Source organism: Tauraco erythrolophus, chromosome 8, assembly GCF_009769465.1.
Source record: "Tauraco erythrolophus isolate bTauEry1 chromosome 8, bTauEry1.pri, whole genome shotgun sequence".
In the NCBI taxonomy this organism is placed as follows: Eukaryota; Metazoa; Chordata; class Aves; order Musophagiformes; family Musophagidae; genus Tauraco; species Tauraco erythrolophus.
In genome coordinates, this window is record NC_141472.1 from 30,885,136 (window position 1) to 30,956,534 (window position 71,399).

The 71,399-nt window shown below is 43.6% G+C and overlaps 2 protein-coding genes across 3 annotated transcripts; both read left to right on the forward strand.

The window, feature by feature from the left end:
• The first annotated feature begins 9,738 nt into the window (after positions 1-9,738).
• On the forward strand, positions 9,739-41,231 carry RALB (RAS like proto-oncogene B). 2 transcript variants are annotated; one of them, XM_086615415.1, is made up of 6 exons: positions 9,753-9,771; positions 20,692-20,760; positions 27,880-28,036; positions 29,128-29,336; positions 33,343-33,520; positions 36,880-41,231. In XM_086615415.1, exons 3-6 carry the CDS (start codon positions 27,923-27,925, stop codon positions 36,997-36,999), a joined length of 621 nt encoding a protein of 206 aa, XP_086471541.1. In that variant the 5' UTR covers positions 9,753-9,771; positions 20,692-20,760; positions 27,880-27,922; the 3' UTR covers positions 37,000-41,231. The 2 variants fall into 2 exon arrangements, with proteins under 2 accessions (XP_086471542.1, XP_086471541.1); XM_086615416.1 differs by lacking the exon at positions 20,692-20,760 and having other exon boundaries at positions 9,739-9,771.
• Positions 41,232-58,746: 17,515 nt separating this feature from the next.
• On the forward strand, positions 58,747-62,614 carry INHBB (inhibin subunit beta B). Its single transcript, XM_086615849.1, has 2 exons — positions 58,747-59,149; positions 61,839-62,614. The coding sequence occupies exons 1-2, from the start codon at positions 58,747-58,749 to the stop codon at positions 62,612-62,614; spliced, it is 1,179 nt and encodes a 392-aa protein (XP_086471975.1).
• Positions 62,615-71,399: the final 8,785 nt, after the last annotated feature.

The window sequence follows — 71,399 nt, forward strand, 5'->3', positions numbered from 1 at the left end:
CTCTCATTCCAGTAATACAATCGTTAATGTCCAAGGCCAAGAGCAAAGAGAAAATAATCAAATGACACTGAAAACAGCATGGAAAAAATTACCATAAAATCCAATGCTCAAAGACAGCAATGTCTTCTTAGATGTGCTTCTTAGAATCAGACCACTAGTTTCTGGGTTAATTCTCCATTTTGTGTTTTGAAAGGTTCCACGTTAATTTTGATGCATTATGCACTGCCTCTAGAGAAATGAAAGATTATATTATGGGCCACTTTCGCCATTATCTGACCATTTCTGCAGTGATTCAAATCTCTATCCATTGCCATTTAGCATTTTGCAGATGTTTTCACAGATAGTAATGAGTATGGAAGAAAAAGGGAAAAGCAGGCCTTGTATGTCTTACAACCTGGTTGTAAATATCTTTAAAATGTTAGAGAACTATTGCATAGAAAGAGGAAAGCCTTAAAAAAGGACAAGGGTTATAAGGGGAATAAATATAGATATGCGAGCCAGATTAGACCAATTCATTTTCTGCTATTGGAAGTCTGATTGGAAAAAAATGAAGATAAAGTATGTTGTTGCCCTTCAAGAAATCCAGTTTGAGGATGAAATTCATGCCTGAACGCAGTGAAGCAATTTCGAAAAGTCAAAGTTTGATTTACTGTTCTCTGAAAGCTTGTGTAAAGCTTCTTACTAAAGATCTCAAAGTTACACAAAAGTAGTTTGTATGATTAAGGGCAATCATAGTTCTGAAAGACTCTTAGAGGATGTAATTACAGCTAGGGCTTATTTCTTATTTACTGTAAATTTTATCTTTCATTCTGACTAGATGGAGCTCTTAATTTGTTCAATATTTGCATTTCAGACACAGCACTAGTAGAGGTGCAGATCTGCAGTATATGACATATACAGAGTCTGCTCTCATCTATGACAATGCCAAATTAGTAAACAAGATTTGAGAAAGCCAAGATATAACACTGTTTAATAAACTGTAATTGATCAAAAAATGTCCCAAAAAAGCCATTCTTTGGCCATTCTGATCCAGGGCAGAAAATCTGTAACACAACTTGCAAGGTCTTAGAACATGGCCCTATAATGAAAGGGAAAAGAAGAAATTAAAGCAAATGTTCACTGCTGTCCACCAAACAATTTCTTTTATGCCGCAAATACCAGATTAATTTAGTACTTCAGTCATTTATTTAGAGGAGATCAGTTTAGGTAGAAGGGTGGATGGATTGGCTTGTGAGTGCATATTGCAGTTCTCCGTACTGTAAATCAGCATAGCTCCAAGGAAATTTGGGAAAAAGCAGCATTTCTGACCCTTAAACATGATTTTAGTTGTCTCTAATCACAATGGCTTCAACTTTTAAATTAAATGTATGTATGTACACAAATATATATGCATATATATCTCTCTCTACTCGAAGGTTCTTTTCTCCTTATATTACACCTTTGCTTGTTCACGTTATCCACAGTATCAGAAGACTCAACTCAGAGCTTCCTGGCTCTTTGAAATTATTTCAGTTTTTATTTTAATGTAGTGCTTCTGGTTTATTTTTATGGTTTTGCAGAAATAAATCATAGTGAAATCATAAAACTTGGGGATGGAAGGGAAGCTTGGGCTGTGGGCTTGCGGTGTCTGATGGTCTCCCATACTTACACTCTGGCCAAAGTACATTGCTTTCGCAGACTGAGGGCCCCACAAACCAGCACAGCTCCTCCCAAGCTTTTTCAAAGCAATATAAGGCTTAATGTAAACTACATCAGAAGATAAAAGATACTTATTCTTGATTTACAATTTATTAATGAGTTAACAGGTTGAATATTAATTAATCTATTAATATGTTGAATAGTAAATTGCTACTACTGGCATAATTAACTTATAGCAAATAGTCTTTTCTAAAAAGTTAATCTCTGACTCTTTTGACAGATCTTAAGTATGTGCTACTGTTTGCCGGAAAGATAAAAGACAACACAGAAGCCAGAAGGTTATGGGATAGGATACAATACATGCTTATTTTGAAACTACTTTCCTTAATCCTCTAATGTAAAGCATATTGTGCTTTTGTAGATTTAATAGGGGAAAAAAGAGGAGAGGCTGTTTGTAGACGGAATTACGTTATCAACCACAAGCACCATGTCTTTTCTAGAGGAGAATGCTGTGTTAACTAACACATGAACATTCAGCTCAACAGTGAAAATTTTCTCAAGTGCAATTATACTATCACATGACTGTGTTATGTTCTTAGCAAGCTCTGTAATCGAGCCTGATGTCATAACAATATGATACTTACATTAACATACTCATAGACACACACACTTCCTCAAAAACTTCGCTGTTGGAACAAGTTCCTACAGGTTTTCTGTAATACCCACTGTACCCACTCTTGAGGCTTTCACCTCTGGGCTGAAATACAGCAAATAATGAAGTGTTGTACTGTGTAAGTTCAGGGAGTAAAGAATCTGTAGCAAGTGCAGCTGAAGAGGAATTTTGGTACACAAAATCTGTGGCCATTCGTTTCACCAACCAAACTGCTTCATACAAATCTTGGATTTCCGGAAGAGATTTTCCATTCAAGTTCACATTCAGACCTTCTTAAATTAGACATTTGCCAGAGTGATAGTGTAAAGTTATGTTGTAGGTGGAAGCAAAGTCTGATTTTTTTAGCCATTGAGTCATATCGGAGTTAATTCTAGAAGGTGTGCCATTGATGAATAGGTGAAGTACTATCATAACAACAACTAACTTTATTACAAAATTCAGGTCCCAAGATCCCTCTTATAAATTGCGAGATGCTTGGGAAAAGAAATTTTCTATTGCCACTTATATGGTAAAGGGGCATCAAAGATCCCAAGTCCTTGCAATAGATCTTGCAATTAAACATTGAAAAGAGAAAAACTGCATTGATAACTATGAAAATCACAGACTAAATATGAAGGGCTTTTATGGTGTAAAAATACGTTTGCATAAAAAATGCTCTGTTTTAATTTGCAGAAGGACATTTTAACCTAATTCTAAGTTACCTCAACTTAATTAGGGACTGCAGACAGAAGTAGGTACCTAAAAATTATGTAATTTTAATTTTTTCTGAAGTATTGATCCCACCCTGCTAGAATGCTGGTTGCTATCAAAGCCAGTAATTTAATTATTAATTTAATATATTAATCCATAATTTCATTTGGAAAATTTGATTAAAAAAAAGGAACACAAGATTGGTTAACATGAAATTTTTTCAAGCACGCTTAAATCTCTTTCCAACAGCAGCCATCCAACAAGGTAGCACTGTTCAACTCAGTGAGCTAAATTGTCAGTAAGGTTAGCTGCCATATTATTCTGGAAAAATCCCCTGCCTTATCTATTTCCAGGATAATTCCAGTTTTCATACAGCTGGCTTCAGTGTGATGATGGTAATCACATTCAACTTTATCTGTAAGACACTAAAATAGGCTTTCTACCCTACATATAACTGGTAAAGCTTCAGTTAACGTATCTGCTTCAGCAGCGCACTTCAGGAAACGTGGGCCAGCTGGAGAGAGTCCAAAGAATAAAGAGTGACTGGCAATTAGCAAACATGACCTATAAAAAACAACTGAAAAAACAGGTGCTATTTGAAGGAAGGAAAGAATTCTGAGGAGTGAGAAAACAACAATTTTTGAATATTTAGCAGATTGATGCAAAAAGGGAAAAAAATCTGATTGCTATGTCCAGTATGCAACTAATTAATATGCTTAAGCTGCAGTAAGTGACATTTAAGGTAAATGTTGCTGATTTTTTCTTTAATGGTAAAGTAATCCAATATTTTAAATGAACTGCTACAATGATACCACAATCTTAATGGCATAAAAAAAAAAACATGTCAAAAATTATATATGTGTAACTAATCTTGCCTTTAGGCCACGGAATGAGACTACCTGACCTCTTATGACTCTCTCTAGACCTTTTCTTTTCTTTTGATTCTTGGCTATCAAGATATTCACAATAAACTTAGCTCCTTCTGTTAAGCCTCCCAGATCAGGCTCTACCTCTGTCATGCTGTTGATAATCATGACGATCAGAAGTGTAACACTTGTAAAACTGGAATGTGAAACCCCTTACCTCACAAAACGTCAGTGAGAATCTCCTTAAAAATGACCTTGTGATATGATCCTGACAAATTCCAGCTGTATCTGAAATGGAAAGGTGATTTGATAGTGAACTTTATTTTAGTGTGGTGACTTCCTGCTGTCTGTAACAAAAATAAAGTGCATGACATAGTCAAAATGCCATAAACTCCTACAAGGCCAGAACCACAGTCATATTTCGTTTACTATGGTTTGTTTCTGATATATTTTAGTTTACTGCTTTATGGTTTCTGAACTCTGAAATTCATAAATCACGGCAGGGTCAGCTCCATTTTCTTAAGTATATAAATAATCTGTATAATGTAGTTCTTGTTAGACTATTCATGCCCAAAGAGAAAAATCATCTTTGACAAAATTATTTTTATTTTGGAACAAACTCTGTTTGAGTGCACCTTATGTACATATACCTCTTCTGGCAAGTTATCTAAGCCTAGATTAGCTCTGGCAGCTGAACTCTGCCCATACAAAGATCTTGTATTTTGAGAACAAAAAGGACATCACAGCATTCTAGGTAATCCAACAGTTTTTTTTTCTGTTTTCCCCAATCAGCTTTCTTCTGTTCTCCCCAGTTTTACACTGGCATTCATTTTGATTGAGAAATGGTTTAAAAAGTAGGATAAAAAAATACAGTGGCTTTGGATTGAATAAATTAATAACAACTTAAGGGTCTAGTTACCTTCACTAAACCACTTTGTGCTGCACAGGTGCTACAAGGGACTGGCTGTGTGTAGCTAAGAATTCCTTCAGAGAGCGGACGAAACCTCCCTGCTGCTTTAACCACCTATTCTTATGTTACTGGCTTGGCCTCGGTGCTGGAGATGTGGCAGGACCACTTCCTTCTCCACTGGCTCCTGATTTCTTTGTGGTTATTATGGACAACAGTTCCTGTCTAAGTCTCTTGTAAACTGAGGCTGGTGTAAAAGTTGTGAATCAGGCACCCGTCCTGCAGCTGCCCCTCTTCAGCATTCAGATGTCAGCAGAGAAGAGAATCTGCCTCCTATTTCTGTTATCACCCGAGATTGCAAATGACATCACTAAATCTGCAAAGACTGACTTCTTAGGTGGCATTGATTCCCTGGCAAATCAAGGTCATCCCTCCAACTTCCTCATCAGTTTATATACCTTTACTTTTACTCCTGAGACTACTATTACATGCTCCGTGCAGGAACAGGGAACACCTTCTCTCCATCATTTGCAGCCTGCTAGGCCTTATAGTTTCTCAAATAAATTTTTCCTGAACTGGATTCCTTACCTTGTTCCTCCTGTAGGAACTTGTGCAAAAGAAAAAAAGGCCCAGATGCTATAAAACACTGTCAAAGGAAAACTAGGTATGCAGGTGGTGGTTTTACACAAACACTGTACAAAACAACAAATACGGAGGCGAAGGCAACTGCCAGTTCCATCTAGCATGAATTTATCAGAAAGGAGACAGATAACAATGTTAGCTTCTCTCCTCTCAGCAGTGGTGGTAATCTGTGGGATCTGATCAATAGATCCCATAAAGTTCACACAGATCCCCTCTTCCCTGCAGCACTTGGGTTAAGTTTGGGGATCGACTACCCATCTTATTAGGAATGGGTCTACTGCCATCTTCTCCATGTAATTCCTTATATACATCCCCTTGATTTTCTTTGTCAATTACTTCCACAATTAAAAAAAAAAATAAAAATCGAATAGAGCTATATATCTGGGTTTTACATCTTTTCCCATTACTAGCTTCTAGAACTAATTTCAGCTAATTCTTGTTTCAGCTAACCATCTTTCTAGAATACATTTCTGCTTATAAAATAGAACCGCTCAGAAGCAAAGTATGAGTCCTAATCTTCACAAAATTATAAATATTTGCTGCTTAGTCATTCCACCACACTTACTATTGTTCATGACTCCAGCAGTGACACAGACTGCCCTGTTACATTCTTAGTGGGCTAGAAACTAAACGCATGCCATCAAAAATACTGTCCCTATCTCTAAGAATTTGCAGTTTAGAACATATTATGGCATGATAAAGCAACAACTAGAGATAAATTTTTCCATCTCTACTGAAACCTTACTTGTTTAGAAAGAGAACGTTTATTGTCTGCAAAGCACTTAGAATAAAATAAATGCAACATAAATGACAATGAAAAGGAATTTTCTCTCCTAAATTGTTCTATAGAATTTTTTTTCTAAAGTACTGAAGCAAAAATATATCTGTAACACCTATGGTAACCATGGAAATTACACCAGGCAACATGCATAATGATTCAAAATGTGGCATCAGACAAATGTTCTTTGTCATGACTGGATTACTACAAAGAAGCAGGTTTCCCCTAAACAATTTGCAGAAGCAGGATAGCTGTGGTTAATTTCTCAACACTCTTTTTTGCAAGGGGGGGAGGGAAGTGTCAGCACTGTAGTATGGGCAGCAGACTAATATTGTGTTCAGTTTGAAAAGACCCAGCTTTCCAGATTCTTGGTAGTTTCATAGAATCATAGAATAGTTTAGGTTGGAAAAGACCTTTAAGATAATTGAGTCCAACTGTTAACCTAACACTGCCAAGTCCACCACCAAACCATGTCCCTGTACACCACATCTACACGTCTTTTAAATACCTCCGGGGATGGTCACTCAACCACTTCCCTGGGCAGACTGTTCCAGTGTTTGACAACCCTTTTGGTGAAGAATTTTTTCCTAACATCCAATCTAAACCTCCCCTGGCACAACCTGAGGCCATTTCGACTTGTCCTATTGCTTGTTATTTGGGAGAAGAGACCGACACCCACCTCGCTACAACCTCCTTTCAGGTAGTTGTAGAGAGTGATAAGGTCTCCCCTCACCCTACTTTTCTGCAGGCTAAATGACCCCAGTTCCCTCAGCCGCTCCTTATAAGACTTGTACAGGGGCACAATCATTTCTCTAGTCCTGCTGGTCACACTATATCTGATACAGGCCAGGATGCCATTGGCCTTCTTGGCTACCTGGGCACACTGCTGGCTCATATTCAGCTGGCTGTCAATCAACACTTCCAGGTCCTTTCTGCCAGGCAGCTTTCCAGCCACTCTTTCCAAACCTGTAGCATTGCTTGGGGTTGTTGTGACCCTACTGCAGGACCTGACACTTAGCCTGTTGAACCTCCTACAGTTGGCCTCAGCCCATTGATCCAGCCTGTCCAGATCCCTCTGAAGAGCCTTCCTACCCTCAAGCAGATCAACACTCCCACCCAACTTGGTGTCCTTTACAACGATCAGAGAACTGAGGGTGCAGTTGATCTCCTCGTCCAGATCACTGATGAACAGATTAAACAGAACTGGCCCCAGTACTGAGCTCTGGCGAACGCCACTTGTGACTGGATGCCAACTGGATTTAATTCACCACAACTCTTTGGGCCCAGCCATCCAGCCAGATTTTTACCCAGTATGTTTCAACTCATAGATATGACTTGCTGAAAATATTTATCTTCTGTGAATAGTCACATCAGAGCAACTAGTCCTACCACATTGCCTGCACAACATGAAAGATGGCCATGGAAACACACAGTTACAGAATAAATAGGAACCAGTTCTAATTAAATTTTACTTGGCTTTTTATGGACTACATACAAATGCACAAAATCTATCTTAAAAACAGTTCATGCATAATCCTAGAAATATCAAGGTTTGGGTAATTTAAGCTGTAAAACAACATTCCTTCACAGTTGGCAACATTTCTTTCTCTGCTTATTCCTTCTCTGCATGGACGGCATCAAATAGTAAACAGCTCTCAGTCTGCCAGTTTCTAATGCAAGATGAATATCGGTGCAGTTCTTAATCTGATACAGTCCATAATGCAGAGGGGAAGAATTACTACAATCGGGACCTTTCCAAATAAACAAATCCAAAAAGAGAAAGTCACTTTTCCAACTAAGGGGTTAACTAAAATCCGGTGCTTTGCAGTGAGTTAGGAGGAGAAACTGATAATGATGCAAGGATGATGTCAATCCTGTTTACTTACAAACCATGTAGAAAACTTGGTTTCCTTCAAGATGGGAGAAATTCAGAAGACATTTCCTTTTAACGTAGTCTTGAAGTACTCAGCTATTCCTCAGAGCCACACACCTACTTTTTCCTGCCTCTGTAACTTCTTTTTTCCAATTTCTGGCATTTTTTACTAACCCAGAAATTACAGATTATAGTAAATCTCTTTCCAGTTCCTCCTCCTCCTCCATTTTATTTTGTTTTGGCAATAGGCCACTGTTTCACCTATCACTGGATTGCTGAATTGCTTTTTTTTTTCCATTTATTTTAAGTGACAGGCCTTTTTTATGCTCTCCAACTTCGAAACACAATTTCACCCAGCCATAGAGGTAGAAGGTAATTAATTCTTTCCCTTTCTCTTCTGTAGGAGGCTACAAAGAGGCCCAATGTGAAAGCAGGAATTAACACAACTACTTAATCTATTACTTCTGTCCCAGAGGATCTGAACCCCCAGAGATCAGTGGTAGTAACAACTTCCATCATTTCCCAAAGTGGGTGTTATCAGCATATTGCTGTTTTTCTAGAAGGGGGAATTTTACCAAACATATTCATAACTCCAGGGTGTGAAATTTAAATAGGTCAACATTTAAACATAGAAAAATTAACCAAATTAATTGAAGCAGAAAGAAAAGGTATGTTTTCCTTTGTGCTTGGCAGGACAGCTATGTCTGATCATGTGATTGGCAACATTAGAATTGGCCAGAGACAATTTGCATTTGGGTGCTGATGAAGATTTGAAGAAAAGAATTGCAGTAAATACTGCAATAGCCATTTTTTTTTCCCCCCGAGCTGTTAAAACTGCTCTGTGCCGCACACGTACATGACAGTATTACAATATAATGATTTAATAAAACACTCGGCACCCTCAACACTTACAAGAAGCAGAGATGTTCCCACTCCTTTGCCTCCAGAGGTCGGAATTATTAATTTCTGCAGCCATCAGTAGAATTTGCACTAAAATATGTGATGTGTTTAAGACAGAGCCCTTCCTAACTTCTTTCGGGTCAAAACAGAGAACTGAGGGCGCAGTTGATCCCCTCGTCCAGATCACTGATGAAGAGATTAAACAGAACTGGCCCCAGTACTGAGCTCCGGGGAACGTCCCTTGTGACTGGATGCCAACTGGATTTAATCAAACAGAGCCTGTGGGGTTTACGGGCTCAGCCTCCCGGTGGGGCTCCCTACATGACCCTGGGGAGAACCAACGCTACAGCAGCTCCCCCAGGCCGCTCTCCCTCACAAGCAGCAGCGGGGCGGGCAGCCTTTTCCTGTTGCTCCTTTGCTGCTCCCGTTAACAGGTCTGGACGCCTCTCAGCAGCGCGAACACAACCGCTGTGCCCGGGACACGCGCCCACCGTGCGCCACGGCTCTCACGGCGGCGGACGCCCCTGCGCCTCAGCAGCCGCCGCCGCCGCCTCGCCCCGCCCTCCCACGCCGATTGGCCCGTGCGCCCCACGTGACCGCCGGGCGGGCGGAGGAGGCGGTGACGGGGCGGGCGCGCGCTCGCGGGAGCCGGGCCCGGCGGGAGCGGCGCCGACGAGGGCGGAAGTGCGCGGCGGGGGCGCGCGGGCGGCGGCACCCCGATGAGAGCGCGGGGGGCGGCGGCGGTGAAAGCGGAGCCGGGTGCCGGGCCGGGGCTGCAGCGCGGAGCCGGGTCGTAGCCCGCAGGTGAGAGGGAGGCGGGGGTGTGCCGTGGGGCGGCCCGGGGCCCCTCCCCGAGCTTTACGGGAAGCTCGGCTGTCCCAGCGCCGCTCCCTCGGGGAGAGGAGGCGGGAGCCGCCGGGTCCCGGCCGCGGCCTGGGCGGGCCTGGGCCCGCTGGTTGCGGGATGTAGCCGAGCCTCGTCGCTCCTGTCCCTCCCCTTTCTGTGGAGAGGGAGGGGAGGTGTCACCCGGGGGTGCGGGGCAGCCCCCTTCGTTCCGGGGGTGTGGGGCGAGGAGAGCCCGGCGGCTTCTCCAGCCCGGGGACGCGGCTCCTCGGCCGTCGGGTGTGGGTGAGGAGGGAGGTGGGGAGAGCAGTGCCTCGCGGGTAGCCTGTGTCCCTCAGGCCTGCGTGGGAGCCGGAATGGCGCTGCGGCCCCTCTGTCGTGGGTTTGGCTACTTCTGCTGCGTCCCGGTGGCGTTGGGGCTGAGGTGGAGCCGTGGGAGCTGGGTGGTTGCTGTGACTTGTAGATACAAGTGGGGCTCGGGGGAGGGAAAGGGCGAGGAGAAGCTGGCCTTGAGTGTTAGCTTTTCTGGTAAATTCCTTCTGTCTTCCCTTGGCTGCCCTGGGATAAGTGATAACGTTTCATCTGCGTGAGATGAACCGGGGAGGGGTTGAGATGCTGTTGGTGTCAGCTGAAGCAGATGTTTCTGAGGGATCTTGTTTTATCTGGCCAGGTTCTCTCTGGGCTGCTATTTATTCTCCCTCCAGCCTTACTGGTGTAGATCTTGGAGGAGGATAAAAGTGATGCCTGAGTGTGACCTTACCTGGAGAAAGGCAGGCAGAGAGGTTGTGAGAAGCAGCCTGGTCATGCTTCCCGAACAGCTGGTGGAGGCCTAACTTGGTCTTTCTGCTGGAGTCTTGTTGAATCAATTTTGATCCTAGAACAGGAGACTTAGTCTACTGACTGCCCCTGGGTGTTTTTGTGGCAGAAAGGGAGCCAGGAGACTGTACCTGCCCTAGGACCAGCCTTGCCTTTTTCAAAGCTGAAGGCTGCAGTATGGATAGCTTCTTGCTTGTTGAACTGTCCAAACATTACTTTTCTAGTTCTGACATCCTTGTTTCCCTTGTGAGGGAGAGGGAAGTGCCTGTCAGTTCAAGGGCATCCTCAGAGCCATGAATTTCAGGAAAAGCTGTGATCTTTTAGAAGCGCTAAATGCCTTCACCTCTGGTTGAAGTTATGAAAGCTGAGAGAAGGAACTAACAACCAGGACCCAGACTTGTGGTTCTTGCAAATGATTTGCTTGAAGGCTGAAAATAACTTTATTGTAGATAGTTCAATAGCAACAGCTCAATCTTACTTGGTAATAGCATCTTTACAGCTTATTCACTTGTAGCAAACTTGTTAAAATAGTTTTATCTACTACTTTAATTGCTTCTGGCCCCTGTACACTGAACTAAGATCTTTTGCTTATGATCAGGTGATATCAACTTACCATGGTAAAAGTCTTTGTGTTTACTTCCTGTATTAAATATTTTATATAAGGAACAGAAAAGCTTTCAGTCTCCTCCTGTAGTTTCCTATATTAGATTTTTAGTAGTAAATTGTTTGTTGTACACCTTGTTTGGAGTAGGCCAACTTGATTCTGTTTTGCATGCCTGGAGAAAAGTAAAGCTGACCTATTTTCATGGGTGTTATGTATATGCTGCGGAGGAATGTCTAGTTTAAAGATTTAACTAGAATGCTTTAGAAAAACTCTTAACTGGAAGCTTAATTTGACCAGACAATACCCTTTCTCAGTCACTCTTTAAAACTCTCAAACTTGTCTCTAATTGTCAGCACAGTGGTACTCGATGTTTGGATAGAAGAGCAGTTAAGACATTTTGATCAAATCAAGGCAGTAATGATGAGACACTGCCTAGACAGCTTCGATGTGTACACTGAAATCCTGGACAATATATAGATTCTGCAATGTAATGCCTCTTTCAGGCTTTAAGTTTTTTTCAGCTGCAACTTAACTGATTGAGCACCAACTGTTATTTGACCAAATGCTGGATAAAATGGCTTGCTTTACAGGCAAGTGTTGTGGTCCAGGCATCACAAGCAACAGAGCCGTCCTGTGAACTGAGCGGAAGTGGTGCAGCAGAATAAGCCCCAACATCATGATTCTTGAACCTGGTTTGTAGTTCTTGTCCTGTTGTTTTGTAAACTCTGTTCACTTTCCATGCAATGGGTACTTGAACCTTAACTTGATAATTTCTTATTAACTAGATTCACACTCCATGTGACTGATTAAGTGAATTGCTTTTTATTCCACAATGAATTCATCTGAATTAATGGCCTCTCTCAGCAGAGGTACTGAAGGAGCCTGTTTCTCATGACAGCTGTGCAGGCAGTAGGCACTCATGGGAATGCAAGTGCATAGTGGTATCAAGACAAACAAACAATGCTTAAAGTCAGTAGGTGTCTTGTGCCTGGAATAAACTTGGGATGGGAGTAATGGTCTCTGGGAGTCTGAGTGAAAGGCAGTGTCTGGGGAGGCCACAGAAGCAGATAAACATGAGTCTCGTGTGGCTGCTACTTTTCACACCCTGTGTGCCTGACTTCAAGTAACTTTTGTATAACTGACTTATGAAAGATGCTGATCTTAATTATCCACAAGGTTAGATAGCAACTGTATTCTAAAACTCTGTCTTGACAAGGAAGTACCATCCTGTTGATAAAAACCTTCAATGCTTTAGGTTTTCTCTCTTCATCCACCCTCCACCCCCATACCTCTGGTAACTACTCTGCACCATTGTCAAGCAGTGGTGATAAGACTCCATTGCTTGTTACCTGCTCTTGTATGAAGCGGCAAGGTCAGCCAACAATCTCGGCTGTTTCACTCTCCCAGTGGTAACAATCAGTTTTGTTGCTTTTCTTCTATGATACAATTAATACTCGGCTCTCTGTAAGAGGCTATGGACTGGATATTTAAAAAGTACATGTTAATAGCTGCCGAAGAGCAATCATTTTGTGGATGGCTCCTTTTAGCCCATTAAACAGGACTAAGCAACTTTCATCCATGCCTGCCCCAGAAATATCAAGTTGTCTTGTCATTTAAGCAGGATAAGTCTCTATACTCAGGCTTTGTCTCTTCATGTTCTTCCAAATACTGCTTTAATAGTTATATTAGAGGATCTGTTTTGTCTCTTGTGCTTGAGATGTGCAAATGTGTTTTTCAAGACCTGTCAAAATGCGAGTCATGAAGTCGTGTAATGTGAGAATGTTATTTAGGCTGCTGTGTAAGTAGCTACTTGAATCTTTATGGTTACAAAGTGCTTTCTTAGAGCAGTCGCTCTCAACTGTGTTATGCAGGATCTTGAGCCTGTAGCCTTCCTAATGCTGAAGTGTTTGAGAAAGGGGCAAATAATAGTTGATTAGAGGAATAGGAGACTTAATGAAAATGCAGTCCTGACTAGGAATCTTTGCAGGATCACAAGTCAAAGGCTGAAAAATTGGTCCTGTGATTATAAGCATTTGTTAAAGCCTTAATCCTGTCAACTGTTACTCTGTGAATTAGTGTTGCTGTCAGTTGATGTGATTAGCATGAAATATTTCAGACCACTGAGTGCAATGGAACTAGAGTTTTTAATATGTTCTTCTTAAGTTTGGAATGTGGCAGAACTAATCTGAAGGCAAAGCATAGAACTGGAGAGCTGAGAACATGCTGAGTTAAGCAGATGCAGTGATTTCTCTGGTTTCTAGCTCCTTCTGTGTGTATCTTTACCTGTAGTGAAAAAGATTGTTCTTCAGAAGAGTACTGGAGACCTAGACTTAGACCCAGCTTTGGGCATGGTTTTGTTCATGTAGGTGGCCATGTTGAAGAATGTTTCCAATTTAGATTTAATATTGATGACAGTTTTTTCTGCAAGTTAGTGGCTTAACTCACAGGTTTAAAAAAGCTAAAATCCTACCTTACAGATAAGATTATTATAGAATACTCCATTACAGGATTAGACACAAAACATGGCAAAGCACTTTAAAAGCTTAATTGTAGGAGCTACCTGAACTCTGTAGCCATGTTGCGGAACACTAAAGTGGCTTTTTTTAAAGGAGTTTGTTTATAAGGTTAGTGCTACCCTGCTCAGCGGGACACTCTCTTGGTCACCACTCTAGAGCATACATTTAATGAGCAAAGTGTTTTTGGGATCAAGCTGCGTGCCAGTTGCCTCAGCTTACCAAAAAAAGAGGTAGTTTTGCCACTTGGGGAAGCTGCTCCCTGATTAGAATTAATTAATTTAAAGTATGTAGTGATCTCTGATACAGCCTTTCCACTAAACTGCTGCTGCGGTAAGAAACTCCTCCCCATGATGGTACTCTTCTGCTCTTTAGTGTTCTTGACTTATTATGAGATCCCATTTTGGGTAGGTAAGGAATTCTCATTAGCGTAGTCACAAAGAAGTCTCATTGACTTTTATGGCAGCCTTCTGCTTTTATCTACCATATCATAAAATACACTAGCCAAGCAATTTAAGGAAATGGTCTTTCAAAAGACAGGAGTGTGCTTGAAACTTGCTATTTCTTGTTCTACTTTCTCATTTTCAAAACACATTTTAGGAAGCAATTTAATTTTTTAAACCATTCTGCAAACTCATTGAGAATTTACTTTTAAGTTTGTCTTCTAAGGCAAAGTAAAATCAAAGTATGTTTTATCAGTTGAATCTGTTCTGAAGTTATAATGGAAGGAAACTAATTTAAAAAATTATTAGATATAAGTAGGCTGACTAGTGGTGATTCTGTACATCTTTACCTTCATTTAGTTTGTAAAACAGGGATAGAGCAGTGATCCTGTCAAACTCCTGTCCTTAAGTATTTGCAACTGTCTTCTAACAGTAGCTATCATCTGATGAGCATGCCTCCTATTGTACTCTTGTAAATAAATATTAGTTAAGGATTTGTGTAAGTGTTTTTTTAGCTCTGCTGTACGACTTGGCACGAGTTGTCAAATAGTTCTGCTTCCAGAGACTCCCCACAAATAACATTTGTAGCAACTCTATTGCTACTTAGTTTCTGAGGCTTGAAGACACTTATGGAGACTGCTTGTCCAGCCCTTTTGCTGACTGTGCTAATCCTGACCTGTAAACTGGCTCATCATCCATCCCTAGGTAGAACTCCATGTATTCCTGCTTTTCTCATGGGAAGGGCAACTCTCCTGCCTTGCCTTCCTGGCCTATCTGCCCTAAAGAGGTTGTAGACATCCACTGCAGCACTCTAACCATGAGAGCTATCCCAGCTTATCTCTGATCTCAGAGAGGTTATGGTCCCTGCAGGTACTACACACAAACCCCCAATGTCTCCTGTTTGTTCCCTGTGCGGCATGCATTAGTGTACAGAAGCGCCCTGTTGTGCTGATTTCCCAGGAAGGGCATGAGAGCTCTGAGATGAGCTGGCTGTGTATCAGAGTAGTAGGGGTTTTTATTCTGGTAATGTGCTCTGTGGAGAGAGGAAATGTCTCAAAAGAGCACCCAAGGATAAATGTATAGTTTATGTTCTGCATTGGTTCTGTGTCTTCATGTGACTTATCACTTGCTAGGTCATAAAGAGAAGTAAGTGTCTTGAAGTAAATGTGTCCTAATTTCTATATTGAAGTCAAGTGGTTCTAAGTTGAGTCTGCCAACCAAAACCAGAGTTATCAACAAGCGTGTTATATTGTGCCACTCTTCCTCCTCCAGTGCTCTGGAGCCTCTGTGGTTGGAGAGCATGTGCTTGGCTGTAAATGCTTTTGTCATGGCAGGCAGTGTTCTCCATGAGAGAGACCAAGGGTAATGCTTATCCCATGAAGGAGCTTTCCACAGCTTTTTATTTTTATTAACTTTACATTTTGACTAGGGATACCAAAATTGCATGTGACCCCTGTACTGGTGTAATATCCCAGTTTCTATTTAAAGACAGAAATACTGCTTTTGGCTTTGAGATAAAGTATGTGAGTACAGTAGACTGGAAACCTACGTGCCTTTTTGTTATTTAAAGCATCTGTTCTTAGTCCAGTCGAAAGGTAGCTTCTTTTATGTGCCGAATACCTTGGTGTGGTATTCGATCATCCTGGCTGGGGGAACTGGAGTGGAGAAATCTGTCTAAAGGTGACTTAATGCAGCAGGTGAATTATGGGTAACTGGTAATTATCTGAAGTGTTCAATGTTGCTATTGTTGCTTTATGTGATGCAAATGCCTTGACTGAAAGATGGGGAAGAGGTTGAGCGTGTGGCACTTGTGTGGTATGCCTGATTGAGGGAGCTTAGTGACTCATACTATACATCTGTGAACCCTTCAGTTAAGTGCTTAAAATAGTGAAATTACTTTCAGGGGCTACAGGGAGATAATTCTCCAGGGGCACTGGGGAGGTAGAACTCCTACAGTAAAGAGTAAGCTCGGAGTAGGTGTTTATTACTCACCTCCATCAAATGAGAGCACAAATAATGGCTTACATTTCCCGAAATAGAGAGTCAACATGGGACACTAACTTCAGATTAGGAGCAAGGGGTCTAATTGCATGGGCAGACACAGTTGCTTCTGCTGCTAGTACCTAAGCCAAGCTAAAGAGCGTTTGGGTTTCTGATTTGTTCCAGGCATCCAGTTCACTGGGGAAACTGAAGACAGCAAGATCTAGTGAGATCCATCTTCTGGGGGAACAGTGGTAGCAGCTTGTGTGGCCTGTTTTGTGCTGTGTTTGCAAGACAATGGGCTAGCTCTGACCACTCAGGGATCGGGTCCGTGATAGAGAGCAGGAAACTTGACTGGGTAACGTTTCATGAGAGCTGAAGAACTAAATCCTGCAACTCCGTAGCATGCTTATGACTGAACTGGTATTTGTTGGAATTTGCTAGGTCAATGTTAGGGACAGCTTCCTTGTGGATTATACAGCTGCAGGCTATCCACTGCAGTAAGAACAGAAACCATGTTGTAACCTTGTAGTGATGTGGGATTTCAGTCTTAGGTTGTTTTGAGCTCTAGTGTGCCACTTAAGAGATTGCGTAAGCTGAGATATTTGACATTTCTGTTGTATTTGTTATAATTCCAGAGATCTGATTAAAAAATTGTTTTAGATTAATAATTGGAAGCATGTTGTTATCTCTTAGCAGTGGTTTGGTGGACTTGGTATATGTTGTGTATTGAAGATGAGCCTGGTCCTGCATAGATGAGTATTCAAAGAGAGCACAATTAAAACATGCTTTGCAAGTCAGTGGGAATGAGGCTGTCGTACAACTCTGTTGCTTGAGTGTAATTTTTCTGGTATGAGCCGAATTGACTAGTGTGAAAAATGATGTCATAATTCACCTTAAATTATGAGGTAACTAGACAGTTATCACCACAGTGACAAACTCTTAGCATAGATTAATGGTATTATCTCAATCTTTGTGCTTGTAGAAGATTCCTATCAGGTTTCTTAGTGAGCTTTTGCTAGGATAAGAACAGTGTGGTAGATCCTTTTCTTCTATAGTCTGTCTGCAATGTGTCTTCTGAGTATTAATACTTGACCTGGAGGCTTCCTGAAAGTACTTGGAGAGATGTTTTTAGCTGTAATGGCACTAATGTCTTATGACTTCCAGTTCAGGTAATGCTGAACAACCTGCTAGTTGCTCAGCACTGAGTAATGTGGAAAAGCGGGATGGTGGTTTCTTTCTCTTTCCTATATAAAACCATATGATGCTTCTGTGTGCTATCTGTGAAACGGTGAGGCAATTTAAAGTATTAATAACTGTATTGTGTTGACCTGTATCTAACTTTTTAAAACAGTAAACCTTTTGTGCAAGACTTTAGGAGGACTGTAAAGGGCTGAGACCTTCCCAAGGGACCTCACTTCTCAGGAGGAACTTCACTTTAGGGTGGTGCTGCACACCTCCGTTGCGGGGGTGTGTAATGCTTGTGAGCCTGATGTGCCTGCTGTCTCCTCTGGTGAAGAGAGGTGATGCTGCCAGTGAGGGAAGGGAAGCAGCATCTTTTCTGCTTATCTAGTTCATCACTGTTGATGTGGGACAGATACCTGTGGGACAGGATGCTACAATAACATGGCAGAGCTGGTGCATTGCACCCAATGAAACAAGCAAGATGCAAGGCTACTATTAGACTCTAAAAGGATCGGTATAACATTAAAACTTCAATTCTGCCACGCTGTTAATATCAAAGGTGGACACCATCTGTAGAAAACAGTGTCAAAAGCTTTTAAAGACCAGAGCAGTTAAACCTCATAAACATGGCCCTATTTGCTGCACAGCTTCTGTGGACTTGAAAGGACACTTTCACTTGGATTAGTTCAGAGTGTAAAAGTGAATGGAGTAACCCAGCTCTAAACCAGAGTATTCTATAAACAGTGCTTTAAGTGTTTTACAAAGGTTCTCAAGTGTGGTAACATCTTAGTCCTCAAAGATGCCTGTTGTTTAAGTTCCTTACTGATCTAAATGGATGACTTCTCACTGGCAATGCTGTGGAGACCAAACTGCTCAGGTACTTAATCAGGAGGGGTAGTTCTACATGTCTGCCTTGTTGCTGTCATCTCTTCCTCATGTGCTCGTCAGTGTTACTGAGGCTGACATTGCATCTGCAGGACAGAAATTCAAGTTTCTAAATAGTGATGACCTGAAGGCACAGAGGCACAGTATCATGTGAGGTCTCTTTGTGTCTTGGTGAAGTTGTGAGTTGCATTTTCTGGTGGTGTAGCACCATGAAGACAAACTAAGCAATGTCACAGTTGACTTGTTAACACAGATTTTTATGGTACTCTCCCTGGAAAGTTGATGCATGATGGAGTTTTGGCAGTTTTCCCACCATTACACTGACTGTTTTTTCTGATCCCCATTAGGATCTATAAGGAAACCTGTAGGGGAAACTGCCAGTTTATCTCCTTCCTCCATGAGGAAGTCTGAGTAGAGATGACTCACCTAATGACTAGGGGTACAGCACTCTGTAGCCTATTCTCATGCATCACATCCTAGGAGAGTTCACCTTGTGAATAGTATGGTTCGGTAGATAAAGTGGAACAGCAGTGGAGACAACCATTGGCTCCAGTTCTTGCAGGTATTTCCAATGCTTTGCGTGCATTCGGTATACATGAATTTAGTACAAGCATACTTGGATTAGTGTCATCTGTCCACCTGGAACTGTTTACATAGGTGGCTATCGGATGGCAGTTGTACAAATGTGTTGCCGCACAACCCAGTAGTGGCATTTCCACTTACTGGGCTCAATGTTGAGATGACCTGTGTGTTTCCTTTAAGTAGGAATCAACTAAGTATCATAACATAGTCTTAGCTTGGTAGTAAATTGGAAAGGCTTTTGTGTAACCCTCTCCTCTTACTCTAAGAATCTCTTTAATGCTGCCTGCCATGATTCCTTCTTTTGTTGGTTGAATGATCTCTGTATTTATAAAGACTAAGAGGGGAAAAACAGGCGCTGCTTTATTGGGCTGGGAAATGGAGATGCTTACCTAAACAGTCTGTGCCTGTGACAAAAATAGAATAATTGTAATGAAATAGACATTTCATACAGATCTATGTAAAGATGCCCGAAGACCAAAGTGAAGCAGCACAAATAAAGATTGCATTCTTGTGTCTGTAATCAAGCTCTAATTAAGATGACTTGCAAGGCTTTATGGACTACACATGACTACAGTATTGCAGAACAGTGCTGTGCTGGGATGCCTACATGCAATGGTAATACCTTGATACAGATGTTACCTGACTGTTAGGAATATTTTTATAGCATGACTTTTGCAACCTTATTTAGTCAAACATAGACAGAAGTGATTTTGTGGTTTGGGTGCTGCAGTGCCTTAAAAGTACTGTAAGGGCAGTCCTTTCACTTCTTCGCTTAGCTACTGATCAGAAATAAGTTACTCGGCTATTTTTCTTCCACTCTAAGACAATTCTAAAAAAACCCCCAGATATTTAAGTCCCTTAGGAACACGGATATGTATACATTTGCCTGTATTTCAGTTCAGCATAAGATCTGACTTAGCAGTTTAAAGCAATCCTTTAAAACAATTTTTCTGATGCCCAAACTGACCAGACTGAGTCCTTCCCGAGACTAAATCTTTGCAGCCTTGCTGTGGACTCGGGTAAGATTTACTTTCAGTTTTCCTTGGACATCAAGATTACTGTGAGCAAGGTTATTACCTTTAAATTACTGTGAATGTGTAAGAATTTGGCTGTTTATTTGTAATGAATAATCTAGAATGGTCCTCCACTGAATGATGTGAGAGGGCATATGTTTAAGAATTTTATCTAGCAGGTAAATGTCTGCTTCTGTCAGATTTGCTTTCTAAGCTATAATGATGCATCTCTCTGAAAACTCGTAAGTGAAGTTCAGCTCTGCCTGGCAAGGATGGTAGGGGAGCAGTGTGCTGAGTATATACAGGTATTTCACAGTTAAAATAGATCACTGTTCTGGTGATCCAGATCTGAAGATAGCCTTAAAAGGTGAAGTTGACCAAGTCTAGCTATAACCTGTTGCAAAGAACAGTATGCTAGACTTTCTAGGTTGCTAGGGTAATGGTTAAAGCAGCAATGCATCTGAGAGTCTCCTGTGCTTCATGATCTTGTTCTGTTTAACTGCATGGGTCAGAAGAATACTGGAAGTCTTCGTATAGTAGGTCCGTTCTTCTAAAGATCACTTGATCTTGTTAAACACTTTTAATCTGAGAGCCGAAGATGACTTTGCATGCAAGTATGTGGAATAGTGAAAAGTACGATAATGGTATGAAGACCTAAGATCACTAGTTGGAATTGTTAATCTTAACTGGCTGGCATCCAGTGTCTGGATGTCTCATGCTATTGATGGCGCTAGAATATTTAGTGTGATTTCTGGGTCCCAGTGTGGAATGCTTGCTTCCTTGTGCATGCATGCAGGGAAGACTCCTGATAACAAGAAAATCAAAATTACTACTTTTATTCTGTGCATGGTGTGTTCCAGACGAGCAAATGTTAAGGATTCTCCTGCAGTACAAGTTCTTCATACAGGCTGCAGTCCTTCATCTGAAAGGTAACACTCCAATCAGATTAACTTGATGAAATACAATTCCTGAGTTAAAACTGTTCCTCATCCTGTGCTTATCCTTTCTACAGCCTTGTAGGAGTTAGGGAATAATTATGGTCTGGCTTTAGTTATGGTTTAACCTTAAACTGCTTCAGCTTTGCGAACTTTTGTCTTGGGTTTACTTCTTGTGTCGGTTAACCAGCGGTGTATGTATAGCAGCTGCCAGAGAGTAGCTGTGGCAGCCAATATCTTTAGATGTAGATACAAATCTGTTTTTTTCCGTGGGATTAGTAGCTAATTCTAATTGATTGAAACTAGCGTAATGCAAACTTGTAACTTTCAGAGTATCAGGTAAATAATGTATTTCATAGATTTCTAGGTTGGAAAAGACCTTAGAGACCATCCAGTCCAACTGTCCCTAATCTCCCATTAAACCATATCCCTAAGTAGTTCATCCACCCAATTTATTTTGACATTTTTCCTGTAACGTTATGACTGTTGCCACTTCATCCAACAAGGATCCAGTCTTTATAGTATACCCTTCCTGCGTAGAGAGTAAGGAGTTCCTTGCCCTAAATTCTTACTTTTCCTCCTGATGTTAAAGTATTAAGTTTTCCAAATGCATTTCTAGTTTCCTGTCCAGTGCCCCTGTCTTTGCAACTGCAAGTCTACCAATAGATCTTGCACAGAGAGAAAATGTCAGATTACCAAAAGCAAATCTCAGGCTTGAGTTTCACTGTGCTGCTCAGCCTGGACACTGCAGAAGGCTGTTGGCCGCACCAGCACATGCGTAGCGTGAACAGGATCAGGGAAATTCCTTATTTCTGCAGCAATATGAGTAACCTTTTGGCTGCTAAAGTTCTGCTGTCTTTGACCTCAGTCGTACAAACTGTGTTTTCTTCCCTCACGTCAGCACTGGCACTGAGGCATGTGGCCTTGCTGATCTGACTGGCAGACCCAGTCAGCCATGCTGAATGGCTGTCCTATAGGAGGAGATGGGCTTGAACAGCCAGGGGCAAGGGAGAGGGGCCCAGGGAGAGAGGATGGTGGGAGCAGCATTGGATGATATAAATGGGGGCTGTGAAACTGCTGCCCCAGCCTGCTCTGCAAGACATCTCAAGCTGGATGAATTCCCTGATCTGATTAAGCATGGCCCAGAAAAATCTTTAGCCACAGCTCAGAAGGTGGAAGCACCCAGCAGTACCTGGGGAAGGATGCAAAGATATCCCAGGCAAGAATTTCTGTCAAACACATCCTAATCTCTGTTTAGCTTGAAAACCAATAACTGGAGACATGCCAAAAGATAAGATACTAACACAGCAAAAGAAGATAGAATAGTGTTTTTATTTTTAGCCTGCATATCCTGAAATTTTCAGGAGCATTAAGTATGCCACTTAATCTTAAATGAACAGGTTTTTTATCATTGAATTACCAGTTGGAGCATTTACAGTCCATTGAAAACTAATGGAATTTCAGTACTTAAATATTTTCTGGATAACCTCAGAACAGCTGAGGAGCTCTTACAGTTCATAGCTCAGTGAGATTGTTAATTAGTTTTGTGATCCAGGGAGTTTCTGTGACTGCATTCTTGTGGGCATATCAGAGAACCAAACACCTCAAAGGCTCTAATTCATATTCTGATAAATGAGGATCACTAAAATACTGTTGCAAAAACCTTGTCCTTTCTGTGCTTGCTTTTGATGACATCATATTTAAGTCTTTAATAGGTTGAATACCCAGATTTTACTTTAAAAGTAGATATCTGAAGGGTTTAACAAAGCTCCTCTGTCAAGCTATTGGGCTAAGGGTTTCTAGAATCCTGTTTTAAAAGTCAAAGAATGACTGCTTTCAGTGGCAGGATAGCAATGAAAAGAAATGTCCAAAGATATCAGCTGCACAGTGAGAGAACAAAGGCTGATCTCAGCAATTTTGGACTTAGAGCCTTATTTTGGTTTTAAACCTCCAAAATGAATTGGAAGAACTAGAAGCAATTCCAATTAAATCCTTTGGAGGGGTCTAGAATTTTTTGTTGTAGTAACAGAATATTTACTGGAAGATAGGCTTAATGTAAGTTTCCCATGTTTTTTTTCTATGTATTTGTGTGGGCTGTAGCAAAATGGGTTCCTTCTGTGTAAAGTGACAAGTGCTCTTTCTTTAAGTGACTGTACAACTGTGGAAGTAAAAAGGGATGCAAAAGTGCAACCTGACTTGAAATACATGTAATTATTCAGTAATAGTCTCTGAATCTTAGCATTGGGTAAACTAATCCTGTTCAACAATGCTCTGAACAGTTTTAATGGTTTAGGCTGAGAAGGTGGTGAAACTAGCAAACTGATGCTTAAGTTTGTAGTTTATGAAGCTATTTATAAACAAATGCCTCCAAGTGCTGGTTTCAAGGGACCAGCCAAGAATGGCACAACATTGTGCAGGTTTCTTTATAGCAGGAGGCTTTAGTTAACCTGGGGAAGTTATAATCTAAACAGGTAAGACAAGGGAAGGCTGAAATAGTTGGTAAACTTAGCATTACGTTTCTTATATTGATGGTGGTATGGTTTAATTAGTCCTGTGGCCAAATACCGATCTTCAGAAGTCTAAATCAAAACAGCTTTTTAGTAACCACTCTTATTTTATTAGTAGATCTTGCCGTGCTTCATGTGGCCAACCTGTCTGTTGGTATAAACTTCATTTCTTGGTCTGAAGCGCATTAACGGTAGGACTTGATGATCTTAAAGGTCTTTTTCAACCCAAATGACTCTGATTCTATGATCTTTCACTAGCACCACAAAGCTCCTATTATGCATGTGGCTTTGTGTAACCTGTTATAACTCTGGATTTTTTTATCAAGTCAATGGCTTAATCTTTATCTTTTAAAGCAGATGAAGTAATTACTTCTAATTTCTGAAAGATGAAAGGCTGCCTGAAAAGGTTTATGCTTTGACCTGGGCTTTCTCTAACACTTTATTTTGAAGCAGGTTGAACTGTGACCAGAAGAAACCCCAAAAAATCTTTCAGAAGGGTTTTTTTACAGCTCATGACTCCATACAAAGTTCAACATGGTGTTGTTAAACCTGAGGGTAGAATGACAGATTGAAATTAAATGGATTGACTGACTGCCACTGACTGGATAGCTTCTCTTTCTGTTAGAGGAGGGTAAATCTTGTTGTTTGGGTACAGTTTATTTCCCAGCAAGTAAATAACAATATGGGAGAGGAGGGAGTACTTACCATAGAATTAGATTACTTGTTTGGACATTTATTCAGAGTGGGCTCTTCAGCAGATGTGTTAGGAGTCTTGGCCTTAAATTGACATTCCCTTAAACTGAAGGGAAGTGAATAATGCTTTAAAAGCAACTGCAGTTGTCACAGGTTCTTCTAGACACCACTACTTCTTTCGAGGTGGCTGGATTTCCCAGGACTTCCTTTTCTGTAAGGAACAGATGAGTTAATGTCAGTGTCTTGACTGCCTCAAGGATGCTTAATCTACAGAATGGGATGAAAATTCATCCCTCCCTACTCTGATGACTGAGGAGAGAGTTTCCATTTGTGTTAATTGATTATTTTTTTTTAACTTCAAGGAACTGTTAGATGTGAACTTTCAATAATAGTGCGTAAACTGTTTCTTGGGCTGTAGAGGTGGAAATACAAGTAAACAAGCAGTTAGTTCCAGTTATTTCTCTTGTTTTATGAGAGTATTCCTGCTAAAATCTCACCATGCCCCTTTCTGAACCAGTGATATGATATTAGCCTGTTTCGTAGGCACTGGAACTTCTGCACTGGTACTGCCTGCGTCAGTCCTGTGCCATGGTGCTTCAGCCTTGCCTGGTTCTGTACTGCCTGGCTATTCTGGGGCTGGAAGGGTCCATTCTCCCTCTTTTGCCACCAAAGAAGAGGTGCCTTGTGTGAAGCTTCTGGAATTTCACTGATACAATGTAGGGATTGTGTGGTGAGCAGACTCCTGCATTCAGAGGATTCATGTAGTGTTGGTACTCTAAAAGATTCAAGTAGCAGTTGTAACAGCTCTGCAGGGAAGTCAAGTACCTTAGACATTAAGAGCTGGGCTAGCTTTAGATGCAATCAAACTGTAAACTTGTATGCTGTTGGATGGAGTTTTCTTAATATTACACTTGTAATCAAAGTTGGGTAATACTGTGTATGAAAGCTAACCTTGCAATTTCTGCTGGCTGATGTTGAGGTGGGATGGAGAAGGAAGGATCTAAATATTCTCTCCACTTACCTCTGTGATAAGCTTGCACTGAAACAAGGTGGTCAGTATTTTACCTAAAAGGCAGCTATTCCTTTGATATGACTGGGTAGAGTTGTGGTATTTGTATTGACAAGAGGGAGAAAGCTGCTATCTGTTCTTGGCTGTTAGTAAATAATCTTTTTATTGCAGTTACAAGCACAATGGACTTAGGGCCACTTAACAGGCAGCAGCACTAAGTTTGTGTTGCCAGAAAAATGTTTAACTTGGAAGCTTTGTTTTAGATAACACAGCAGTTACGACAATCTTGGGATGCTTTTTAAAGGAACACTCAAAGGTTAAAAACAGTCACAATTACACTGAAAAGTTGCTAAGGGTCACTTGGCTTCTCTAGAAAGCAGCTTATCTACTACTGTCAAAGCCAGACTACTCTTGGACTACGACAAAATACTTCTCTACAACTTTTTTTTACAACAAGCTGTGTTATTACTGAAACACTTAAAGTCCCCAAACTATCTTGTTGTGTGGTCAATTTGTAGCTTCTATGCCTTGGATGTCTGTGTCCAAGCAAGCTGAATTCTAGTTTATCATCTGTAGAACATGTGGACCATAAGCAAAGAAAGCCTTTCAGCAACAGCTTCTGGAGTTCAGATGTTACCTGTTGTGTTTTCTCCCAGTTTTTCCACACTCCCATAGCAGGGAGCTCTGTTCGCTTCCCCTCTTACCTCTCTGGTGACTAAGAACTGAAAATCAAACTTGCAATCCTCTTCTGGTTTGGAATCTCTGGGGTAATGGCTGAATTCACTGGCCTTAACACAAATCTGTGTTTGTGCTGTACAGGGAGTATCTCTGAAAAGTAGGAGTTAGCACATCCCATTTCTGTACTAAGGAGTGTCCTAGGTGAGGAAGTTGATGTATAACGTAATATAGAAGATTACCAGAGGAAAATGTCTTCACTTAGTGTTTATTCCTGGAATGAATGCTTAAAGATGATGAATTTGCATTAGTATACCAAATGTATGTAGCAAACAGGTGTGAGTAAAATGCTCTGCATGGAAAAATACCACTGCTCGGGTGTTTGAAAATGCTGTCCTGAGGGCACTTCTTGATTGTTGGCATGTTTGTTCTTGTATGCAGTAGTCAATGAGAACTTAGCTTGATTTGTTGCTTTTCAGAATATCAAGTCATGACAAAAAGGAAAAATCTTCACAGTCAGTGTACCCCAAGGCAGGTTGCCCAGGCGGGTCATGGAATTGTCAACCTCAAAACACAGGGCATGTAAACAGGTTGCTTGGAGCAAACTGCTTAAAGGGACGGGTTTGGACTGGGTGACATCCAAAGGTCCTTTCCAGGCTAAGTAATCCTGTGGTGTGTTTGTGGGTTGACAGTCCCTTAGTCCCTAGTTAATTTTGTTTAGGGCAGCTAGTTTCCAATATAGCGCTCTAACTTCTGCTGTAGGCCTAGTATTTCCATCCAGTAGAACCTGATCGTGTGGTATGGCAGTTCCAGTATCTTTCCAGAGTAATGATGCCCAGCCAAATTTGGGACTCCTGGTAGGCCTGTTGCTTCTGCAATAATCGTAGAATCATAGAATGGTTAGGGTTGGAAGGGACCTCAAAGATCATCTAGTTCCAACCCCACTGCCACGGGCAGGGAAACCCTCCACTACACCAGGTTGCCCAAAGCCTCATCCAGCCTGGCCTTGAACACTTCCAGGGATGGGCCATCATCATAATGGGTACTGCTATAAATTGAGGCTGCTATAGCCACTTTCCATAGCAGTGTTTCCTGTGATGGTCTACTGTTCTTCTTGACACTCTGCTAGGGTATGACAGCTGTGAGGACACAAGTGTCGCTATCCTAGCATCTCCCTTTAGCCATTGTGTGTCTGGAGTACACATCTTTGTTTTTTTTCCTCAGTGTGGGAATCCTGACTGGTGACACATCTTTCTGTATTGGTCACTTCTGCTTTTGTCCCCAGCGTGCTGTTCTTATATCTGCTGATCTGTGCTGATCTGTGTGGCAGCTGATGCTTGTGTTTGTCACAACTACTGTGTCCAGCTACTCCTCAAAAAAAAAAAGCAGTATTATTTTTAAGATGTCCCCAGCAATTGATTACTCCGTTTGCATGACACCCAAAGACTTGTTAACTAGTACTTGTTATTGAAGCTTACTCTTTTATGGCTTGACAACATCAGGAGAAGAATAACAACTGAGAATTTCTCAATTATCCTACAGTAAAGCAGGATTTGTTTCTTTTTTTTTTCAAGAGCAAATCAGATTTGCAGCATCAAAAGGCAGGAAGAGTATAAAATAAATACTAATGCCATGTCATAAGAATTTCTACTGAAAGATTTTGCAACTTGTTCCTGCCAGAATTTACTGTGTATTTCTGCTTTTTTCTTAGCCTACATAGAGAGGAGATCAAAAGTCATCTTTCTGCTTGTTAGCAGATCTAAGATATAGCTCTGCTTCCAGGTTGAAACTAAGCTGCATCAACATTAAAGAAATATTTTAGAAAGGTATAAAGCCTTATAGCAAGAACAATAAAAGCCACTTAATTTCATGTTGTTTCAGAGAGTGGGGTTGTTTTTTTTGGAAACTACTCTAGATAGCAGTCATGTAGGGTGGATTTACAAATAAGAACTGCTTGTTCAGCTAGTAGCTGCTTTGAGAAACTTTTGGCACTTTTATTAATGGTACTGTTGTCACAGATAAAAGGTATTTGTTCTAATACCTCATTCCTACTCATACTTTAGACATCAGTGACGTGGTTTGTTTGCCAGTGCAATGAAATGGCCCATTCTTCAGGCTTGCTAGGCAGGGTTTTAATCTGGTCTTTCAGCACTAGTGAGATGCTTTACCTGCATGCTACCATGATGTCACCAGTGTTGTGGATGGTGACTGTGTTTCTTCTGTCTGCAGGTCTGATTGGTTGCCTGGCATTTCATCTGTGGCAAGCAGGACAATGGCTGCCAGCAAGAGCAAGAACCAGAGTTCCTTGGCCCTCCATAAAGTAATTATGGTTGGCAGTGGAGGTGTGGGCAAATCTGCACTCACTCTTCAATTTATGTATGATGAGGTAAGTAGCTTTTGGTTCAGCTTCCCGAAAGCACCAACAGATATGCTTAGTTCTCCTGTCCCACTAAAAAAGTTTAGTAAGCTGTAAGTAGCAAAAGATGTGGTGGCCTGACTGGCAGGAGAAGAATGTAAGAATCTGGGAAGGGTGCCCTCTGGGAACATCTTTGGCTAAAGGTGACAAAATTAAAGCTTATTAGTGAAAGAACAGCCTTCAAAAGACATGCAGTATGTGAATGTGCTTGTCTTTGAGTGTTCAGAGGCTGTTACCAGTTGGCATTGAACTTTAATTTTGTTGCAGTTTCTTTTATACCAGTTAAAGTTCAGGTCAGAAGTAAGCATTCCAGCTCATTCTGAGCTGGATGATAAAGTAGGCATGCTCATAGCATGAGTTCTTCCATACTGGTATATAGGAAGCTAGATCAGACAATCTAGGCTGCTATGTGAAGGAATAAATGATCCTATAGTCCCGAAGCTTTTATTTATAGACTGTCCACACGTACTGTGGTGATGTGAATGTCTGAACAGGTGGCCCTCCACATCAAACCATGACAGCATTAGTGAAGGCCAGTCAACTTAATCAGGCTCGTGGCACAGCCTTTTGTTGTACTTTGAGGCTGAGAGGAAGGAGGTGCAAAGGTAAGGAGCCCATGTTGGATGTGTGCTGTCAGTACAGAACTACAAGTTGAACTGGCGGTGGCTTTGTGTTGGTTGGAGCTTCAGATAGCTGTAACTGAAGCACACTTAAAGTGTTTTTTCTTGAAATTAGAGATCTAGATAATGCCACCAGGTTGCTGGTAGTTTATAGTGTATCTTTGTCCCTTAAATTGTGCTGAAATTGCTGAACAGTGAGTGTTCCATGTAGCAAGACTTGTTTCTCTTGATTAGGCGGACTTGGCTTTTTCATGTATTAAGTGCTTAAATAATTTGCTTTTTATAGTAAAACCAAAAAAAGTGATGGAACTTGGTAGCTAACTGAATTATGAGAAGGTTTTCAGGATTTTAACTGTCATTAAAGTGAAAGAATGATATGTACAAATACTGAGACCATTTGACAGTAATTCTAAACACTAATCCCTGTCTTGTCATCTTCAGTTTGTAGAAGACTATGAACCTACCAAGGCTGACAGCTATAGAAAGAAAGTAGTTCTGGATGGTGAAGAAGTTCAGATAGACATTCTGGACACAGCAGGACAGGAGGATTATGCAGCTATCAGAGATAACTATTTCCGCAGTGGGGAAGGATTTCTTCTAGTCTTCTCAATAACAGAGCATGAATCCTTTACAGCAACGGCAGAGTTTCGGTAAGTAGTTTCTCTCCGAGGCAGGGGGAAATATCTGGTTCTTATGTTGCTCTGACAACTAGTCTTAGGATAAAGAGCTGTAGCTTTTCTGTCCTTTACTATTTGGTCAATAGACATGGCACTCCAACCATTTTCCTCTCAGTAACTGTTAACTTAAACCACAGTATCTAGCCTCTGGTTCTAGTTGCCTTCATGCCTTCAACTTATGAGTACATTATGCCAGCAGCATCTTCAGGCAAGTAACAGATTCTTGGACTCCTAAAACATGCGTATTCAAGCCAATTTTCAGTTCTTGTGGATGTGAAGTTTAATTATCTTAGAGCAGTACTTCTGGAATTAAGTCTGCCTTTTGGCCAGGTTTCAGACACTGTGTTGCTTACTGCTAGAAGCAGGTGCTCTAAGGAAAGGAAGGATTAGCCTCCACTCTCAGGTATGGATTGGTGCCAAACAAGAGTTGGCGGCCAAGCAGTACTATTGTAGGCAGATGTATTCCTAGAAAGACGAACAGAAGTAGTAAATGCTTCCATTTTTGTTCTTGAGATTAGCAGTTCTAATGTAAAAATCAGCACCAGACTGAGCACAGAAACTGCTTGTGTAATGTAAAAGAAAAACAAGGGGTTTCATCTATTGTTCTGGTCTCAGAACTCATGTAGAGGGGTTCTTCAGGGCAGATGTTCTAACTCTGATTTGATAATAGCTGTTGCCTCAGTGTAGAAGGTAATCCAGAGATTCCTTAGGACGGCTGTACAACTTGAAGTAGAACTTGTCAAAACATAGGGAAAGTGTTAAGATTTCCTTATATTTGCCAGAATAAAAGCTCTTTATCAGTCTGGCTTATGTTCACTTTGCTTCAGTGGTACAAGGTTAACAGATACTGAATGGTAATGCAAATGCTGGTGCTAAGGTAGACACCTATTGCTAGGATTTTCTTAAAGCTATGGCAAACTCCCCTCACACTCTAAGCCAACATGGCTTCACTAAGGCCAAATCATGCCTGAAAAACTTGATGGCCCTCTATGAAGAGAAGAGTTACAGTGGGTGGGTAAGGGAAGAGCCACTGACATTATCTACCTGGACTTGTCCAAAGCATTTGACACTGTCCCACATGACATCCTTGTCTCCATTGGAGAGACATGAATTTGAAGGATGGACCACTTGGTGGATAAGGAGTTAGCTGGATCGTTTCACTCAGAGTTGCAGTCAACAGCTCAATCTTCAGGTGGAGACTAGTGACAAGTAGTGTTCCTCAGGGGTTGATATTGGGAAAGGCACTGTTTAACATTGTTATTGGTGACATGGACAGTGGGATTGAGTGCACCCTCAGCAAGTTTGCGGACAACAGCAAGCTATGTGGAGCAGTCGACATGCTGGAGGGAAGGGATGCCATCCAGAGAGACCTTGATAGTCTGGACAGGTGGGCCCATGCAAACCTCATGAAGCTCAACAAGGCCATCTGCAAGGTCCTGTACATGGGTCAGGACAATCCCAAGCACAAATACAGGCTGGGTGGAGAATGGACTGAGAGCAGCCCTGAGGGGAAGGACTTGGGCACGTTGAGAAGCTCAACATGATCTGGCAATGTGTGCTTACAGCCTAGAAAGCCAACCATGTCCTAGGTTGTATCCAAAGAAGTGTAGCCAGCAGGTTGAGGGAGGTGATTCTACCCCTCTACTTCACTCTCGTGAGACCCCACCTGGAATACTGTGTTCAGCTCTGGAGTTCCCAACTGAAGAAGGACATGGATCTGTTGGAGCGGATCCAGAGGAAGGCCACACAGATGATCCAAGGGCTGGAACACCTATCCTATGAAGAAACACTGGAGAAGAGAAGGCTACGGGGAGACCTTAGAGCAGTCTTCCAGTATTTCTAGTACCTAAAGGGGGCCTACAGGAAAGCTGGAAAGGGACTTTTTGCAAGGCTGTAGTGATAGGACAAGGATCAATGACTTTAAACTGAAAGAGGGTGGATTATATTAGGTATAGGGAAGAACTGCTTCATTCTGAGGGTGCTGAGGCACTGGAACAGGTTGCCTAGAGGAGTTGTGGCTGCCTCATCCCTCGAAGTGTTGAAGGCCAGGTTGGATAAGGCTTTGAGCAACTTGGTCTAGGGGAAGGTGTCCCTGCCCGTGGCAGGGGGGTTGGAACTAGAGGATCTTTGAGGTCTCTTCCAATCCAAACCATTCTATGACTTTGGTCAAGGTTCTTAATATATTATGCTGTTCCAACAGTAATAGGAGACTGCATAATTTTTTAAGAGGTATAAAACTATTGTTCCTTTGTCTCATAATACTTCCGTGACTTCGCTAGACTTCAGAAGGCTACACAGTCGTAGGGCACACAAGCAAAGCTCTTCTGCTTAGTTTGCTCCAACTGGAGCACTTAGAAGAGCTAAACAGTTGTAGGACTGCAAAACTGAGTACTCAGACTGCTCCTACTATAAGATGAGGAAAAAGTCATATACCATTCAAAAAACAGGAAGAAAATTAGATACTTGAAGTACCCAGCCTGAGTTTTGGCTTGTGTGCTGAAGTGAAATGTAAGGTTAAACCCTAGGCTTAAGGCTTTGGGTGAAAAGGAGTAGGAGTGTTTATCTTGGCAGTTTGTGGGTTTTGCCAGACTTATGTAACTAGGGTAATTGTGTGTTGGTTCAAGATTCCAGTACAACAAAACAATGAAAAAGCAATGCTAGCCCTAAAGATGAGCAAGAAGGACCTAAAAGCTTTGAGGTAGAGGACCTCCTATTTTTATGGGTCAGAAGTAAACAAATAGCGAAACTAATTTAGTTGGGCTGACATGTAAGAACCGGCTCCTTGGAAAACTCTTCCCCAGGAACGAGGTGGGGAATAGGTGGTATGAGTCCAGCATCATGGGCTAAACTACAGATTGGTGGTATTGATCCTGTAACTTCCAGAATTCTTAAACTAAGAAAAAGTGCAATACTGAAGGAGCTGTGGGCTTGTCGTTAAACCCTAGCTCTCCTGCATTCAGTGTTTGCTTTAAGTGCCTCTATAATCTGAAAATGTGTGAAGGTACAGTTGAATGCAGCAGCAGAATGTCTGCTGCAGTGTTAACACTATCTTAGATTCTCACGTACTCTACGTACATTCAGTTATTTTGTGGACGGAAAGTGCAAGCATCTGAAGCAGTGTGGTAACTCAGTGGGATGAGAGGTGGTAGCACCATGCTCGTACGTAGTTTGGCTCTTGTTCATAACAAAATGAATCAATCTAAAAATAACTGTTGACTGGTACAGTTCTTCTAGAGTACGGGATGGACAGCAGCATGTGTCAGTCTGGTTTCATCTCATGTTTTACTCCAATAATAGCATAGACTTTGAGGCTGACCTGCAGCATCGCACTGACTCCTTTCCTTGATGCTGAGAGGTCCTCTTACAATGACAAGAGATAGCTAGGTTAATGTGATGGTTCAAATGTTTTCTTGGAGTCTTTGAAGGAGGAAGGTGGCTAGCATTTTAGTTCAGCACTATTAAGTAACTCTCTCCTTTGTGTAAAGTTTAGGTAGCTATTAAGAATGGTCTCTGCCAGCTACTTAGACTGTTCTCAACCTACTGCTTTGTCAAAGCCATGTTGTTGCCCAGACCTATATTGAGGTGGGATGTAGATTGGAAATTGAAGATGGTTACTGAATGCCAAGGTACAAGTGCCGTGTTTGCCAAGTTTCACTCTTTTCCTCATTCATCTGTGAACTCCTGTTGTGAGTTGCTCTTCTGTCATACAGCTCTTCTTTATTAGAGCCTGGGTAGTAAACTTATTAACTAAATGGTAAAAATGCCTTCCTGGGTGTGTGAGGCTTTTATTAGCATAAAGCCCATAGCATTAGTATGTTAAACTTGGAATAATTTTACGTGTGTGTTGGGAAATGTACTGTTAAATAATGTTGTAAACACTATTAATATGCAGACCACTTGATCCACTCCTGATAAGGGTGGGTTTTTTTGTTGCTACTACTAACACAGCTATTTTTATTTTGAATACCTGATGCATTAGGGAACAGATCCTGCGTGTGAAGGCTGAAGAGGATAAAATCCCTTTACTAGTAGTGGGAAACAAATCTGACTTGGAAGAGCGCAGACAAGTGCCTGTAGAAGAGGCTAGAAGTAAGGCAGAGGAGTGGGGCGTGCAGTATGTAGAAACCTCTGCCAAAACTAGAGCGAATGTAGATAAGGTAAGACAAATGACATATGCTCAATTAGAGTCTTACTACTTGTTTAGTAGCTGAGTGAATAATACTTGGCTCTTCTGGGACAGAAGCAAATCCGCAGGTGGGCTTCTGAAAGTCTAGATTATCTAAAATAAATGAATGTACTGGAATGTGTACACTTAAGCAGATACCTAGCTTATAGAAGCCAGAGACCTGATACAAGTTTGCTATTGCCTTGTTTTAACTGTTTGTACCTGAACCAATAGCTTTTACAAAGTACATTGGGTAAATCGGTTTAAGGATTCCTGGAAATAGAATCATGGAATCACAGAATAGTTTGGATTGGAAGGAACCTTTAAAGATCATCTAGTCCAACCCCTCTGCAATAAGCAGGGACATCTTCAATTAGATCAGGTTGCTCAGAGCCCTGTCCAATCTGACCTTGAATGTTTCCAGGGATCTACCACCTGTCTAGGCAACCTGTTCCCAGTGTTTCACTGCCCTCATTGTAAAAAAATTTCTTCCGTATATCTAGTCTAAACCTACCCTCTGGTAGTTTAAAACTATTACCTTTGTCCTATTGCAACAGGCACTGCTGAAATGTCTGTCCCCACTTTTCTTGGAGGCCCTCTTTAGGTCCTGAATGGCTGCAATAACGCTGTCCTGCAGCCTTCTCTTCTCCATGCTGAACAACTCCAGCTCTCTTGGCCTTTCCTCATAGGAGAGGTATTCCATCTCTCTGATCATTTTTGTGAGCCTCCTCAGGACCTGCTCCAACAGGTCCATGTCTTTCCTGTGCTGAGGACTCCAGAGATGGACACAGTACTCCAGGTGGAGTCTCACCAGAGTAGAGAGGAAGAATCACCTCCCTCAACCTGCTGGCCATGCTTCTTTTGATGCAGCCCAGGACATGGTTGGCCTTCTGGGCTATGGGCACACATTGCTGGCTCCTGTCCAGCTTTTCATCCACCAGTACCCTCAAGTCCTCTTCAGCAGGGCTGCTCTCAATCCCTTCATCTCCCAACCTGTATTGATACCAAGGGTTGCCCTGACTCAGGTGCAGGACCTTGCACTTGACCTTGTTGAACTTCATGAATTTCACATGGGCCCACTCTTGAGCTTGTCCAGGTCTCTCTGGATGGCATCCTGTCCCTCAGGCACTTCAACTGCATCACTCAGCTTGACGTTGTCAGCAAACTTGCTGAGGGTGTGCTTAATCCCACTATGTCATTGATGAAGATATTAAACAGTTCTGGTCCCAATATGGACCCCTGAGGGACACCAGTCATCACCAGTCTCCATCTGGACATTGAGCCGTTGATGACTACCCTCTGTATGTGACCATCCAATGAATTCCTCACCTACTGAACAGTCTACCTATCAAATCCCTGTCTCTCCAATTTAGAGAGAAGGATGTTGCGGGTGGGGCGGAGGGGGGAAGACGATGACTGTGTCAAAGGCCTTATGGAAGCCTAGAAGGCCACTAGGTTAGTCAGACAGGACTTACCCTTGGTGGAGCCATGCTGGCTGTCTCAAATCACCTCCTTCTATGTTATTTTGTTTATAGGCTGTGTCCTATTATTATAACAGCAATAAATAGCAAGCTCTAGACACTTAAATTGTTCCTCTTTCCCTACAAAGCTACATATGGTGTAGCTAATGTTGAAGACTTCATTCTTGTTTTCTGCCAAGACTACTGTGAATTGTGTAAGAACTCTTCTTGCTGTCTCCCTGTCCTGTTTCGACTTGTCCGTGCTGGTCTAGGACAGTCATTCTCAGCATGTTTCTGCTGCTAGCTTCTTGCATAAACAGTGGTGGTGGTGGGTTATTCCAGAAGAGAGGTAAGTTACAAGTATGGAGTGTTCATCCAGTAGGGAAATACCAGTTTCGAGCCTTCCCTTCATTCCGTGTGTACTGGGAGTTTCTTGAAGAAAAGGGTGCTTTTTGACTTCACCAATCCACAGAGATGATCTGAAGTTACTGTTGGGCCCCCTAAGGACTCCAAAGGTGTGGCTTGGTAATTTGCATTTGTTTAAAGATTACAAGTTGTAAGCATCTTTCTCTTTGAACAAAGAACATTTGCAGCTAGTTGTACTCCAAGTTCTTGTAGATAGCTTTCTGTTCTACTAATCTATGTTAGTAAACTAATGGAAATGCTATTGGTGCATAAGTTATCTAGTAGGAACTGTTTCTCTCATTCTTGGTTAAAAGTGTTTATGAAACTCTTGAATTGAGGCCTTTTGGTTTTAAAGGACATAGCATAATTTAAATTTGGTAAAGAACCATTTTGACTTGTGGAATGTTACAAGGAAGTCAGACTGTCAGATGTATAAACTGGGTGATGTAGTAAAACATGAATACCTAGACTTGCTTTTGCCCATGCGCTGTCTCATGTGACTAGCAAATGCCTAGCCTGTGTTATACTTAAACTAGCTTTCTGATCAGTTGGGATTAATGATAGTCATGATATTCTAGACTTACTCTCATAGGTCTTCTAGCTAGCTTGTGTGACATGCTGGTTATCGTTTATATAAGCACGGTTTTGTGTATGTTAAGACAAGTTATCCTCCATTGTGATGATTGTGCATTGGCACTGTAGTAGAATAAGTAAAATCTTAAAAGGATTTTGAGTGGTAAACTACTCTAGTTCTGATCATCAGTGTGGTCTTGTTTCCCAGTATCAAAGACCTGTGTAGTTCCCCTTTAAAAAAAAAAAGCTTAACTCTGTAGAGTGACGCTAAACTCTCATTCTGTAATCCTAAAAATCACTTTCCCAATAACTCACTACAGTAAAACAGCTGTTATGTCTTAAGTGGTACGTACCTATACATCGGGCATACAGGAGTGAAATCAGCTAAAATTTTGGAGAAAACATCAGAGTAATGACTTTCTCTGAATCTTTCTTATAACATAGTCTGAGAATTTTCTGTGCCTGACACTGACTTGAATGCTGCAGCTTTTAAATTATAAAACAGGCAGAGTACTACCCAGCAGAGAGTGTGCTTGTAACTACATGGAAGGGATGGGACTAAATGCTTGCACAGCTAACAAGAGTGATTTGCCTGGAAAAGTTTGCTAGGCACAGGCAAATGTTCTCATGAACTCTGGATGCTACTTTTGTGCAAGACTGATACTCAATAAAAAGCTCTTAAAACAGAGCCGTTGAATGATTTGGCAGCCAGGTGAGATTATCCTACTTTCCACGGCTTGACATGCTACATAATTCTGATGTTGAGTTTATCACTGAGACCTGTGTCTAGACTCACTTCTGCTACATTAGCTGCAGTGTGGTGCTGCATCTTTATTAGCTGCTGAATACAGTGGTTTTTGTCTGCTTTCTGGTTGCAGATCTCGTTTAATCTTTCTTTATTTTTCCCTTCTAGGTATTCTTTGATTTAATGAGAGAAATCAGAGCAAAGAAGATGTCAGAAAACAAAGACAAGAATGGCAAGAAAAGTGGCAAGAACAAGAAAAGCTTTAAAGAAAGATGTTGCTTACTGTGACACTTGGAACTGTAAAATCTAACTACAGGTGGCATGGATAAGATACCACTAAGGATATAGGGCTGGATTCATGAAAGGAAGTCTGTATTGGCTCCCTTATCTTTTGCTTTGCATATCACACCTTCAAAATGTGAAAACAGAACTTTGAAACCATTTCTGGTATCCAACAAAACCTATGCCTACTTAAACTGAAATGGGCTCTGTCTTCCTATGTCTTTCAAAACTAGAGACAGTTTCAGAACTACAATCCTTCTGCTTGGTTATACAAAGTACTTTCGTATTAACTTCCTAGTTTACTCTAATGTTTATCTCAATATGTTTCTCTTGAACCTCTACTGGCCTTAACAAGCACAGCTGTTCAGGTTCAAAGATGTTTTTTTTTTTTCCACTGTTGCTGCCCTCCTCCATGTTGCAAACTGCAGAAAAGCTAGATGATATCTGGTAAAGGGTTTGAGTCTCCATCTTCTGTTAGTTGTCCCTGATATTTCTTACATTGAAGTCTGCTGGCTTCTTCCCCATGCTCCATGTAAGAAATAGCAACTGACATTTGAGAGTCAACTCAAAACAAACTTTATTCCATGTTCTGTTTAGTCAATACAGCATTCATGAATCAAGCCTATCGGCTCAATTGAGACTTATTTAGGCAATACAAAAATTGATATTTAAATACCGGCTGGGTGCATTCCCCACTGGTCTATCTTCTCATCCTTAAATTAGTGGTATGGGGTGAGAAAATAACTGTAAGCCTTTCTTCAAAGGAATAACATTATCACCATCCCCTTGAAATTCTGTCCTGGGTTTCTTCCATGTATTGTGGTTATTCTCAATTAAACTCCCTCTGCATCCATCATTCTTCCCCTCCCTGGGACTGGAATAGTAAAAATCAAAGTCGTGATTTCATTGGTTTTGTTTATATTGGAACACTTGTGATCATGTTGGAGAAGTGGGAACATCTGCATCTGTTTCTTGCCTTGCTGAAGATGAAGACTTTCAGTAAGGATGGGTCACATCACACAATCATGACTTGGAATAGGTGAGGCATACATGCTACCTCTCTATGATTAGCTGGCTAGTGAGTTGTATGGTGTCAAAAAGCAAATGAAGTTAAGCAGTTGCCATGTCTGTTACTCACTGTTAACTTTATATGTACTGTTTCTGATGCACAGCAACCTAGCACATGGAGATGCATGTTGAGTTTTGCTGTCCGTGATGGAATGGTGGTCACGTACTGATCAACAAAAACCAGCCTAGAAATGGAAGAAAAGTCATTGCTTAGCAGGTCCTCTTGTCAGCTGACTGAACTGAGCTTTCTGATGCAGTTTAAGTGCAGTTGCCAAAAAAAAATACTTCTGTCACTGTTGTGGAATGTAACTGTCTCTTCTGATTATGGAATCTCTTAATGATTTATGGCTGTCCTCTATTTTGAAGGAGTAGAGAGACTTAAAGCAGTGACTGTATCTTGCCTGTTAACTGAAAGCTTAAAACACAGTTACTTCGTGAAAGGAATATGCTATGTGGCTGTTCAATGAAGCACGCTGCAGCACTAAATTAATGAATATTGCTTCTTTTTGAGGTGAAGGGGTAGCTAATACTGTTCAGTACTTAGTATTGTACTTTGAGGTTGAAAAAACATTTTTTAACATGTACTAGATTGCTCTTGTGCATTCCACTTCTGAACTTTGAAAAAAGTAAGATGTGTTAGATATCAGAACCTCTGTTGATATGAGGTTTCACAGGGACTTATCGCAAACTCATTGTCTTCCATAACTAGTTCAACTTGTCAGGCAACTCATTGGATTGGGGAAACTGTACTAAATAAAAGGTGCTGTAATCTTCATTCTTGTCAAGTTAAATTCCTTCTCCGTTAATGTTACCTTGTATGTGCAGAAAGAATGATTAACCAATTCTGGAAATATTTATCTTTGAACAGAGTAATTGGTATTAGAAAGCAAATTGACAATACAGCTTTGAAGCAGAGGCTGGAAGCCTGCTGGCTTATGGAACTTGTCATTTGAGCTGTGTCACCTATGTCTAAAGCCGAAGCATCTAATGGGACACTTGAAGCTGTAACACTTCACTAACAAAGTTTCCTCTTGAGCTTCCATGGATGAAGCCCATTTTGAGTGCACGTTGTGCATACAGCAAATGAACACCTACTTCTGGAGGAATGCAACTCACTTAAGTGTCATTTTAGTTGAGACCTAAAGGTTAAGTCCTTAATTAACCTAAAGGATAAACAACAGTTGAGTTCACATTACAAGCTTATCTAGGTCAAGCCCCTCTGAGGCGGATTGTAAAATGTGGCTAACAAAACAGAATAAGCTTTCCTTGCTATATGAATAACGAACTCAGCAAAGCTCACAATGAGCAGCTCAGCTGTATTGGCTCAAGAGACTTGCATGCTTTGACCTTTGCTCTCTTTAAGATTAACGTACCTGACAGTATTTGATAGGACAGATGAATTTCTACTCGCAACAGTGAGTCTGCCACTGCTGTTCTTACAGTCCCTGTGCTGTTCTCACTGAGGTTTGGTGTTTGTTTTTTCCCCTCAACTGATAAAGTTCCACCACTGAGATGGACTTACTTGAAGGTGCTTCCTGTTTCATGGCTTGATACTGCATCTCTTCAGTGTTGTGTGCTTGTCACCTTTTCCAGAAAGACTAGGCCTGGAGACTAAGTACAGCAGCTTTTCAGTATTCTTCTATACTTGTGGCAAACTTCAGTTTAACTTTCCAGTCACAGCTGAAAACATGGTAGCCAAGGTAGCTGCCTTGTTTACTTCGTAACAGTGGGCAACAAGCATTTTGGCTTGTACCAGGAAGGTAATAAAACTGCTCCCTGGACTGGAATCCTATTGCCTCCACCTCATGGAGGAAGTGCCTGAATGCATCCCCTTCTAAACAGGGGCAATACAATTTGAGAGTCCTTGCATGACTTCCAGGTATGCTTCACTGGACCTCAATGGACATCAACATCAGGTGGGTTGGCTACAGTGAGTAAAAAACGGCACAGAGAAATGCTTCCTTTGGACTTGAGGGTTTTCTGTGAGTAGAGTAAACTGTGCTTTGGCTTCTAATCTAAATGAGTACTTGCAGATCAGGTACATCAAAGGACTTTGGCAAGAGGGTGTGTGCGTGGCTGCCTGAGGCACCTGAAGGCTGTATTGAAGCTGGTATATTCTAGCAGCCTTTGCATGTTAGGTAATTAAAGACTTCTCTTCATCAGTATAACGTGCTGTTAAATCTTTCTGGAGCATGGCTGTAGGCAAGTAACTGGATATTTGAAGCTGGAGGTCATGCAAGACTTGACTATGCACTTGCACTTAAGCATTCAAATATTATTCTTGTGTAATGGCTGAACATATAGTCAGGGAGCTGTTTACTGCAGTATGCAATCTTCCATATGTGGCTTAGCTGTGGATATTGAAGTGCTCCAGTCTTCCCTCTCATTTGAGAAAACATGTGTGAGACAAGCCCCCATTATAACGGGGCCTAAGTCGTTATATGAAATTGCATTCAAAAAGCAGGTTAAACTCCAGGAGTGCAAAGGCATACTTGACTCCTCTTTTTTTTGAGGAGCATCTCTCCAGGTGAGAGTATAGATGCAGCATGAAGTATGTCTTCAATAACCTGTGCCATATGTGTTTTATACGGACTAATATGCCTTTACTACAATTCCTAGGTGAACATTTGGCTTGATGAAGAGAAAGATGTATGCATATGTTTACTGGGCATTAAACTTCAGTAAGATGTCAATAGCCATCTGAAGTTCTAGTTGAATCCTATATGACTCATGTAACACTGAAGAATACTTGAAGTCTAAGGCACAAAGCTGCAACCTTCAATGTAGAAAGAGGTGGGGGGAAATGCATCTAACTAAATGCTCACAAAATCTTTTTTTAAAGCATTAACGCAGTACTTGGGGCTGACAGGTCTATCAATTTTTGCTAAGAGGATACTGTTTATTAATTCAACTCAGAGCTTATGTAGACAGAAGCTTTCTTTAATTGCTGTAAGCATATGTTGTGATGTTCACCTCTTGATGACTTTATAGTTGAGAGAAGGAGGGAAGAGGAACAAAAAAAGCTATAATTTTCACCGTAATCTCCACATTTCATGGGAGTGGCAGGTGTTCCTCTTGGGAGGCGAAGGTGTTAGAGATAACACCAAGAAAGAGGTTTAGTGTAGAGGAAGTGATTGTGATTGCAAGATTTAATAAAACTGCCTCTAAACTATGTACACTATACTATACAATGTAAATTTGTATTTTTTCTTACATAGCTTCAGAGCTTTGTCTCTAACTGGCACAAACATTTTCAATGTCTATAAAACTGGTCACTTTTCATTATCATGCTAATACAACTGATTTGTATTGCTATTGATAATAAAAAGAAAAACAGGCATGATATTTGTTCGTTATTGATTTTTACACCACTCTAAAAGCATGTCTAATCCCCAAATTCCTGAACCAGGCAACTGCTGATTTTTGGTGTCTGGAACTAACCTTTGTGTCTGATCTGTAACATGATTATGTTAGATTGTGGGAAGGGAGAGGAGGCAGAGGTGGCTGAGGTCCCCATTATTGGTTTTCCTGAAACAATCTGCATATGTTTCAGGATTGAACTGAAACTGAGTAGTTTGATTCATAGTTAATTTTCCACAACCTAGTTGGATCAGACAGCTTGTATCAACTGTGTAAATGACAGAGTTGCTTTCCTCTTTCTTCAGTCAGTCTTGTGGCTCAAATAACTGGCTCAGAATAAGCAACATTATGTGGAAATATTGATCCTTAGTCTCCTGAGTGTGCCAGAGCCCATTCTCAGTGTTGATTTGCAATGAACAAACTGTAGCAGAGAAGCTGAGATGTCTCTGAGACAGGATGGTTCAGGACAGACTCACTGCACTGTTATTTATGCCACTTAATTTGGAGTGGCATAGGCATGGGCTTCATAGTAAACTTTTGGTGCAGTTTCTGCTGCCACTGCCATACAAGTTGGAAGCAGAGCATCCCCTAGCTGATGACTTCTGGCCAAGGATTACAGCAATTTACATAATCTTGTTTACATGGTGCTTTTGTGGTGTTTGCCCTGTGTTTCAGATTGCCGTGGTGGTTTATGTAGCTCTCCTTTCCAGTGAAGTATTTTTTTTTAAATATTCTGCAGCAGAGGATAGCATGAAAAGTGTTGTGTAAGAGGCGGAAGAGGGTTCTGAGCACAGCTGTATTACATAGCTGTGCCCAAAGCCTAGAATGGCACCTTTTTCTGAAGATACTCCGTGGATGCTTGTGAGGAACAGGCCTTTCTTAAATTGCAGCAGGATTAGGCTGGAGAATGATTGCACATACGTAGCTTGGCTTCTGCCTTCGTGCTTGCCTGTGTTCTGCCCCAACCAGAACACTTAACTAGTGTGGTTTCTTCCCGTGTGCCAAATGCTCGGTGGGTTCCTGGGATGGTACGGGCACCTCTTCCTGAGAACTGTTGGCTCCATCTTGTGGCTTTCAGAGTTAGAAGCTCTACCATGGAGAGGGGCTGTTAAACCTGTTCAGCCGAGCATACCAGTAGCTGCTATTAATCTGCTGCCTGAATTACATGTAGAAATCCACACTAAGTAGATTCTTCTGTTCTTGTTACTCTGCTGTATGATTCTCTCATTCAGTAGAAGACCTTGTTCTAAATTAAAATTTTCCTTTTACATGCAAATGGTAATGTTAATTCTTGCCTAAACATTCTAGTGTGCAGCAGAACACCCAATTTCTCATGAGGATGGTGGCTTTACGATTTCTATGGCATTAAACCAGTTTGCATTGCAAGTGTAAGTTTGTTCTGCTCACTGAGCACTGATTTGTATGCCAGAAAGAATACTTATTGTTCCATGGAACTGTGCAGTACTTCACAAAACATTTTGTTTCTAAGGATGACTAAAGATGCTGTTTTTTCTTTGCAATATAAAGCCGTAATCAAGGGAGAGGGAAATATCCTATTTACATTTTTCTTTTCCTCTCCCCCTCAATCTCTTCTACCCCCAGAATACAAACTGCTTAGTGTCTATTGTGGGAATATGAGGGAAATACCAGCAAATGGCCCCTTAAGCCTTGTAACTCCAAAGGGGTTGGAGGTAAAATGCTGAGGTGAGACTGTGACCATATGCTCTGCAGTTGCCTTCCTGATAAAGCTGATTAATCTCCAGAGTTTACAGTAAGTTTCCTTAAATGGGCTTTGTTACTTGGCTTTGAGGCAGAATCATGGTTTTGATACAATCGGAGCTTACAGAATTTGGTTTTTAAAGTCTAATGTTCAGGGTATCGGAGGCTTTATGCATCTTGGCTTCATAGGTCAAATACCAGAATTCAAGGACAAACTTGTGCATACATGTAGCATTGAGAGACAAGGAAAGCTACTCCCTACTGTTTAATAGAGCTCTGTTTTGATTTTAGAAGGAAAACACATATAACAAACTGAACTTGCTGTTTGGATGAGTGTTTCTCAACCTGTGGTCTGTAAGAGTGCTCTGTAACATGATTACCCTCCCCACAAAATGATGACATTATGCTTCTATAGGTGTAAACAAGGAAAACAACTGTGGACTGGGAGAAGGAGTAATTATCTAAAAAAAATTAAAAATAGCCAAGTTCTTGCTTGCTTCTAAATGAAAACCATCATGGCAACATTGCCCAAGATAGCCAGCAGTTTCACTCCTAAAAGTTTGTCTGTCTCCTCAGTTTTAGAGGAGCTGATTAAGAACCTGAGAGAGATGGTCCTGGTCAGTCACAGGCCTCCCTGACAGAAGGATCCTTGCCCAGAGTGACAGAATTCAGAAATCAGAGGTTAAAACTTTGTTTCCTGCTTGGGAGGTGGAGCTATGAAAATCAATACCTACTAGGTTGCTGAACAAATGCCTGCGGGGTAGACTAGGTGTTTGATTTTAAAAATGGCTATTCTAACCCTGGTCTTGGCTGTGGAAGAACCTCTCACTCTGTTTTCATTTCTTTGTAGGCCTGCTTGGTTCTTTGTCCTTGGACATTCATCTTTACTCCTAGGGTTTGAAACCTTCCTAGTTCTACTTGGGTTCAGACAGCTTAACTAAACATGAGCCTTTCTTTCCTTTCACTACTGGTGACTGTCCTCCAATTAGATGCTGAGCAGTGCCACTGGATGACAGGCACTTGCATCCCCAGGTGTGGTCAGCTGCCCTCTTCCAGCTCTGAAGACTGCGGGACAATGGAGACTGAATCAGACAATGGGAAGAACAACTACCCGCAGAAGGATTATGAGCACTAGGAGAGCTGGACACTTCAGACTTTGCTAATGAGAGCCGCTTCCTACCTGAGAAACAGCAGCAGCAGAGCAAGTGATTCACCTATTCCTGCAGCCAGGTTAGAGCTTTATGTGGTACCTCGAGTAAATCCATTTGAGTGATGATGGTAGTGAAGCTAACAGTTGTAGAGCAGAGAGTAACAGCATGCCTGTTTTGAGTTGGTTTGGTTTGCCTTTCCCTTCCTCCCTGCCCCTCCTCTCTGAACAGTATGGAGGGAGGAAGGCAGGCAGAGCTTCTCTTGCATGGGAATAAAGGCCACATTTGCAGCTTTGCCTCAGGACCTTGAAAACCGTAAGTCAGGCCTTCAAAACTACATTTGATTTAGAAATAATGAGATGTTTTAGAAAATGAACTTGGAGTTCTCTTTCACAGTTTTTTTGTTTCCAAGCCTTTTGAGTGCACTTGCTTCATGTTTGCAAGCTTGCTTTCTTCAATCATCGTAGAAGTATTTTTTTCAGTGAAAACAAAGATGTTCTTATGCTTGCTGATTCCAGCACCTGGGGCATAAACTTTCAAATATTGTGGCATTTGGAGAGGAGTGGAAGCAGGATACACAAAACACTCAACTTTAAGCCCCATTTCTGCTGGATCACCATCCACTGTAGTAGGAATCTGAAGGATTGCAAAAGCTGAAGCATAAGGACCCCCTGTTGGTGGTCCCAGTGTCTGTCTTGGCAGCTTGCCAGGAGCCCAAGGGATGCACTTAATTTTCTTTATTCATTAGCATATTTTTAATCAAACCCATCAAACCACAATGTTTCCACATGTCTCTCCCATGGCAGATGAACAAAAGTAGGTCAGTACTCAGATGCACCTCTAACGCACTGTAGTTCACTCCTCTTCTATAGTTGCAGTTGGACAGCAAATGACCTGTCCTCTGCACCCAGTGAAAACTTGTGATGAAGAAGACTTCACTTCCCTCCTGAAAGTGGAAAGCATGTGGAGTTTGTCCATGATACAGACTGCTTTCCATTCCCTGCCCAGTCAGAGGGCAGGAAAAACTGAATCTGAATTCTCTCCAACTCAGCTTCAAGTTTACAGCATTTGTTTAATGTTAATTTCTAGTGAATAATCAAGCAGGTGCAATGTCCAGGGCTGAATTCCCTGGCCCTAATGAAGTTTCAAGACTGCTTACACCTAGTTTAATAATAGGCTTTTTACATTCTTGTCACCTGTAAACTACCTTCATATACCTCATGCTGCCAACCCATCTCTAGCCAGGCAAGGAAAATGTTGCAGTGTTGAGATCATGTTCACACTTGCAGCTGAGACGTGTCTTGCCTTGTTTCTTATCTCTGAATTGTTCATAACAGGAGCTAAGTAAAAATTACTCTTCATGTTTTTTACATGAGCTTTCAAAGTTGGTTACAGTGTTCTGGGTGGGGTGAATATTGCATCAACACCAAGTTAAAACTTATCTTTTGTTCTTTTTTGGAAAGAAATGGGGATATAGGTTCCAGGGTAACAGTCTTCCCCATGAGATAAAAATCGGGTAAAGTCCAAGGTATTAAATAGGTTTGGAGCATTTGAAATGTGAGTCTATGACAAAGGGACACATGTTTTTTTTTTCTGTTCTTTCTTCCTTAAAAAAAGCAAAACCCAATGACAAACAGAACTTTGAGTTAAATAAACTGATGAAGACCTATCCCGAACATAAAAATTGGAATGGGCTCATAGCCTGTTCCTAGCTGTGGAAAACCTAAGGAAGCGAAAGGTGAAAAGCTCTGCAGCATCCAGGTCTGTTTCCAAGCAGCCCCACCTCTCCTGGTAACCCTTTCCTGCTGACAGCGCTGTCACCCCAGACCGGCTGCAGCAAGTGACGCACGCACGGAGCAACCCTTGCTTCCTTCTGCTGCTGGCAATTTCTCCCCTTGGGTCGTCATGGGCTCCTTTGCGGTTCCTCTTGTTTTAAGAGCTAACCCAAAGAAAGGTGTCTTAGCAAGATTATTGATTTTTTCGCTTCCCAGTTAGAGGTGCTAGGCATTTCCTGCTAGGAAGGCCTTTTGCATGTATTTTTGTGTCAGAAGCCTGAAACCAGAATGTAACCTCTAAAGCCTGGAAATCCATAATGAGTAGATGAAGTCTTCTCTGCTGTGTACTGGATGGTATCTGCTAAATAACAAAACATCCCAGCCATGGAGATAGGGACCTCTTTACTCTTTCCTTGTTGCACGCCTGTAATAATTCACAGCAACAGTCATGTTACAGGCAAACACTCTGCTTTTCTCCATTTACTTTTCATTCAGCTGTTCCTTTTGCTGTAAGAACAGTCTCCACTGACTGCTATCAATCACTTGTTTGCTTTCAAGTCTTTATACATACAGTGGTCACCTTGTCTAAATACACCTTTACTTATACCTGTATTCTTTTATTGTTCTTTAACACCTACTGTTACCTAGACAGAAGGTAAGTTGCAGCAGGACCGATTTTGCTACAGGCTCAATGCTGCAAGTTTGTTTGTGCCTTGTGACTTGGGGGGGAAAGAGTCACTTGGCAACTTTAACTCACAACATCTTTGCTCTCCTGTACTGCCCACTCTTTGGGCAGAGTTGGATCTATACGACATTTATTGCACAGTGGTTTGTACTCTAGGGGAGCTCCATCTTCCATTGCTTTGTGGACTGCTAGCATGGCAACAGCAGCAATGTTTTAGTTTGGGGGAAGCAGACTTACAAAAGGTCTTGTGCATCTCTGGAGTGTTGCAATGCCTGTTCTCAGCAGCCACCACAAACTCCAGATCTTTGCCTTTCATAGAGAAGCTTCCTGTGCCACGTACTGCCTCAAAATGGCAGCTACCAAAACCAAAAGTCTGGTTTGCTGCCTGAGCAAGTGATGGTGAGCACAGCTTCTTGAATCTACCTTGCCTGAGGGCTGAGAATCCCTTGGGCTTCACAATTTAGGCTTTCTTGGCTTTCTTCCAGGAACAGAGCATGGGTCCATTCTTGCAAGGGCAAGGCAGGGTGGTTGGCAGCGCGGCGGTGTTTTGTATACACTACGCTCGGCACTCAAAAGGCTAGTGCCGAACATGGGGAATTTCACATGGCTCAGTTCCCTCCTGCCCCAGGGAGCGCGTTTGTCTCCTCTCACAGAGTTGCACTTACCAGGGTATGCTCTGTGCCAGGGAGGGGTACTGTCGATGTTCTCTTAAAGCTGGTCTCATGTAAATAGAGTAGTTCCAGTGTTTTGGCTAGCAGAGGGGGAAGCAGGGAGATCTGGCCTTGTGCCTCTCTGAACTGTCTACCTAGAAAGCTATGGGATCATATTCCCTTTGGTCACGCACTGACTCAACTGGAGGCTTGGAGAGTGTTCCTGTCCCAGCATTGCCCCGTAGCCTGCTCCTTCCGAAAAGACTTGACCTGCCTCTCATGTTCCCTGGAACTCCTGTGATGCAGGGAAGCGGACTGAGCCCAGCTCTTCTTTCATGAACTGTTGGACTACTGACTAAATTAAGGTACGAATAAAAATATCCTACGCCCATCCCCTCCACCCACCTTGAGCTCTTTTAGAAAAAGGGAAGATAAAAAATTATATTTACTGCTGCATTTTTGGACACCTGATCTGGAAGGTGGGCAGACTGAAAACACCTGCTGCACTGAGTCCTTAGGGAAGAAAGTCAGAGATGTTCATCTAGTCATTGTAAGGAACTGAAGTCCGAGATGGATGCTGTGGGCTTTACAAGGCTCAGAGGCTTCTAGCTTGCCATTAAAGCCAGTGACAGGCACCTGGGCATCTTGAATATATCATTGTGGAAGTCACTACCGTATCAGATGCTCAAGGTTTCTTCGTGATAATCTCTTAAGTGATTTTAACATATAAAGTCACTCAATGGGAAGATGAATTCAGCATCAGTTAAAATCACAGATTTTGCAGGTTTGAAGTTGCATTAGCAGAAGTTGAATAAAGCAAAGCAGTGTCTTCTGTCTGCTTAAGCTTTTTCCTGACCCGCGTGCACAACATGGTTTGTACTGGGAGTGTCAGGGAGCGGATGTACAACAAACATTTTCCCAAAGTGGAAACTGTGCGACAGTCTCATTTCTCATGAGATTTGTCCAAGCAGTTCATCGCGCTATGGTCAGTTTACTTTGTTGCCATCCAGGATCTACAGGTAAATAGCATGCAATCATACTGGTGATATTAAACAAAATATTCTTTTCCATTGTGAGTGCACGCCAACGACATCTCTGGTGTCTGTTTTGTGGTAGGGGAAATGCTCTGACTCAAGGAACATGTAAGAAAATGAAGCAAGAGCTTAGAAATGCGGTGTGAGCCCTCACAGCCGATGTTTGCTTTTAATGTCATGATGAGGCGATTGTCTTTCTCCCCTCTAATAGGGGTACTGTAATGCCTGAATAATTGATTATCCTAAATTTTCCCTAATCCTGACATCTGGAAAGAGCTGTGACTGTACAAAATACCATCTATTACTAATTTTTTATACAGCCCTAGCACCTCTTACCCTGAAGGACCAGACCCCTTGAACTCTGGACCGTGACTACTTTCTCATTCCCCCTGAAAGGCCACAGTAAATGAGGTCTTCTTAGAGAAGTCCAGCTGTGTGATAGCAGCTGCTGTCTTATGCTTCCCCTAAAGGGAAAGTGGGGCCTCTTTTGGGGTGTGATGGGACCAACTGGCTGCAAGCCTTGCATTTGCTCTGTCTCAGTGCCCTTCGCTGCTCTTGGAGAGGTGGCCCTGCAGAAGAGTGTCCCAAAGGATGTGCAGCAGCCAAGTACAGCCACTGCTGGAGGGAAAATTTGTGCATGACTCAGAGCAAGTGCCACTTTACAATAACCTCTAGTAAAGAGGAGCTGTGGAGAGTAAAACAACTAATTGGGTCTGTGTTGGGATGCTTTAGTACCCATGCTGAAATTTGGCCAAGGAAATGAAGCTCACACCTTTCACTGTTGCACACAAATAAACCAATATTTCCAAGGGATCTTTCACAACCAGCATTGGTGAGGATTTATCATGCATAACATCCAAACCTGAATGCACCTGGCTCCGGTATGGGATGGCTGGTGATGGTTATTTTTGTTTTGGGTTTTTTTTTAATATTCCATTTTCAGCTGGAAATTACTGATGTGACCAAAGTCCGATTCCCTTCAGCAGTTTCTCCCTTCCTCCCCCCACCTTTTCGCACTCCCTGAGGTCTGACCATCTGGAAATCCTCCTCCACCTCTTCATCATGTGTGAATTTCCACCTAGGGCTGAAAGTGTCACTGTACTAAAGTGTGATGCATTAACACATTGAGGCAGAAAGCAGAGGGGAGTTGGGGATTATAACACTTCATGACCCACTCTGCAGTCGCTCTATGATTTAATCATCTTTATCAGCTTGTATCCTTTTCTTTGTATTCCTGTATTTTCCCTGTATCTTATTAAAATATTCCCATAATTAAAAAAAAAACAACACAACAAACCACCGCTCTACACAAATGAGTGCAGTACTTTGCCTTGAGACTAGGATCAACTGAAAAAGGCAAGTGTCTCAAGGACAACATGCCTCACTCAAGCAAGATGGGGGACCTAGATTGCTATTTCACACTGAAGCTCACTAATTATCCACATCTCCTATTGCAAACTTGGGGTTCTTTCCTGTCAACCCTCATGCACATGATCTGAGCAATTGTAATTTTTGGTTTTGTACATATATAAAGTATAAGGAGTAGTAACGCTATCTTGTACAGAAATGAAACCAAGCCCTGCAAACTGTGTGCCGTGTTGGTTTATCCTTTAAGCAGAGCGGAATGGAAAATTAACTAGTTTGGAAGTCAGTTAGCTGCCTAGCCTTCTTCTAGCTAAACGCTGAGGCTTATTATGCTTCAAATAAATAAATATATATATATTTCTTTTGTGGCTTGGTTGCTGTAATCATCTTGGATGTAATAATGTTACTAGCCTCAGGGCTATATTTATTAAGATTTTAATTTAAAACTTTTCTGTCCTTCAGCATTTAAACAGAGGAAAACCCCATCTGGAGTAGCCAAAAAAAAAAAAAAAAGATTCATCCTTTTCTTTTTCATGCGTTCCGCTCCCCTAGGCCCTCTCTCTCATCTTTTAAGCAAAAAAACGCAGAACAACACACTTTCCTGTTGTAGCTCTGCACCCTCTTAACATTTCAGTACCTGTGTAGGTTTGGTGGACCCCAAGTCTGCTTAATATGATCCATGTGCTCCTGTTCTTGCTGTCTCTGGAGTGGTGGTTTGTTTTCTTATCCTTGTATAATAGTACCAGTGTATTTCATGTTAATATTTCTATATATGCTGTAATTTATTCTTAATAATGCTCTTGGTAAGGATCTAAACTGCAGCAATAAACGTCGAGGGATGAGACTATTACTCAAAAATGGCAAAGGGCTGTGGAGAAGATTTAGGGTTATTCTTTGTTAATAAGCCGCCCCACTTCTGAGGACATCATGGCAGGGAAATAACAGAACAAGACGACCCGCATGTAACCTGAGGAGAGAAAAACTCCCACAATCTTAAAACCTTTTTGAGGGGACATCTCAGTCAAGGGGACAGCCTAAGCTGTCACAGTGTACATGCTTTTTTTTCAGGTGTTTTGGGAGAAATAGCAGATGTTAGCACCCAAATTGTATAGACTTTGCAATCCGTTTTGTTTTAATCCCACGGCATATTCAAGCTATTTCCTCATGAGGGGACAGGCAGGGCTGACTTGTAAGTGATAAATACTGAACAGGGCAGAAAGTGACTCAGAAATTTTCGTTAATAGCCCTCTCGCGTGATTTAGTAGTAGTGACAGGTGGTAACAGAGGGCCTTGCTTGTAGCTCATGTAATGTAGAGAAAGTGGAGGGTGAGATGGGCTGAACGTACCCGCTAGAGGCTTGCAATGGCTGAGTAGCAGTGGGCAAACAATTGTAAATCATGTGGGTCAACTCTCAACTGGGACAAATCAATAGAGCTTAGACTGTGAGACTGCTACTGCTTTGCCCCAGTGGAAGATCCTCCTTGCTTGAACTGGGGGGCTTTGGTGCTGTTACAGGAGCCTCTTGCTCCCAGCCCCAGTAGTGAGCACATCAGTCAACCATATCACAATTATCTTTAAAAAACCCACTCGGAAGTTCTCATGCAAACGGCCAAACTGCACAACCGTTTTGGTTTGATACAACACAAGATTCATGGGAAAAAAAAAAAAGCACGATTTAAGTATAAACAGATTGAAAATGACTTTTGACATACAGCTCCAAGGCCGTGCTGTTAGTGTCAAGCTCGATGAAAAGGATGAATTCCTGTATGCTGCTGTTCTCCACTTGATTTCAAAGCAACTTACCGAGGATCAAATGCTGTCGTTCTCAACTTACGGTTAGTGAAAATGGAGTAAAGAAGAAGAAATTCAGGCCTAAGCACAGGGCTTCTGGCTGCAGCCTGTCCCACAGGCAGTAGGTGTAGACACTTCCTCTACATTCTGCTGCTTGCTTGTAGAAAAGAGAAAGTAGCTTGTGTGCAGGTACTCATCAAGTGCTAGTAATTGCCTGTCATGAGATGACTCGAGCTTCTTTACCCAATTTCTCCCGTGGCATTGCAAAGGTACCAGCCGTTTTTTGCATCTGAGCTCCGTTTAAAATTGGAGGGAAACCTCTCTGTTTTGTCACCACTCCCTGATAATCACTGATTTTCTCAGGACAGCTGATTTTAACATTGCTCCATCCTACTGCTCCTTTTCCTGATCTGTTAGATGTATCAGTCACAGCTGGATGTGTAGAAGAAACGCACCAGTTAACTTCAAAACACGTTGCCTTGGTAAGTAGCATTCAAATTACGAGAAGTCAAATTTTAACTATTTATTTACCACTTAAATGCAGGTTTCATTTTTACTCACTTTGCTGCTTTGCAAGGCTTTCGGTGTGAACTTAAACAAACATGAAAATCGTGTTCTTTAACAGGATATTAAAAGTGCTTATATGTTAAAAGAGCTCACCACAAAGCAGAGACTTCTTTGTTGGGCAACCAGCACAGCTTTTTCATGTTGTCTGTGTGTCCTCACCCGCCCCAACCTATTTAGGTCAATACAAGCAACTTCAGAGGAAGTCACTGCCTAGTTATAAGGTTACAGCTTTGGACTGCAGAGGACAGACTGTGCGAGGAAAACAAGAGCGCTTCTGGGCTGTCACCAAGCAGCGGAGGGCTTTTGAATATCACACGGGGTATCCACCCGACGGTGTTCGGTTCCTTTACTTTGGAAATTGAAGCAGATCCCTGAACTCGGTCCCTTTGCCAAAGGGCACGCCGCTTTGTGGGGAGAGTACCTGACTGCATCACTCACGGCGCACAACATCACCTGTGTTTCGTTTCCCACAGTGAACCCAGGAGCTTGGATGCAAACTTTCCCGGAGTGCGGAGGGGTCATTGAAGAGGACCAAGCGGCCAACATGTTGCCCGTGAGGCACTGCCAGGTAGCTGAGCTGAAGGGAGTGGGACTACAGCCACGTTAAAGCAGGTGCAGTGGGAATAGGAGGCTGAGGCTGTGAGTATATCCTTGCAACACTGTACTGCTGCCTCCCCCATGTCCCCATCCTGCCCGACACTTGGGTGAGGAGCTGGCGTTTAATAGGTGCTCTTTGAAACCTGTTAAGGGCTCTATTTTATTTTTCTGTGACTCATCTTCTGGATTCTTGTTGTACCTGCTTTAGATGAGGACTTCTCAGTTTGGTCAGGTCCTTTATTTCTGCCTGCTATACCTCCTTTTTCCAAGTGATGTTCAGAGTAAGACTCTTTCTTCAGACAGAGTAAAACTCTGTTAACAGAGTTTTTGGTTAAAGAAGCACGGGCAGGAGCAAAGGTGCCAGATTAACCTCTTAATGTTTTTTTTCATGAGTTAGGTCTACCTTTGCCAGTTCAGAAAATGTCCAGGTCATTCAGAACAGTGTTTACTCACTTGATTTTCAGTAGGACTTCTGCTTCTACAGAATTATGGTGCTTTTGAAACATCCTCTGGTTCTGTTGCAGTTGTTTTAAAAGTAATAGTGAATAGTGAGGAATCATTCTGATTATGGATACATGATTTCATCTGAGGCAAAAGAACTGCATGAATACAAATTCCAGATAGAGCACAGTGCTCCCAGCCCCCGTAGCAGTGCATCTCTATTTCTCTATATTTCCAGCAAGATAACAATAGCCACCTTGTAAAAAGCTCTTTCAGATACAAGGCAGAAGTATATACTTCAAGGTCTAGCCTTGAAACTTCTGTGGGATAGCATTGCTCTTCTGAAGTGCCATTTAAAACAGATTGCGTTTCACTACGTGCAAAAATCCCCCATATAGATGCAGCTATATGAGCAAAAAAAAAGTGTTTTTGCCAGTATAGCCTATTTTATTTGGGAAATGCTTGCAGAAAAATATGCTTGTGCTAGTGAAACTGGTATTTGCTAGTTACCCAAGGAGAAGCATTTCTAGTGCAAATGGGGCCTCTGATATATGAAGCTTTATTCAGTTCAGCCATCAGTACAGTAAAGAAAATCCTTCCTCTAAGGGATTAGTAAGGTTACCTAATTAGATATTATTAATGGTTTAAGAGCATAAAAGGTGCTTTAGCAATACATGAGGGGCTAGATCCTTTGCTAGTGTGAATTGTTATGGTCCCACTGAGGGCATCATGGAAATACAGAGCAGTGAGAGAGCTGCCTTGTGCCATCTCTGCCTGCTCAGTTTCTAGAGCTTCCTACTGCCTCAGGAAGGTGCAGAGCTGCACTGACTGGCCTCTCCAAAAGCGTTGACTTCTGCATCTGCCACCCCCTGAGAAAAACGTGCATAAGCAAATATCTAGGTTATAGAGGAAGAGAGTTGTGGCGGTTTGATGCCTCAGAAACATGCCGATTTACATTGGCTGAGGATCGCAGTTCATACGGATTTCATTATACTAGTAGCATCGAATTCCAGGCACGAGACTTGATGTTTCTACAGAAAATACCCTCCGATACTGCACCTTGTCACAGCGGGGCTCCCTGGCTAACCATGTGCTTGCCCATTAAGCACAAATCCCAGCCATCTCCTTTCCGTTTATCTCCCTGTGTTTAATGTATGGAAAAGCATGACCCTGAATCAGATGAATAGCAGCCGGTTTGAGAAGGTGTGTGTGAAAATGTATCCTCATGCAGATGAGCTCAGAACAAATAGAATAGAGGGGAGGAGGGGAGGAGAGCAGAGCAGGGGGAGCGTGAAGCTACCCTTTCCCTGGTAGTGCAGCCACTATGTGTAAGCAACAAGTTTATGCTCAAGGGAAAGAACTGAAAGCTGAGGAGATCTTAAAATTAACAGAGCTTTATGGCTCAATCAATAGGCCGTGCTCCCTGAGCAAGATTAGAAATCAAATGGCACATGTCTTTCTGTTAACCCTGTTTGCATTCCCTGTAGACTCTTTGCCCGAAAGCATCTAAGGTTTGAATACGTTCTCTAGGAAGAAGCGGGAGAAAGTCCGTTGTGTGAGAGCTGCCCCCAGAGTGCTGTGTTGGACACACTTTAAATAACAATAGAGGTTATTAGTGTATTAGTTTGTTAGTAATTGCTAGAGATGATAAGTCTTCCCAATATTTGAATATGCAAAATGGCTTTGGCTAACCGAAAAAGAGAGGAAAAATAAAAGCCAAAACATGCCACTGCAGTGAGTTACAGGGATGATTAAAAATCACTGTACTAAAAAAGAAAACCTCTACCTCATTTTACTGCTAGAAATACCTTCCCAGATTTTTTTATCCCTACCGAAGATGTGATGTTTTTCCTCTTTGGCATTTCTTTCTCACTGGGGCAATGAAATAGTTGTTTTCAAAGGGAGAGGGACTATGTTTGCACCTATTTCTTGTTTGACAGTGACCTCTACGAACTGGTTGTCACTGCTCTGCCTGTTGTTTTCTTGTTAGCTCTTTGCTGTCAAATTAATTACTATGAAGTACTAAGCTTGTTGCATTCACGTGCTCTTATTAGCTCACAGGATGTCAGAGTGATTGGATTTTTAGCATTATTTCTTTTTTTACATTCCAGGCTTTCCATTCAAAACCTGTTACTGGCAGGGAGGAAATGCTGTATCTAATTCTGGTGTCCCATCAGGGTAGCTCCACTGATACTGAGGATTTGATTTACAATGCTGCAAATGCTATTAGACTGTGTTTATATTAAAACCAACATGAACAATCAGATTGGGATCACAATGTCGTTTTGAAGCACAGCATTGTGTCTTTCCTTTTGCAGTACAGAACAAGAAAGAAAATATTTACGATGAGAATAGCATTTGCCCCTTCCATTCTTAAATCAGAGTAAAGAGCTGATCCTCCAGTTGACCCTCTTTACGCTCCTGTGTTTCTTGTATTAGTGGCAACTAACAGAGCTCACATGTGTGCAGTCTGGGCGTACGTAAGTTTTAGTCTTCTGCTAAAAACTGACATGTACAGAAGAGGCTTCTTTGCTGTCATACTTGAAATTTGTGTGTCTTGTTTCTGATGCCCCTTGGAAACCAGCATTTGGCTCAATGAACAAGATGAAGGTCTTGAGAATTGCTTTCATTCTTGAAGTTAGATTTTCCTTCGTTTGAAAAAAAAAAAAAAAGAAGAAAAGAAAAAAGACGATGTAATTAGAATAGCCGGCAGCCCACTGCCTGGGCCTGCTCCTGGGGGGCAGGAGGCTCAGCCCAAGGTGCTCTTTTGCCCAGTTCGGAGCTTCAGCGTGCGTCTCCCATCGCCCAGCCCCAGCCCCCCGCCTCTGCAGGACTGGCCAGCAGAAACCTCTGCGACCGCCGGTTCCTCAGCACGCCCGGGGGGCGGCGGCGCAGCCCCCGGCCCCCGCCCGGCAATTCAGCGCGGGGCTCCAGAGACTCCCGCAGCCGCTGCCCGGGCCCGGCGGGCCGCTCTGCCCGCACCGCTTCCGCGGTGACACCCCCCCGCGCCGCCCGCCACCCCCCGCCGCCCGCTTCCCCGCGCGGCCCAGAGGGGGCGCCCTCGGCCCAGGCTTCCCGCCGGCGGCGGCGCGCGGGGCCGCGGGGCAGCGCGCAGCGGCCGCGGCTGCCGGGCACGGGGCGGCCCCGGGGCCGGGGCACCGCGCAGGTGAGGCGCGCCGCTTGCCGCTGCCGCTGCCCCACCGCGGGTGCCCGGCCCCGGGCCTGCCCGCGCGGCGGGACGGGGGTGCGTGGGGCGGCGTGTCGCGGAGCGGGGGGCGCAGCGTTAGGCGCCCCGGTGTCGCGGCCGCGGAGGCGCGGCGGGCTGCCCCCCGCCCCTGGTCGCTCGGCTGTTGGGGAGAGCCGGGTGGAATCCTCTCCTGACCCCTGCGGGGAGGATCACAGCGCTCTCCCTCCCCCCCCACGCCGTTCGCCTTGGGGGACCCCGGAGCCCGGGGCTGCCCCGCGGAGGAAAACCCGTTCCCGGGGCGTGGGCAGGGCCGGCACTCCTGCCGGCTCCTCGCCGCGGCTGCGGGAGCACGGCGTTCCCGTTATCTCCCCTCCCGGCTCCCTTCGGCCGCCGCCCCGAGCCCACCCCCTGCCCCGCGCTGCCTCCGCCAAGCTTCGTGCCCGCGTCCCTCCTGCCCCGCGGAAAACACACACAATCCCCGGCACCCGCCCCGATTACCCGGCCCATTCAAACAAACAAACAAAAACCCGCCCCATCGCAAAGCCAACCCGACGGTAAACTTTCTAATGACTTCTTCAAGTGCTTAAAAGGCAAGGAACACCGGGGGGGGGGAAGGGGGGCACCCATCTCCTGACCGAGGCGGGAGCGGGGGGCCGGGGCTGGTGCCGCTCGGGGTCCGTCCGTCAGTCTGTCCGTCCTGCCGGGAGACGGGACGGGGACGCGGGTCGGTGTGCGGTGGGTGTGTTTGCAGGAACCGGGAGGGGCAGGGGGGGACGGGGAGAGTTAAAGAAACAGCATAGTTAATATTTCCACATCAGGAAGTTACTGTAATAGCCCAGGGGGCAAAAGACTTAACTTAATCTCCTAAATAGTGAGGAACCCATGGCGTCTCTGTTATAGGTTGGAGTTCCCACGTGGTTTTAACTCCTGTATAAAAGTTTCAGTAGAAAGTGCCACAATGTCGTGATTTTGCAGGGGGGAAAAATTAGCAGGAGGAGATCAGAGGAAGATAAGCGAGGAGCGAGCCGCTTCCCCGAGACCTTCCACTGCGGATCCGAGAGGGAACATCAGACGCGTTAAAAAAACAAAACAAAACAAAACAAAACACAGCGTTCAAGCCAGCACAAGGCGAGCGAAAGATCAAAAAGACGCAGAGAGAGAGAGAGAGAGACAGATTAACTGGAGCAGCAGCAGCAGCAACAACAACAACAAAAATCACACTTAAAATAATAATAACAATAATAAAACCCAAACCACCAACAAGGGAGATATTGTTTAAAAGAGAGAGCGAGGGAGCGAGCTGAAGAGCTGGTCTGACCGAGTGAATCCGCGCAGCTTCTCCTGGGATCGTCGGGATCGCGCCGATTCCCCGCTCCGCAGCCGCGCAGCGTGCGGTGCCGCTGCCCGCGGCGGGGGGCCGCGCCGGGCGCCGCCGCAGCATCCTCACCGGACTCCGGACCGTGCGCGCTGCTTGGAAAATAAAAGCATCTCGCCAATAACAAGCGGGGCGGTGGGAGGAGAAGACTCGCAACTGTGGAGCTGCCAGCCGCGTACCCCCTCTCCGCCGCCCCGGCCCCTTCCCCAGCTATGCTCCGGGTCAACTTTGACGGCACGTTGAGAAGCAGCGGGCGCTGAAGGGGGACAGCCGAGCGGCGCGGCGCGGAGCCGACCTGCTGAGAGACCTGCACCCACGGCCTGTGGATTGTTGTCTTGCGGGGGCGGAGTGGGCGGGGGGGTACAAGTGGCATTTCTCCCCCCCCCCACCCCCCCTTCCAGGCTATAAATTGGATTGTATATAAATCTGCTTCGTTTATCTCCCTGACCCCCCTCGATGACGCTGGACTAAAGAGCTCCTCTCCGCGGCCCGCCCGGACCTGCCGAAGCGAGCGATGGACCAGGAGCGGCTGCGCCCGGGGATGCCCCTCTGAAGCGGCGCGGGGCACCGGGGCAGCGCGGCGCCGCCTCCCCCCTGCTCCCCGGCTCCCCTCGCACCTGCGACTCGCTCCCCCCTCCCTCCTCCCCGGGCTCCGCAGCCACCCCCTCACCTGCTGCCGTCCCCCTCCCCCGTGGAGCCGGGCTCTCCGTGCACGCCAAGCCTGCTGCCCCCCCCCACCCCCCCCCAACTTCGCCCTCGGTGCCTGCGTGTGCAGCCTCCCCCCTCCGCCTCCCCGGCGGCACACGCCGCTTCTCCGGGCGCCCCCTCCCTCCGCCGCGGCTCCCCCCCTGCGCGGAGCGGTTGCGGCCCCCCCCAGCTTGGCTGCCACCGCCCCCTCCGCGCCGCGGAGCGCACGGAGCGGCGCTGCCTGCAGACGGGCTCCCTGCGGCGCTTCGGGGCGGCCCCCAGCTCGGCCCCCCGCTCCTCCGCCATGGACGGGGCGGCTCGCCGGGGGGTGCTGGCCGCGCTGCTGGCCTGCGGGCTGCTCCTGCTGGGCGCCGCGGCCACCCCGACCCCGCCGGCCCCCGCCGGCGGCTCCCCGCAGGACACATGCACCTCCTGCGGCTTCCGGCGGCCTGAGGAGCCGGGCAAGGTGGACGGGGATTTCCTGGAGGCGGTGAAGAGGCACATCCTGAGCCGGCTGCAGATGCGGGACCGGCCCAACATCACGCACGCCGTGCCCAAGGCGGCCATGGTCACGGCGCTGCGCAAGCTGCACGCCGGCAAGGTGCGGGAGGACGGCCGCGTGGAGATCCCCAGCCTGGACGGACAGGCCAGCGCCGGGCCCCCGGCCCACGACCCCGTCTCCGAGATCATCAGCTTCGCCGAGACAGGTGGGCGCCGCCCGGCCCCGCGCCCCCGCTGCCCGCTTTCCCCTGCCCCGGCCGGCCTCGGCCCGCTGCCCTGCCGCTCTCCCTGCCTGTCCTGCCTCTCCCCCTGCCAGTGTTCCGCCCGACCCCTGTCAGTCCTCGCATTCGCCTTGCCTGTCCTCCTGCCCACCCTCCGCGTCCCCCTGCCTGACCCCTGGCAGTTCCTCTGGCCGCCCTTGCTCGGCCCTACTGCGTGTCCCCCTGTGCACCCTGCCTGTCCCCCTGGTCACCCTGCCTGTCCCCTCCTGCCTGTCCCCCTGCCTGCAACAGGCATCTGGCTGCCGGGCTCACTCGCACGCCCTCTGCCTCATCCGCTCTCCCCGCTGCCCCGCATCATCTCGCCCCGGCCCTGCCCGCTCCTCCCGTCCTCCCTGCGTGTGTCCCTGTGCCCGGGCTTCTGCCCACGTTGTGCCCTGCAACTCCCCTCGCTGTGTCCCTTCATTCCTCTGCAGCCTCCGTGCTCCCGGCTTCCCTCCGGCGGTCCTTCCAGCTGCATCGTGGCTTGCCTCGGTCCCTGCGCGTCCCACTGTCCCTCCTCCGCCTGTCCCACTCCATCTCTTGCATCCCTCGCCTCGTCTGTCTGCCCTGCACATTCATCTGGTTCACTGCATGCATCTGTCTGTTGAGGCTTGCATTCGCCCATCCTCCCTTTCTGTTCGTTTCCCGTTTATTTAGCCTTCATTCATAGTGGTGGCCTTGTCTGTTTGTCCACTGCATGCAGGCTCCCACCAAACGTGTCTGTCTCCTCTCTGTTCGTTGGTCCGTTTATTAACTGTGCCATCCGTCCCCACGGTACCAGCCATCTCAGTCCTGTCCAGCCATTGCAGTTATCTGTCACTGAAGCCCTTCAGCGCAGCTTTCCGACAGTTTATCCAGGCAAGCGTTGTGCCTGTGAACTTCGCACATCTGGCCGTAACACCATCACTCTGCATATTAGCTCTCTCCTGTCTGTCTGCCCCTCGCTCCTTTCCTTCATCGCTGTACCGCTCAGTTCATTTTTTCCTCTGTCTTCCTGTGGCATCTATAGATCATTTGTCCACAAAATAAGTCTCTTTCTATCCTGTATACTGCCCACTCATCTTCTTTATCTACCCTCCCACTTACGGAAGGCATATGCATTTACAGTATCTATGGGATCTGTTGCATTATACATATGCTTGTTATATTCACATACAAAATTTATGGGCACGCACAATCTCACACAACACAAGTGATGTGGATCGGTGCAGCAACACCGTACTGTTCTTTTTCTGTCACTGTCACCACAGTTTATAAAGAAGTTGCGTATTTGCTAACGTGCAAAAGGCTTTCTTAGGGTATGGTTTGGGGTTTATTATTTTTTAATAGGCTGTTGTTGGGAGATCTGGGGTGGGCTTGTACTTCCATTTGATGTATTCAATTAATCGCTGGCTTTTGTAACACTTGCAAAATCGACTTTACGTAAAATGTAGACGAATATAGTAAAAAATTTTGTCTCTGAAATATTACAAGGTACTGAATGGGCCCTGGAGGCACATTTGAAAGGCATCTGGGGTAACAAATGGAGACACCGACTACGCAAAAAATCCCATTCAGAGATTGACAAAAATAATAGAGATTCTTAGGAAAAGAGAAGGAAGAAAAAAATCTACATTTGGCTCTGCGCAGAAAGAAGCGAAACAGATAAGGGCAGATGAGAAAATGTCTTTCCAGCAATAATTTTAAATAGTGTTTGGGAGGCTTTGATTCAAGGGCTAGAATTACAGTCTCCGCTGTAAAGGCCAGCTTGCACATTCATCACCTACGCCAAATTCAGTTAGGATTTATAGTACAAAATTGCAGGAGGGCCACTGGTATTTCTGAAACATTTCATGCAGCAGGCTCTTTTGTTTACAAATAAGGGATTATGTCAGACATTTGGTGACATTTGGTTTTCCATGACGATTTCGCTCCTTTGATTCTGGTGTTATTGAAAAGCGTATTGAGAGCAGTCAGTAATGGCGTTACGGCGAGAACAACCGCTTCGTTGCCTCGTCTTGTATGGGAGTTTATCGTTTCAGGGGGAAAAAGGGAGAGATCAGGAGATTAATAATAGCAGATATTCTACCAGAGTAAGTGGAGGTGAGCTTGATCTGTTGGACAAGCAGGCACGTTACTGAAATATTTTCCCCTCCATCTCGTGAATCCTCTCTTTTAAACCGCGAGAAGAATACATGAAAATCGAAACAAAATCCTTGGTTTGGCACTGGTGTGTCAGTGGTTTCTGAAAGGGTTCTCCCCGTGAGAATTGGCAGGTAGCTGAAAGTTAAAACTATTCTTAAACCGACGAGATAGCAGAGTCCGAGTGCCGGTCTTTTCAAGGTGCTGCTGTAGCGTCTTTTAAGAGCTGACTGCCTGGAGAAACCCCGTATTTGGGAGAGCTCTTACTGGTGTCTGTGGATCCGATCCATCCAACTGCAGCCCTGGTGATGAACGTTGCTGTGGGAAGTCCCTTTTCAATGCGTTTCGATTGCAAATTGGAGTTATCTGATTCAGTGCGTGCCTCCTGGCTGGCGCAGCCCCGCCGTCGCTCTCGTCGTCCTCTGTGCTCTAACGTTGTCCCTGAATCCAGAATGGCACGCAAGCTAACGTTTCCTTTTTGACTTAATCTTGCTGATCTCTCCTTATTTTGCAGACGATCTGGCCTCATCTAGAGTCCGCCTCTATTTCTTCATCTCGAATGAAGGGAACCAGAACTTGTTTGTCGTTCAAGCCAGCCTGTGGCTTTACTTGAAGCTGCTTCCATATGTCTTAGAGAAAGGCAGCAGGCGAAAAGTAAGAGTCAAAGTCTATTTCCAAGACCCGGACACTAGCAACAAGTGGAATGTGGTTGAAAAGAAAGTTGATCTCAAAAGAAGTGGTTGGCACACTTTTCCCATGACAGAGGCGATCCAGGCTCTGTTTGAGAGAGGAGAAAGGAGACTGAACTTGGATGTTCAATGTGAGGGCTGTGAAGAGTATTCAGTGCTGCCAATTTATGTGGACCCCGGGGAGGAATCCCACCGGCCTTTTTTAGTGGTGCAAGCCCGCCTCGCCGATAACAAACACAGGATCCGGAAAAGAGGCCTGGAGTGCGATGGCAGGACCAATCTATGTTGCAGGCAACAGTTTTACATTGACTTTAGACTCATTGGGTGGAATGACTGGATCATAGCACCATCAGGTTACTATGGGAATTACTGTGAAGGGAGCTGCCCGGCCTACTTGGCCGGCGTCCCGGGGTCGGCTTCCTCCTTTCACACCGCCGTCGTGAATCAGTACCGAATGCGGGGGCTGAACCCGGGCACCGTGAACTCCTGTTGCATTCCAACCAAACTTAGCACAATGTCAATGCTGTACTTTGATGATGAATACAACATTGTGAAAAGGGACGTTCCCAATATGATTGTGGAAGAATGTGGTTGTGCTTGATTTAAGGTGTGTTTTTTGGGGGGGAGAGAGAGAGAGAGAGATTGAGGGCAAGAGCGAGAGAGAAACATTCCCGTACGAGATGTTGTTGGAGGAAGTTTCACTGTGTATCCAGGCATCAGTGTTGGAAAGTCACTGTGGAAAAGTTTGAGAAAAAAAAAAAAAAAAAGAAAAAAAAATCATCATTTCACTTTGGTGTCAGGACAGTGGCAGTTTGTGGATCTTGGACACTTATATATTCTACCACTTATAAGTTAATGCTATGAAATATCTTAAAGACACACACACACTCACACGAAACGTGGGCACGCGCACCAACACGCGCTCATACACACACACAGACACACACACGCACACACAGACACACACGAGGCAGCTCGGAAAAGGGACATGAGCACAGAAAGTCAGTGACCAGTGACGACGGACCTAAATGCCTGCCAGTACGAGTGAACGGCTGAGCAGCTGTTTCCCCGCCTGCCGGTGGAGTCACACCGAAATGAGCTCCCTTTGCTCAGGCAAAAGCACAGACTGCGAGAACGCGACGTATTCTTGCACGCAGGTGTCAAAATGACCAAACTTAGAAAAGAAAAAAAGAAAAAAAAGAAAAAAAAGTCGACCGTCACCTCTTAGGTCTAACGGGAAGCTGCAGGACACCTGCCTTGGGAGGTGCTCACTTCCTCTTAATTTAAATTTATCTAAAAGTAAGCATCACAGATACCCCCATCTTCCTACAGCACTTCCAGTAAGGAATCGCGTGGTACCATCAGAGAGAGAGAAAAGGGGACAGATGTGTAAGCAACTGCTATATTTCCAACATCTGACCATTGTGAAGTCACAAGCTGGGCTGATGTGATCCGATGCTTTAACTGCCCGCTAGCAACCCGTGGATGGCTGTACCCGCCGTGTCTTGGAAAAGGAGATCCGATACCGTATCTAGACTGTGTTGACCGTTGGCATCTCTCACTGTTCGGAGAATGCAAAATCGAAGTTGCAATCTGTGTTCTTCAACGGGGGACTCGGCAAGGACAAGTCACGTGGGGGACGAGCAAATGAGCCGCCGCCGCCACGGCTAAACCAATGAACCCTAAAGAGGAGTGACAGTTACAGAGTGGAGACGTTCTGAAAAATGCAGTGCGTTTGATAACTGGCGAGGAACATTTTAACGAGTCTTGGAAAGGAGGAGAGAGCTTTCAATTTCCTTACCAGGAGGTGTCGAAGATGGCCATAAAGATCAGAAAATAATGATACAGCATAGCACTTGCAAACTGCTTGAATGCACGTATAATAGCACTTGCAAATTTCAATGCCTTGAAAAGTGGTACTTGATAGTGCACTTATCTTTGCTCACTATCTAGGTAAACAGGTGCCGCATGAGCTATGCAATTTAAAGTGTTGACCCGTACTAGACAAAACTGGACTTATGATATGACTTTTTTATATTTTTTTATACTTGAAATTAAATCTTTTGCTTCTTTTTTAAAGCGAATGATTGCTTTTAATGTTTGCACTGATTTAGTTGCATGATTAGTCAAAAAACTGCCATTTGAAAAAAATGTTATTTTTATAGCAGCAAAAAATGAATACAGTTAAATGTATTATACATAAATTTTGGAACCAAAGAGGCCAACATATTAGTTATAATTTTTATGAGATGGCAAAGCCATCATATATCATGTAGTCATACTGAGCAATCCCTCACGAGGCCTACCAATTGTTTCAGGGTACAAAATGGATTCTGTTTGTTCTATTCAGTGTCTTTTCTATACCATACGCACATGGAATGTAGAGTGAAAAAAAAATGACTATTGTAGAATACATTACAATATGTGCATCCTTTAAATCCAATTTTTATGTTTATTTAATAAAGTTCCTGTTAGGTTCTGTTCCATAATAATTTAAACCAAACAATTTTCACTTAGATTTGCTGTTGAAGTATTTTACATTTGTGTACAGTTTAAATAAATAAAAAACATTGAAAACTGGCTGTACTTTTTTTTTTCTTTTCTTTTTTTTTCAGTGTGTAACATCTGGAGAAACTTGCTTACTTTCAGGACTGAATGCGGCTGCAGACGGCGAACTGTCGCTTAGACCATAGTCGTATTAGTCATTGCAGAAAGGCTTGTCTGAGAGCTCAGCTGCGATCCTAAAAATGTTACACTCTGCTTTTATTGCCGTCTATACGTGTAAGCATCTGCTTCTTTCTCTCTGCATCAGTGCAGGGTATCTGGGCGCTGTTCCGCATACCTGCAGGTCATTTACAGCAAGTTCCTGGTTCACCTGCTGTGTAAGAATGTAACTTCTTGTCTAGGTCACTCCCTAATCGGTTACAAGAATTAAAAAAAATAACGTGGAAAGCACTTCCAGGAAAAAGAGGTCAATAATAAGTTTGATGGACTTTTTTAAAAAAAAAATAATAGCTGGCACCAAGGAGACTTTTTTTGAGTTAAGTAGGTCCCCTTTAACTAATAAAACCTCAAAAACCTTGAAAACTACTCATAGAAATTCTCGTCAGCTACGCATGTATCCAGATATTGATTTCATTGATCCTCCCAGATAAATTCTTCCTCCCGGAGACCTGAGCAAATGCCAGTTGAAGCTGACAGAAGGACCTCTGTTGACTTAGCAAACGTTAGATCTGACCCTGAGACCTGGAAAGTGTTGAAGAAACAAGTTCATGCAACTAATGATGGGTTCTAGTTACAATTCACATTCAAGCGTAGCTCTGCCCACCCCTCCCCAAAGCCAGACACCGAGGTTAACCGGCTTTGTTTCGGGAGACCTCCAGGAGCAATTTGCAGTGGCTGTGTCAACAACCTGCTGTGTAGAACTTTGGCCCCCAGACCAAATTTTTCAAATGTTTCATAGCTTTCTCACCACCTCAAACTGCACATTTGTTGTCAAAGCCACTGCTTGCTGTTCCTGCCCCATCTCTTAGCAGCCTTCTCCCTGTCTTTATTCCCTGGATCAACTGTGCTTCTGGTGAGTTCAATAAAGTCCTCTTGATATCAGGGGCAAATACAGGTCCCTTCAGTCTGAAGACACATTTGACCTAATATGACACAGTCTTTATTAATAAGACTGGGCTGCACTTTTAAAAATGGAATATATTAAGACATCTTGCCCATTGAAATGCAAGGCCCTGGAGGCTGGGTCTGGTTAGGTTTCGTTCTTAATTGAAAGTGGTTGGTTTCTGGGGTCGAAGCCAAGCCCTGCGTCGGACACTGAGACTCCTGTACTCTCCCAGGAGGAGAGCAGAGTGTCTCAACATGGGATTTGGTCCTGCAGCCCTGGGGAGCAGGGATCTGCTGGCAGGCAGGATGCCACGAGCTTGGGCGGCCAGCAGTGAGGAGCAGGAGCAGGTTGTGCTCTGCATCCCACCGCAAACCCACAAGCAAGCCTGAGATCCTGAATGTTTTTCACAGAAGCCAGCAAAGAACACACCTTTTCTTGGTAGAAAGCTTTCACGGCTTTCTTCCCCTGCCTTCCCTGCTTCCCCATTTGCAGCTATGGCCCTGACATTCAGGGGGCAGATATAGAACTGCAAAAAAAGAGCACAAATGAGTATAGTGTAAGGAGCATTATCTGGGAGTGGGAAAAGCTGGATCATAGTTCAGGTTCCCAAGTCCTTTTATTTCATGTGAAACAGTCTCTGGAGATCAATCTGAACAGAACATGCTTTGAGTTTTCTGTGATGTGGAGTTACTCACTGCTCTGGGCACGCTGCAGAGAGTGAGGTATTCCTGAGTCCCTGTGCCAATACCAACCTGTCACCAGATTTCTAAGGCTAAAACAAAATAAAATTAAAAAGATCTTTAATTTTGAGGGGCTGATCTGAGACAGTTTGGGCTTGATTTTTCAGACATGTGACAAGGCTACTGCTCTTGCTAGCTTTTTGCACCTTCCACCTCCTGCATTTTTAAAATCAGGCAAAATGGAAGGGAGATGCCCAAACTTGACGGCTGCTTTTGAAAAATTTGGTTTTTATTTTCCCATTTGTCATTCCCATCCATATAAAACTTAGCATCCAGTTTCATTGCCTTATGCTGAGTTAGGTACTGTATCTACAAAACCACCTGGGTCAGGTCCGTTACTCCCTGAGGTGACTAGGTGTCCCTAGGCTTTGAATTTGGTCCTGTAAATGCCAAATCATGGCATTCTATCACACAGCAGAATCAGTCTCCACAGCTGGGAAGTCGTCATCCTTGAAAAATATTCTAACACAGGCAAAACCCTCATCCCTGTGCCTGGATTTCTCAGTGGCATTAACGAGGACGGTGTGAACAGGGTGACTGTCACGATGTGGTGCAACAGAGCACTTGGTGGATTAGCTCTGCATACATCATGTGTTTCCACACGTAACAGACACCCGGTCCAAAATTGCCGAGTCTCACCTTCTTTGCTTTGTCACTTGTAAGAGATGAAGTCAGCAGCTGAAATTAATTCCTGTGCTCCCCTTGCCGTGGGAGAAAAGGGAAATCCCTCACTGAATGAATCTTCCTTAAGAATAATTTTGTGTTTGGAGTGGTTTCTAGTGTGAAGGGTTGAAGAACATTTTACAAAATGGATCAGAAAGACAAATTTTTGTCTAACAGGAGGGTCTGTTTCTGCTAATACTGGTGTCAGTCTGCAGTAGCTCCCCCAAAGTCTGCAGACGTAATTCAGGCTCGCACCAATATGGCTAAAGACACACCTGTATCTGGTTTTCTTGAAATCCTAATCAGGCCCAGCTCATTCTCAGTATTTCTAAAAACCCTTTTATTTTTGCTTTAGGATCAGCAGCTAAAAGATTTAGCAAAACCCACAGATGCTGTGTGACAGATCAGAACAAGGGGAGAAGACGCCTAACCTGCTCATGAACACAGGGAGAATCTCCCTGCATACACTGGAATTTGGCCAGGAATTAGCAGTCTCTGTCCATACAAAATACCCCAGTAGCTTTCATTTGCTCACCCAGTCAGTACCCTCGAACCAAAAGCTGGATCTACCTGGCTGCTTGTAATGGTAGGGACCAATTTTATTTGGGCAACTTCATTGATTTCAGGGGAATTGTTTCTGATTTGTACTAGAATAAGTGGGAGCAGATTTCGGTTCTTTAATGTTCTTCCAGTTTAGCTCTTGGAATAACTTATATTTCATTATTATGTGTTTATGTAATTAGTGCAATTATATCAAATTATATAATTGGTACAATTACTTGGACTCATGTAACCACTGCATATAGCATTCCATGCTGTAAAATCTTTTACTCTGGAAAAAAAAAAAAAGAAGTCAATATTACATGGGAATCTTAATTTGTTTTTAAATTCCAGTATCAAATTTAGGCCCTGACCACATGCAAGAAGCTTCTGGTTCACATCAGTGGAAACCCTCGGAGCAGGCAGCTTGCAGCCTTCATCATAGATACTGGGTTTTTAATCTGATTTGGCCAATTCTATTCAACAGAGTCTCGTTGAATGTGTGCATCTCTAACCAGTCTTCCTTGTACAAGCAGAGATGTCAAGTTTTTACACACATACCATGTAACCTGAGAGAGTTGTGAAGCCATCAGAGACCTGAGATATGTATGTATAGCTTCTTTATATTTGATCAGATTTACCATCTTTATGATCTGCCGCAGAGAATTTTAAGCCAATACTTTTATTAAATTCATAGGCTCTCTCTTTTTGGTCCTTAAAACTGTTCTTCTTTTTTTCCCCCACTATAATTTTCTTTCAGGGTACATTGTTGTGAAAGCTTGGAAATAGAAAGGTTAGTGTAGGAGTCTGTTATGGGCAAAGATAAAGTAGGCATATCCAGCAACACAGCAAAAAAGGCAAGAAGAAAACCCAAGAGGTGTATTGATTTCCCTGGGTCAGACACCACCATCAAAGACGACCTAGGACAAGAGCTGGGGTTGCTGAGCACCTGATGGGACTCTCCTAATGAAAGGATTAACCCTCCCAGGTGCTGAGTGTTTCAAGCTCTTGCCTGGCCCAAATGCAATCATTGAACTCAGCTGTGAAGTGCCCAGCCCCCAGGTGAGACTCACCTCTGCCTAATGACAGCTCCGCAGAGCCTGGCTCCTGCCTGCTCCTTCTCACTTTGGATCTGCTTTTGGAGAGGGTCCACCTCTCAGCATGTCCTCTTGCAGACTGGTCTTTGAAATCAGGCCGGGAGAGGCAGCTGCAGCCTACTACAGCACAGCCATTTTAGGGCTGCAGCTAGTGCTGCCTCGCTGCCTTCCTCCAGCTGGTAAGTGCGCTCAGCGCCTGTTATTTTTATCTTGAGCTTTTGCTTTGTTTTTGAGGATAATTGCACGTTATTGCTGCAATATGTTATAATAAGTGCTATGAAGATGGCTATTGTATCCAAGGGGAGAGAAGATGTGGCTGGGGAGCAAACTTAAACCTATGTATCAGCAAAACAAACACGCCGTGTTTGGGCTGTGTCGGTCAAGTGGTACCAAAGTGGCATTTAGGTTTTGCTCAAGTGGAAGCTGCAGGGTTGATCTCACCCCTCTTTGCTTTGTTGGATGGAGCAGCTTGCAGAGGTTCCTGCAGAAGAGTTTGTCATAAGCTGTGGAAGGACTGCAGCAGCCATACTTTCCTGTGGCTGGAACTTAGTTCCTTGCTTGGGTGATGAGGGAGCCAGTCCTGGGCAGCGCAGCAGGAGTGAGGTAGGAGAGGTGGATGCTGAAGCAACACCCATTTGAGGATAAAGGGTTATAAATGCTAACAGATCTGGTTCTTGGGCTTTTGGACACTGCTGTCCCATCTCCTGTTCAATATGTTCTTTGTAATCAGGTTTGGTCTCTTCTGGCTTGTTTTTGGGTCAGGTTTTGGAACTGACCCACAGCTGTAGGACTCCAAGCTTAAAAAAAAATAATTCAAGACCTTGTAAATGAAGGCCTTGGGCTCTTGTGAAAGGAAACAAACAGCTCTTATCTGTCTTAATGAGAGTCGTATATGTGTATTTTGTATCCAATTGTATGAATTATCTTTAGCAGTGATACTTTGTAAGACTGTGTAATTTATGAGGTAGTTATCAGTGACTCATAAGTATTTATTTATGTCTTATATGCATTGTGTATGTTTGGCTTGATCAGGGTGGTGTGTTTGCATGAGTGAGCACGCGTTCTATGTGTAAACACAGAGAGACAAGAAACGCAAGGCTTTCTCTGAGCAAATCAACTTCTGCCATGTTAATGCTTCTGTAATAAAATGTATTTTGAGGGATCCTGATGATAGATTGTAGGCAATGCAATGTAGCTGCTCACTGGTTTGAGTTGATTTCCTGACTTTTGGGTACCTCATCCTGAGTATGTTGTCTTTCATTAAATATGTGGTATGTAGGTGCCCTTGTGATGGCTGAAGAGAAGGCAGCCTGTTCTCAGGTGTGGCTATGCTCCAGCTAGCTCCACATCCAAGAGCACGGCAAACCACTTCTGCTCAACCCATGTTTTGAAATTGTTCAGAAGCTGGTTTAGTCTTTAGCACAGTGTGGAGCAACCTCGAGGCTGCCTTTAGGACAGCTGCCAGGGGTCTCCAGTGCTGCTGTAAAAGCTGAGAAAGAGCCAGAATATCATAGTGCCCTGGTCACGCGTCCTCCGTTGGGCTGTGCTTCCTATATGGAGAGCTGCTGGCAGAGCAGAGCTCACCTAAGTCTCTGAGCTGAGTGTTTTTTATTAGCTATGTGATAAGCACAGAGACTTAAGATGTAAGCCAGTTCTGTTTCTATTAGCTGCACACCACAGTGGTCGTAATCACTGCATTAGCAGTGCATGATGATGAAACGAGCCCTATACGTCAGTTATGGTGGGTTCCTCTTACATCGTTCTCATTTTCTTGCCCTCCTTCCCAAACAGCTATAGACACGTGAAGCTCAGAGAACACTTCTTCCAGACCATGCCTCTTTTAATTGGGTTGCTGCATCAAGCAGGAAAAGTAAAACTATGTTTAAGTTTTACCCCAAATGAAAGCTTTTTCTACTCTGCATGCCACAAATAGACTTTTAGTTACAGCAAGCATATATTGTAAGTGCACTCCAGGATTTGATTCCATGCTTTGTCTGTTGAGCTCGTGAATGTGCCAGCTCTTACAGGAATCTTTTTCTTCAACATCACCAGTCACAGTCCACAGATACTGGATATAACAACGAGAGGAATGGCAAACCAGTCCACATGCTGATGGCCACCAGTTTTCTGTCTCTGGCAGACTTTTTTGTAATGGTGTTGAACGTTACAACCATTCAGATGTGCTCTGTGACTTGCCAGGCTTTAAAATCTGTTGGTGTTAATGTATGGCCAGATTCAGTTGTTCACACCTGCGGAAAGCAGATTCAAAATCCTACCAAATTGGAATTCCCCAGCCAATTACGGTCATAAACAGGCTGCAAGACTGCACAGAGCAAAGCCTGTAGTACTTTTGGTGCAATATCAGAGCCTAGCTGAAGATGCTGCAACTCCAGGAGCTTCAGTTCAGTTGCATCTATTTGCACCAGGTGCGAATTTATCCTGTTGGCTTGTAGACAAAACCCTTCCTTTAGATCAGTCAGCAGTCGGGCTCCCTGTATTGTGCTCTGTGTATCTCTGTAGCTGGTGATAGCAGCTATTGTTCTTTTCTGCAATATGTTCACAGCATCAGGCACTATGACTCATGTCATAATACCATGTGAGCCGTTTGTTTAATAATACAGCACCCATATCATGTCACTCTAGTGATGTTCTTAATTCTTTCTATTATTAACTTCTGTTTTGAAGTGTTTATACTTGTAATTTAGCTTTTCAAGTTCTCACTGGGCATAAACTGGT

Coding starts and splice junctions, on each gene's coding strand:
- INHBB (XM_086615849.1), top strand. CDS start 58,747: ATGGACGGGGCGGCTCGCCGGGGGGTGCTGGCCGCGCTGCTGGCCTGC. Junction 59,150..61,838: donor CATCAGCTTCGCCGAGACAG/GTGGGCGCCGCC, acceptor CTTATTTTGCAG/ACGATCTGGCCTCATCTAGA.
- RALB (XM_086615416.1), top strand. CDS start 27,923: ATGGCTGCCAGCAAGAGCAAGAACCAGAGTTCCTTGGCCCTCCATAAA. Junction 28,037..29,127: donor TTCAATTTATGTATGATGAG/GTAAGTAGCTTT, acceptor TGTCATCTTCAG/TTTGTAGAAGACTATGAACC. Junction 29,337..33,342: donor ACAGCAACGGCAGAGTTTCG/GTAAGTAGTTTC, acceptor CTGATGCATTAG/GGAACAGATCCTGCGTGTGA.